Source organism: Rutidosis leptorrhynchoides, chromosome 10 (assembly GCF_046630445.1).
Source record: "Rutidosis leptorrhynchoides isolate AG116_Rl617_1_P2 chromosome 10, CSIRO_AGI_Rlap_v1, whole genome shotgun sequence".
In the NCBI taxonomy this organism is placed as follows: domain Eukaryota; kingdom Viridiplantae; phylum Streptophyta; class Magnoliopsida; order Asterales; family Asteraceae; genus Rutidosis; species Rutidosis leptorrhynchoides.
This window is the reverse complement of record NC_092342.1, coordinates 272,431,435-272,503,523: the sequence shown is the minus strand read 5'-3', so window position 1 is coordinate 272,503,523 and position 72,089 is coordinate 272,431,435. Positions and strand designations below refer to the sequence as shown.

General features: G+C 33.1%; 2 protein-coding genes, 1 long non-coding RNA gene and 1 pseudogene across 4 annotated transcripts; 3 read left to right on the top strand and 1 right to left on the bottom strand.

Annotated features, from left to right (window-relative positions):
• The first annotated feature begins 29,659 nt into the window (after nt 1–29,659).
• Nucleotides 29,660–32,279, top strand: LOC139873270 (uncharacterized; annotated as a pseudogene).
• Nucleotides 32,280–36,053: 3,774 nt separating this feature from the next.
• On the top strand, nt 36,054–37,187 carry LOC139871040 (uncharacterized). Its single transcript, XM_071858789.1, has one exon. It carries the CDS (start codon nt 36,054–36,056, stop codon nt 37,185–37,187), a length of 1,134 nt encoding a protein of 377 aa, XP_071714890.1.
• A 4,766-nt stretch (nt 37,188–41,953) lies between these two features.
• Nucleotides 41,954–42,859, bottom strand: LOC139871039 (uncharacterized). The gene has a single exon (XM_071858788.1). The coding sequence runs from the start codon at nt 42,857–42,859 to the stop codon at nt 41,954–41,956; it is 906 nt and encodes a 301-aa protein (XP_071714889.1).
• Nucleotides 42,860–53,817: 10,958 nt separating this feature from the next.
• Nucleotides 53,818–56,279, top strand: LOC139872153 (uncharacterized). 2 transcript variants are annotated; one of them, XR_011766900.1, is made up of 4 exons: nt 53,818–54,306; nt 54,482–55,392; nt 55,544–55,563; nt 55,770–56,279. It is a non-coding gene; the product is annotated as an uncharacterized lncRNA (long non-coding RNA). The 2 variants fall into 2 exon arrangements; XR_011766901.1 differs by having other exon boundaries at nt 54,482–54,625; nt 55,304–56,279.
• Nucleotides 56,280–72,089: the final 15,810 nt, after the last annotated feature.

The window sequence follows — 72,089 nt, the reverse complement described above, 5'->3', positions numbered from 1 at the left end:
AACAACAAGAGCTGTAAGGCTGTTTTGGGAAGGCTTGTTAAGAAAAAAAAATGAAGGAGAAGAAGCATCGGCCTTACATGCATAATACATCAAAGATGGTTGCTGCTGACATGGCAAAAAGAAATGGCAGACATTCTTTTGAAACTTGTAGCCCTACTTTGATTCCTTTATTTGACCCAAGATGTACAAGTATTTCGGTATCCAGCTGTAACCATTCAATTCGAGACCCCATCATATTTGTTTAGACTTTATATTTAAAAAGGAAGCTAGTGGTGGGTTAATTGCATAATACATGTCGATAGATTGGAGTGGGTAGGGTCTTCGATTTATACTCAATCATCACTAATTAACATCGTGCAATATCACATCAACTTATTCCTTTTTAATCACCAACTCATTCTCCATCATAATCGTATTCTTTATTAAATTCTCACAGTCGATTATTATCTTTTGTTTTCATTTTATCACTCATTTATAACAGTAGGTGGGTTTAGTAGGTGATTGTGGTGATCGTTTACAGCGGACAACAGGTGGTGGTTTTGTTGGGTTCAAGCTGAAGCAACGAAAAGGAAAAGAAAAAAAATAATAAATAAATAAATGGTGGTGGTAATCGATTATGGTGATCGTGTAGTTCAAACACGAAGGTATGGATGTGGGTTTCAAGGTGGTACTTTCAAGTGTTGTTTGGTGTTATTGAACGAAATAGAATAACCGAAGCAGTGAAGGTAACGGTTTTGGTGATGGTTCTTCTTGTCGTGGGTTGATGGTTGAAGGAGGTGATGATATGTTCTCGGACAAGAAGCAAATTGGAAGTGGGTTTGGTGATGGTGTTGCAAGTGATTGTACATAGTGTACGTGGTGTAGAGTGGTGGTCGATGGTGAACCGAAAATGGGGTTCTTGATCTTGCTCGAAAAGCGAAGGAGATGAGTATGAGAGCTTTGAAGAAGTTGAATGCAGTTTGGTTTAATTGTTAGAGGTGATGACAAGTGAGGTTTTTCACATATTATGCAAGATGTATATGTGTATTAAATATAGAATAGATAGTGGAAGGAAACACATATAGTAAACTCTCGTGATATCTATAATTGTATGTACGTAATAAAGTAGTAAAAACAAGTTGGTGGAAATTACTAATATATAATATATATATATAAAAACGTGGGAATTGAATATCATCTAAGCAGCCTTTTAATTGTCTTATTCTACCGACAGTTTTCACGGGATGTTATATCGTGCTCCGTTGATTAATTCAGTGGCGGATAAAAGTCCTCAGAAAAATCCTAAATTCTTAAATTAATTATATTTATTTATTTTGGTCATTATGGTATAAAATTCGATCATTAATTTATTAATTAAAAATTACATCAACTGTCCCTCTCAATTCTGGGTAAAATATAAAAAGTTCTAAAATTTAACAAACAGCTCATAAATACATTTTTAATAAGTCTATAATTTATATAACTCATTTTCAGATCACCGTTTATTTTAAAATCATTATAGTTTGAATTTAGTTTGCGTAATATCAATCGGAACATCAAATGAGTATTACAATCATTTAATATTTATTTTTACTATACTTTATTTATATATAGTTATGTTGTAAATAATACTTATTATAATATTCTATTTTTATTTTACTTTACATAATTCGTTTTAATAACAACAACATATAATGTTTCGAATTATATTTTCATTTATTATTTATTTATATATATACTCACACATAACTATTTATAAATAGTGGTTCGTGAATCGTCGAAAATGGTCGAAGGTCATTTGAATATATGAAACAGTTCAAAATTTTTGAGACTCAACCTAACATGCTTTTCTTAACGTGTTACAAATATTACATCGTGTCGAGAGTTTGATTTAAAATTAGTCGAAATTTTTCGGGTCGTCACAATAAGTTTATCATAAACAATAAAATTCATCATTTTGATAGACCACAAGATTTAAATGCTGCATGGTACAAATGGGCCCGAATCCTATACCCACCTGTAATGTACATGCGATATCTTTTAAATACAGTACACATTTCTCGTGTACGAAATCCATTTTTCATAAATCATAGTAACTGTACACATATCCCGTGCACAAAAATAACATACACATAACCTGTGTATAAAATCATCCTCTCGATACATAACATTCACTTTTCATTGCTTTCATAGCTTGGCTTGGTAACCGACCTTAACATATAATGCGCATAATAATATCCCCAAAACAGAACATCTCGTCTGTATAATAATCATATAAACTTCGAAGTACTAAACACCACGTCCACTAGCTCTTCCGTCTAGTGAACATTCTGGGTGGGGGTGTTAAACCCGGTAGCTACCTTTAGGATTCGCGTGAATTAGGGTCATACCCGATTCTAATTCTTAGGTTACCAAGAAATAATAATCAGGGGAAATATTCACAACAATTAGTGGCAATTATAACATCCAACTAATTCAATAATAATCCACAGAACTTTCGTCTGCATAATAATTCATTTGAGGAATGTTTTACTTGTGTCTATCTCGTCAAACATTTATAAAAGCATTTCATGTATTCGCAGTTCAAAATATATTTTAAAAGCATTTAGTAAAGCAGTTGTAAAAACAGCGCATGTATTCTCAGTCCCAAAAATGTAAAGAGTAAAAGGGAATCAAATGAACTCACCTAATGTATTTTGTAGTAAAATACATATGACTATATTGAACAATGCAGGGTTGGCCTCGGATTCACGAACCTATATCATTTATATATATATTAACACATATAATGGTAATCTAACAATTTATGTATTATAAGTGTATTAATTGTTACTTTAGTTATGTTTTTCATTAATAACCTAATTAGTTACATTTATTAATATTTATTATAAAAATATTAATATAGTTACGTTATATGTAATAAATATGATTTTATATAACTAATAGTTATTCGATAAAATAATATTGATAATAGTAGATAAAAAGTGTTTCATTCTATAATAATAATAATAATAATAATAATAATAATAATAATAATAATAATAATAATAATAATAATAATAATAATAATAATAATAATAATAATGATGATAATAATAATAATAATAAAAATGATAAAAATGATAGTTTTAATAATAATAATAATAATAATAATAATAATAAGTAAATAAATAATTAATTAACTACCTCACAGAAGTAGCTCAAAAAAATGATGTCGCAGCTCGGGCTTGAACTCCCGACCTTTCGCTCACAGAGAAACACCCAGGACCATGGCTCCGTCGCCTTTTTTCTGTTCTATTTTGCAACCCGTTTGTAATTAACCTCTTTTGTATCATTTCAGCCCAAGTTCATCAAAAGTCCAACTAAACAAAAATCCGACCCAACTAATTAATTGACGAGCCCAACAGACATTTCATGTCATTGGCCCAATTCAATAATGGTTTAATGATCCAGTGTCATTTACAAAACAAAAAAAATTCGCTGAGCATAAACAAACATATAAGGGTTTCGTTTTTTTTTTATCATCATCATATTCTTCACTAATCGCGTATTAATTCCAACAGAGATTTCGAGTGACAGCTGCAGCTCGTCATCATCCATTCTCATCTCCGTCATCGTCCTCCACCATCACCATGACCATGTATCCATGATCATCATCATAATATAATCAACAAAATCATTACCTTTCCTATTATCGTTGTTTAAAAGAGACAAGGACAAGAAAGTTGCGAGTAGTGACAACAAATGATACTATCATCATCGTAGCTTCATTAACATCATAAGATCAAAATAACATCATCATCAGTGACCCATCATCATCATCATTTTCCCTTCGTTATTAACCTGAATAGATTAGAAACAGAAATAGAAACCAGTGGTAACATCAGCGTAGCAGTCTGATTAGGAACTAGGTGTTAATCAAGATAAACTGGAGAAAATATACGTGTACATATATATCGCGATTTGGGTTTCAAGTTAGCGGATGAGATGGTGGTTATTACGGGTGTTTACAGCAGCATAACAGCTGCAATGGTTGTTCACAGCAACTGATAGAAAATAAAGAGAAATAAAACATCGAGCCATAGGTTTGGTTCTCGTTGCAGGTCACGGTGATAATAAAGGTGTCCGATGGTTCCAAAAGAGTGATTCGATGGTTGAGGTGGCGGGTGATAGTTCAAAGGTAACAGAAACAACCGTGAAATTAGCAGGTTATGTTGGGCTCGATGGTGAGGTTAAGTAGAAACAGACTAGTAACAGAAGTGTAGCAATATAGCAGCTTGAATAGCAACCGTAGCTTAAACGGGTTCGGTTTGGTGATCGAAGATAATGATGGAATAGTTGTTTTTGGGTGGTCTTTGCGTAAACAGAAGAAGAAGATGGGTACCCATGATGGTTTCGAGCTTAATAGCAGAAGTTTGATGGTGGTAGATGATTGAAGGTTCTCGGTTATGATTATACACGATGGTGGTGGCGGTCTTGAGTGGATCACTTTGGTGGTGATTAACGGCTTAGGTGGTGATGCTAGGGTGGTCAATGAAAAAAAAATGGTTCGAGTGATAGTTAATCACATATGTATATGTATATATTTACAATATGGATAGATAAAGATATACAGATAGATAAAAGTGGTGCCAATATATATATATATATATATATATATATATATATATATATATATATATATATATATATATATATATATATATATATATATATATACACATGTTGTGATGATAACTGAAACAAAAACATAATTCCAATAATTATATTACTCCGTATAATTTAAGAATAGGAACATGTGATCTCAATCAATTAACTACAGTAAGCCATCAGGTTAATTGTCATCTTATTACCGACAGTTTACACGGGGCGTGTCCATTGCTAAACAGTTAAAATATAAAAGTCTTCCTAAAAATCCCAATTTTTTAGATTAAACATATTTAATTATTTCACTCATTACCTGATTGAAACCAGATCAAAAAGGTTCGATAATTATTTATTTTCTGTTCCAATTTATATGTACGGAGTACTAATGTTTAAATTTAGAAATGTAAAAATATTTTAAACAAATCTAAAATCTTCGTAATCAATTTACAGTCCAACTTTTATCTTAATCATTCATGAACGTGTATTATATCTATATTAAAATTAACGAAACGTCAACCGAGTGTCACTGACGTTTACTAATTAGGCTCGAAATCATTTATTTTTAATATATAAAGAGTTTTAAATAGCAAGTTTAACTACTAAATAAATATATTATATATCTTTAAACCATTGAATTTTAATATAATTTATATAATTATAATTACAAGTAATATTTATATACATATTTATATATATAAATATATATCTATATATTTATAATAATAGTTTTCATTACATCGCATATTATTTTTCATATTTATTTTCAACAATTAAATCATATATTATTTCAAATAATATTTTCAAATTAATGTATATGTATCTATAGTTGTTCATGAATCGTCGAGAATGGTCGAAGGTCAATTGAATATACAAAACAGTTCAAAGTTTTTGAGACTCAACATTATAGACTTTGCTTATCGTGTCGGAATCATATAAGAATTAAGTTTAAAATTGGTCGAGAATTGCCGGGTCGTCACATTTATGACAAGGTTATGGAACTCGGAAACACTCGTATTCCTCCTACCCCTTTTTTCATGGAGGTTCTCCGTCATTACTCAATTGGTATTAGTCAATTGCACCTTACGGTGCCAATCGCATTTCTATTTTTGAAATGTGGTGTCGTGCCAATGGTCATAAGCTGTCTTTATCCATTTTTACAAATCTGTTTCTTGCCTCCATGAGTGATGAGAGCTGGTATTCTTTTGAAAACGTTGCCAAGTTTTGTGTTACCCCAAAACAAGGTGTGAAGGGGGCGTGGAAAAAATCATTTTTCTTTGTTAAAGCTACTTGCGTTTCTGAAGATTTTAATAACATTATTGTCTGGTATTCTGGCAAGAAGGGGGAGAAAACAAACCACTGCCAATTCTTCCTGAGGAAGACAAATTTTATAAGTCTTGCCTAAATCTTCAACTTCCATCTCGCATTTATCCCAATGTCCCCTTAGTTCTTGGCTGCATTTCAACCCACTAGACACATTCTGATAAGCGTCATGTTATAATTAAAAACAAGAAGGGTATATCCCCTTTTTTCTTGCATTACCTTAGGTGTATGTTTAATTACTTTTTTCTCATACTTGTATTTACTCGTGTATTTGCAGAGATGGATTTGAACGAGTTTATGATGTTAAAGACGTCCGACGGCGTTGCCTATGGACAGAAAGATTTGCATAATATTGACTCCGATGTTCCACCATAAATTATCAAGGCGTCAACTAATCTAGCTGCCCCCGCAACCTCGAAGCACAGGACAACCAGTCTGTGTTAAGAGAGAGAAACCGACGTGTCTTCCGTTGTTGAAATTCAGCGGTCCCCTGTTGTTGACACTTCGAAAGCGGAAGGAAAAAGGCCAATTATAGGTAAGTACCCCTTTATGCTCTATTTAAGAACATTTTTATTATTTATTTATTCATTATTATATATATATATTTTTATCGCAATTCCTTATGTTGCAGATATTAGCAATCCGATTGAAATTGACCAAGAGGTGCAATCTGACAACCGTGCCCCTGCTCCAGAATCCCAAGCATCCCAGACTGTTCCAAATTCTCCCATTCTTCGTCAATCAACTGTAGATCCAAATCTTTCCTGCAAGCTTCCATCTTTCCAAAGGCGCACCGACCTGTATTCGGATGCCCCTTCACTTGATACTAGTCGCAAAAGCGTGCTCGACTCAACATTTTGACCAGCTTTTCTTTATCCCCTGACATGGATCTGGATTATTTTGAGGAGTTTTTTAAGATATCTGTCCCCACTTTTACTCAACAGTTTTTGCATCTTGGTGCATGCGCTCCTTCTAGTCTTGCTGCGAAGTTTGAGCATCTTTCTCCTGAGCAAGATCTTTTCGTTGATACGCGGGCCAGGATGTTCAATCTTGCCAAAGATATTAGCCGCCTGAAATAAAAATTCAATTCCATAATTCTTGGTCATAAACATCTGTCGCATGAGCAAAGGGAGTTTTCCAAGCTTGATGCTGAGAAACAACGGATATCTGAACAACTTCATCAGGAGGTTTCTGTCCGTTTAAAGGTGGAGGATAGGAATACTCATCTTGAGGGTGAGTGCCAATGTTTATTGAATGAAATTAAGCGTTGGGAAACTGTTCGTGCTGTTATTGAGTCTCAAGTGAATCATCTGTCCCTACAACTTGGTACTGCATCATCTAAGAACTGCTAGTTTAAAAAGCTTCTTGAGGAGCTGACCGCGGAGCACCAAACAGTTATTAGTGAGCGTGATGATCTGAAAGCCAAATGCTCAAGCCTCCAAACTGAATGCTCAAGCCTCAAAACTGAATACTTGACTTTAAGATCCAGTCTTCCTGAGATTGCAAAGCATATTATGGCTTGCCCGAGTATTCGCATTCCGTTTGGTCAGGCTATAGTTGCTGCACATGCTTATGAGCGATCGCGCTTTTGGGATATTGTGAAGTTAAACCTTGCTGTACCGGATATTATTCCAACACCCATTTCTGATGAACTTGTGGAGGATGCTGATGGGAAGTGCACTGAGGCCTGTGCGGCTTTAGCAAATTTAAGGATTCCTTGTTTGGAGGAATTGGCTGAAAATGGGAATTTTTCATCCCGTCAAGTAGTTGATGATGTGCTTGCGTAAGTTAGCAAGCAGTTTGGGTTGGAGGGGCAGTGATTGTCCGCTTCCCAATTTGTTATTCTTTGCCAGCGAGGGATGGGCCCGGCAGTTTAAGAGTTTCGCATCCCTATATCTACACTTATTTATTTCTGTTTTAAAAGTGGGATATACGTCTGATCGCTGCGGGCGAGGATTGTATATTCTCCTAGTGTAGGGCACCGTTCCAATTAAGCCACCCCTAGTATATTAGTAGGAGATAATTATATTAAACGACATGCGTAAGAGTAGAATTTTATCCTTTTTAGGTATCTGCCTTTTCTTATACGATGTTGCAGTATAAGAGATTTTCTGTTTGCTAAAGGCATTTTGATATAAGTATTATTCTACTTATAGTTAAACTTTTCGTATGGATATTTTAATATATTTTGCTATATGCTTTTATACTTGTTTGCAAATTTATAAGCGGTTTATTTGCACTTGTATACGCATTATAGCATATTAATAAATGTCATTCGTATATGACGGGAGCGACCCTTCTATATACGCATGATCCTTTTATTCTTACATCTTATCAAAGCAAACCAATGCTTATACATATTATACTCTTGAGTTTAAAATTATTTGTACGCATTGATAAACCAATATCAAATCCGTCTATATAAGCAACCCAATGCTTATATCAAGAGTCTTCCGGACAATCCAATGTCCGTGATACTAACAAGTAACCAAACTTGTATTTTATAGTAATGATTTTATAAGTCTCCGTCTTGCGCGGTATACAAGCGTTTGAAACAAACCAATGTTTTACTACAATTACCATTAAAAATAGTATTAGTAACCAAACTAAACTATGCCACTTGAGACTCGGAGTGTGTCCCTGTGCAGCTTAAGGGGCATGCAATCAATCAAAATGTAAAAGTGCACAAATTATGGGCTTAAATTGCATGATTCAATTTATTATGAAAAATAATTCAAATGACAGAAATAGAAACATAACAAAATTTCAATAGATGTATGGGTGATCAATCCTACTGTTGCTATCTTTTGCTTTTTTGCGCCGCTTATTTTTCGCATGCAAGGCGCATCCTGTCAGTTTACTTTCAAGCCCTTTTTTTGTTGCATTTTCCAGTAACCATATTATCTGGGTCATTCACCACGCAATTATTTCTTGAATTTTTATTATTCTTTTTCCTTACCGCTATTAACCTGGCTATGCCATCGTTTCTTTGTATTTTAACCCAATGTTGCTTTCGTGGCATTTTTCCTTTTGACTCTCTTTCACTTGCCTCAATCTTTTCAAGAACAATCTTCAGAGGTTTTTCGTTGGTATGGTGTTTATCCCACCAATCACTCGATTGTCGTTGTTTTAAACGCCATGAACCTCCTGTCGATATAATGTCCGAAAATAAATTTCAATTTGTATTAGAGTAAAATATTTAACTTTGTTGTTATTATATGTACGCAATTTACCTCTTCCTGGCAACCATGTTTGAATGATGTCAGTAGATGTTCGGGTGCGCACGCTTTGCTTTATTGCAAGCTCTTTGGGCACATCATTCTTTACATCTGTACTGATTTTTGACACTGTGCGCAAGCTATTTTTTGGCTTTATATGTGCGCGCAACCCTGCATTTTGCTTGTGCATCACAAGCTGTCCTTCTTTGGCATTAGGTAATCTTTCTACCCTTGCATGTGCTGCTTCTTTCTTGTTCCTTGGATTGCGGTTTTTCGCTAAACCCATGATGCGGTTGCGGATCTTTTTTCCACGTTTTCTTTTGATTTCCTTGTTCATTTTAACACTTTTTCTAAGATTTTCCAAACCCTGCATCTTATAATAGTGTATAATATCTTTAAAACAGGTAATTACAACGCAGTTTTATGCCCCCGTATTACGTAATTAAGCTCATATATTAATTGTTTACACTATTTAAAATAAGTAGCTTTTATTGAAAAGCAAATTGGCGCTTTTGTTTTTTCTAAAAACTTGTAACATCAAATATCGAATTAAAATATTTGGGTACCTGTGAGCATAGCGTTTCTTCGATTATCTGAGCCATTCACTGTTTACTTGACTCTGCATCTTTACGTCTCCGCCTTATGAGAAATGCCCCGTTCATATCGATTATAAACGATTCATAATAGTTGATTACATCGCGAGGTACTTGACCTCTATATGATACATTTTACAAACATTGCATTCGTTTTTTAAAAGACAAACTTTCATTACATCGAAAGTTGACGGCATGCATACCATTTCATAATATATCCAACTATACTTGACTTAATAATAATCTTGATGAACTCAACGACTCCAATGCAACGTCTTTTGAAATATGTCATGAATGACTCCAAGTAATATCTCTAAAATGAGCAAATGCACAGCGGAAGATTTCTTTCATACCTGAGAATAAACATGCTTTAAAGTGTCAACCAAAAGGTTGGTGAGTTTATTAGTTTATCATAATTGATCATTTTCATCTCTTTAATAGACCACAAGATTTCATATATTCATAAACATCATTCTCATATCAGGCATTTCGCAAACTGCATAGAGATAAAAATCATTCATATGGTGAACACCTGATAACCGACATTAACAAGATGCATATAGAATATCCCCATCATTCTGGGACACCCATCGGACATGATAAAATCAAAGTACTAAAGCATTCCAAATTACAGAATGGGGGTTGTTAGTTCCCGTAGATCTACCTTTAGGATTCGCGTCAATTAGGGGCCAGTTCCCTAATTCTTAGGCTACCAAGCTAAAAGGGGCATATTCGATTTCGATAATCCAACCATAGAATGTAGTTTTGATTACTTGTGTCTATTTCGTAAAACATTTATAAAGCAGCGCATGTATTCTCAGTACCAAAAATATATATTGCAAAAGCATTTAAAAGGGGAGTAATGAAACTCACGGTAATGTATTTTGTAGTAAAAATACATATGACGACATTGAACAACTGAACAATGCAGGGTTGGCCTCGGATTCACGAACCTATATCAGTTGTAAATATATATTAATACGCATAATCGTAATCAAACAAATTTATTTATTATATCTTAATTTATATATTATATATTTAAGTTCTGTATATATTCAAAATGATTAATATCTGTATAGTTATATTAATATATCCATATTTATTTATATACATTATTGTTTAGTGTTATATTTAAAATCAATAGTTTGTTATATGTACGTGTTTAAATAATTAATATTAGTAAGTTTGATTTATATAGTTATGTGAAATATTAGTATGTGTGATAAGTATATTTTATGTACAAAATATTTATTTCTTTAAAAAAATAGTTTTTGATAATAATGATAATGTAATAATAATAATAATAATAATAATAATAACTTTATTAATAATAATACTAATAATTAGTAATTTACTTAAATTAAAATTTTATCCATAGTTTTTAAATCCATACATTTATATATATTCTTATATTCTTAATGATAATATCTTTAAAACTTTTATTGTCATAATCATAATACTTTTAATAATAATGATATTGGTCATAATACTACTAATAATAATAATGATAGTAAAGACTTTTAATGTTAATATTAGTTTTTAACAAAAACGACAGGTTTGGAAATAAAGTTACTTTAGTGAAAAGGGTAATAATAATAATACTAATACTGATAATAATAATAACTTTAATAATTTTACTACTGATGATAATAGTGATAATGATAATATTAATAATAATAATGATATTGCTAAGAATTATATTTATGTTAATAATCATAATAATACTAATAATAATATTGATCATAATCATAATAATAATGTTAATAATAATAATACTTATCATATAAAAAAAACAATAATAATAATAATAATTAATATTAGCAACATTAACAACAACAACAACAATAATAATAATAATGATGTGATAATAATAATAATAATAATAATAATAATAATAATAATAATAATAATAATAATAATAATAATAATAATAATAATAATAGTAATGAAGAAATAAATGAGTATACCCTTGAAAATCTCCTCTAAAAAAAAGAATTTGCCCATGACGGGGCTCGAACCCGCGACCTTACATTCCTCAACATCACACTTAAACCATTGCTCCGAATTTGTTTTACTGATATTACCCCGTATATAATTTAATTATACTATACTCATATGTTATCTCCTTCCTCCTAGCTACTACAAGTCGACCCAACTTCTGTTTAATCTTAATCATAATCAAAAAATTTGATTTTTTTGAATTTACTAACCAATCACAGCAACAATTACCTCTGATTAATTAGATTAACCACAGAAAAAAAATTAAAAGAACAAAAAAAATGCTGCTATTCGAAAAAAAAAATGAAGAACACAAAATCAATTTTGAAAATTTAGATCGTTTTAGGTTTTGATCTCTACACGAAAAAGACTATAAATCACTTATGGAAATTTTTAAAATCATTAACTGGACTGGAATCACATCACAGAACTCTAATTCGATCAAAGAATAATGTTTGACTTTTTAAATCAAAAACTTTGACTTCAAAATTATAATTCGTTAAGAGGAATTGGAAACTATAATTTTGCAGAAAGAGTCACGAGATGAATATAAATGTTTCTGCATTTTTAGTTTTTGAAAAAAATACTCGAAATCGAACTAGTACCATTCGTGGTCAAGAACGGAGATGTTCATCGAGTTTTATAGCATTTTCTATTTAATTCTTGAGTTGTAGTGAAAATGGAATATGTCTGAGTAAATGATCGAAGTATAATACTTATAATTGACTCTAATTTGTTCGTATTGAGCTGGATTGAGACATGTAACAAAATTGAGACAGATTCGTACGAGCAGAAGAAAAAATAACACGAAAATAAGAAAAGTAAAGCTTGATCGTGTCCGGTTCTTGTTATATCTGTTATTGAATTGGATGGGGAGTAATATTAGAGACAGAAACAAGATTTACGTACAGTTTGATTACAACTTGAAACTGAATTCGTACAATTTTCTTGATTTATAGTTTATTTAATACATTTTAATAATTAATAAATATAATAGTACTATTAAACTTATATTAATAATAATAATAGTTATTAATGATAATAATAATAATAAAAATGGCAATAATCATATTATTAATGTTAATAATTATAAAATATATTATTTTCTAATAATAATAGCATTAATATTAATAATAATAATAATTTATAATAATAATAGTTAATAATAATCCTAACCACGCTGATAATAAAAATAATTATTAATAATACTCTTAAATATGATATCATTAATGATAATAATAATAATTTGCATTATATTTATAATAGTGTTTATAATATTAATAATGATTTTAATGATAACGGTAATTATAAAAATAATGAAAATGATAATCTTAATAATAACTAAAATCAGAATTTTTATTACTAATTATAATAGTACTGATATTAATATTAAATTAATATTTATTTTAATAATACTACAACTACATTTTAATTTGTAAGCATATATAGATATTACGTATTATTAATTATGTATACTAAATACTTATATGATATATATTAAATAAATACACATATTGAATGTTTTATATTTATACATGTTATTTATAAAATCACTAATTATGTATATCAATCGTATATATATATATATATATATATATATATATATATATATATATATATATATATATATATATATATATATATATATATATATATTTCAACTACTACATATTAAATTGTGTTTTAAGTTTTCTTTCATAATATCTAATCACATAATAGTTTATTAATCTATTTTAATTTATATTATAATTATTTACATGTATAGTTATTTATATATAAACATTTCTATTTACGATTTAAAGGTTCGTGAATCGTCGAAAATAGTCAATGGGTAATTGATTACATAAATAAAATTCCAAAGTTTTTGAGACTCAATATTACAGACTTTGCTTATCTTGTCGAACTTATATAAAGATTAAGTTTAATTTTGGTCGAAAATTTCCGGGTCGTCACAGTACCTACCCGTTAAAGAAATTTCGTCCTCGAAATTTGATTAAGGTCATCATGGCTAACAATAAAAATGTTTTTATGACGAATATGAGTTGATAAATAAAGTTTTATCATTATAGATAAAACGATTCAATTATGTGAAGCGTACGAGTGAAGCTGTCACAAAAGAACGAAATGAGAAAATGAAGTCTTGTCATATCTTTTGAGGTAGACATGATTGATTTCTCGAATTTAAGGGATTTGAGAGGAAATCTTTGTAATAAGATTTAATTCTTCAATAATCAAGGAAATTAGGATCCTCTTCGGTTTAATGCGATAATCTGTTTTGATTGCTCTGTCGGATATTTCACTATAAATGAACTTCTTCCGTCCCATTATTTCCACAACTCTCATCTTTTATACTTCAATTCATATTTCTGAAACATTTTCCAAATTATCAGAAGTCACTGGAAAAGATAGAATTATCAAGAAAATATATTCTTGATTTGTTTAGAGATTAGGTAGAATGTAAGAGTCGTGTACATGGCACATGATGATGGTAGGGTCTATGAATCATCATGTTCCATTAGAAACTCAGCATGACTTACTGTAATATAATCACATTGATCAAGTGTCATTATATTATACTAACTCATGCATCAATTTCCAACACTACTTCAAAACATTCATATTTTAAATTCGAAGATTTACAGAATATAGAAACTAAAACAGTTTCCTTTTATGAGATAACACAGATAGCGCGTAGAGATAATTAATATCGGACGAGAATATTTATGAAGATATCTTCAGAAATATTGAGGATATTTACAATGAAAGATACGATAATATCTTAGAATTTTAGATTCACATTGTGATGAAGAAATTCATTCACAATGATTTAGAGCGATTAAGGAGTAAGGTATTCTCTAAAGATTTCATCAGGATTCTTTTTGTACAAGTTTAGTCCTTGTGGTTTGTTCAGAGTCTCCTTCATGGTTTGCTCAATCCATTTTTCCAGTACAAATTTTTCCATTGAGTGTTTCCAACACTCCATTTTTTTTTTATCATTAAACTTTTGACTATTAAGGTAGTCTTCAGTTTTCACTGCTTCATCAGCTTTTTCAAAATTCAGTGTATTGATTCGTAGGCTGGGTGCTTTTCAAAATTTTAGAATGGAAGATCATAATTCTAAGAGATAAATGTTATACATATAACTGTTGATGTAGGGATGCTGTGAGTTTTCAAAGTACTGATTGCTGATTCCCGGTAATTGGTATGGCAGTTCTCGTTTCAAGATGCGGATGAGTATATGATAGGGTTTTAAATGAACAAATATAATGGTTTCTCGTAGAGACTCAAGCCAATGAGTAATGAAGTTGCTGGTAAGTTTACTGCTAATGTGGTGAGATATAAATGGTTCCCCGGTAATGATGATGAAGGGGTAATTGTTATAATAAGGCTTATTCGAATGAAAAATTGAAGTTGATTTGCTGGAGCTGTGACAAAATTGGCTAATTTGAAAAAGAATTGCAATGTTATTTTCGGTAATAACAATGCCAAAGGAGCTATCACAGATACGTGTTAAACTTCTACTTGGGTTCCGAAAGTTCTCCCAGGTGCATGACTGTGGATAACATGTGGTTGGATGTGTTTTCAAGAATCATGAAAGGTTTGAACGCAGATCGTAATCGTTAAGATACAAATGAAGTTTAGGATGAAATCAAGTGACAAACTTGAAGAATTGTTTAGTTTCATATGCTATAATCAATATTTTAATTCATTTTAATTGTCCAATGTTGGTAGTCCTCAGTTGATAGTCCACAGTTAGCAATATATAATATTCGAATTAATTAATACGTGTCGTGACCCGTGTACATGTCTCAGACTCGATCACAACTCAAAGTATATATATTATTGTAGAATCAACCTCAACCCTGTATAGCTAACTCCAGCATTACTGCATATAGAGTGTCTATGGTTATTCCAAATAATATATATAGATGCGTCGATATGATATGACAAAACCTTGTATACGTGTCTCGATATTTAAATGCGTAAATAACAGTATTTAAATGACGATAAATAAAGTGCGTAAAATAAATAACATAAATTAAATGACGATAAATAAAATTGCGAGAATATAAATTGCGATAAATAAACTGCGATAATAAAATGTAATAAGGAATTAACAGTTAGCTAGGAACAGTTAGCTAGGAACAGTTAGCTAGGATTTTGTTAGCGTGGATTCTTAACAAAATTTTCTCATGGTTAATTTATTTGTTTCTAACAAATTTTATTTTGTCAAATGTTTTCTTCATTATGTCACTTGTTGGATTTTGATAGGTCAAAATCCAAATATTAAATTGAATGACAATGGTTATTCTGAGGTGAACGGATTTGTATATCTGTGGATGTAAGTAGGATAGTAAATGACTGTTGCATCAGATTCGAAGAATGTACAGTGTAACTTATTAATGTGAAATGTAAATATTCCTTGGGTATTACCTACCCGTTAAAATATTTTCACCGTTAACAGTTTGTACGAAAGAATTTTTAATTACAATCTTTATGAAAATATACTTACATATATATTTTCTTCAGAGGTAATCATTGATTTAATGAGTCAATATGATATTAAACTCATATGATTTATGGTTAGAACTAGAGTACATAATCTCTAAAACATTAGAGATTACATAATCATCATGTCAAACGAAGATAAATGATATAGAACGTCATGTAGAACGATGATTATGCTCGAGGTACAGATCGAAATGTTGAGGCTTGTATTGTTGGTGGTACTATTGGTGCCGGTGATGTTGCTGAAGCTGGTAAATTTTGCACCATATTCTCCAAATTGATTACTCGAGCGCGACGTATGTTGACTTCTTGTATTACTCCGAGATGATTGTCAGTTCGGACGAGCGGATGAATAAGATTCATAATTTGGGATATCATATCATCTTTGAGATATCCTGGCAAATGAGGTTGAAAATGGTGTTTCGGAGAGGTTCGCCGGTAAGTGCTCCAGGTTCATCACCAAGAGGTGAATTCGATTGGTGGAAAGGATCGCCTTCTTCTCGCCTCCATTGGTTAAATAGACTACGAATCCATCAGATGAATTGGTGATGACTGATTGGTTGATCCATTTCAGTTACACTGCTTTCGGAGCTCGAGTGGAAATCCATGTCGGAATAGCTGTCGGAATAACTATTGGAATAGCTATCGAAATCTGAGGGACTCGAACTGGTTGAGGGATTCATCTCGTACGATCAGATGAAGGATTTTCGTTATAAAATAGATTATAGGATGTAGATTAGTACCCTGCAATACATAATTTACATATGCATATATAATACTAAAATCCCATAAGTTACGGAGGAATCTACGGAAGCTGTCAGGCAAAGGTAATAATAACATATACGCTAAGATATGAATTTTGTCTATACACTATTCATGCAATCAATACAGTGCGATGTGTCTAGACTAGGAATGATAAGTAGTTAATTTCCTAAGGATAATAAGTAGATGATTTTCGACACGAAATGATAAGCAAAACTTTTGACATGCAGACACGGTCGAAGTCCAGACCCACTAATGCATCTAAACAACTATCAGTTAGACACACTAATGCAAGACCTGGTTCGCTAAGACCACCACTCTGATACCAACTGAAATGTCCCGTTCATATCGATTATAAACGATTCATAATAGTTGATTACATCGCGAGGTACTTGACCTCTATATGATACAATTTACAAACATTGCATTCGTTTTTTAAAAGATAAACTTTCATTACATCGAAAGTTGACGGCATGCATACCATTTCATAATATATCCAACTATAATTGACCTAATAATAATCTTGATGAACTCAACGACTCGAATGCAACGTCTTTTGAAATATGTCATGAATGACTCCAAATAATATCTCTAAAATGAGCAAATGCACAGCGGAAGATTTCTTTCATACCTGAGAATAAACATGCTTTAAAGTGTCAACCAAAAGGTTGGTGAGTTCATTAGTTTATCATAATCGATCATTTTCATCATTTTAATAGACCACAAGATTTCATATTTTCATAAACATCATTCTCATATCAGGCATTTCGCAAACTGCATAGAAATAAAAATCATTCATATGGTGAACATCTGGTAACCGACATTAACAAGATGCATATAGAATATCCCCATCATTTCGGGACACCCATCGAACATGATAAAATCGAAGTACTAAAGCATTCCAAATTCCAGAATGGGGGTTGTTAGTTCCCGTAGATCTACCTTTAGGATTCGTGTCAATTAGGGGCCAGTTCCCTAATTGTTAGGCTACCAAGCTAAAAGGGGCATATTCGATTTCGATAATCCAACCATAGAATGTAGTTTCGATTACTTGTGTCTATTTCGTAAAACATTTATAAAGCAGCGCATGTATTCTCAGTCCCAAAAATATATATTGCAAAAGCATTTAAAAAGGGAGTAATGAAAATCACGGTAATGTATTTTGTAGTAAAAATACATATGACGACATTGAACAACTGAACAATGCAGGGTTGGCCTCGGATTCACGAACCTATATCAGTTGTATATATATTAATACGCATAATCGTAATCGAACAAATTTATCTATTATATCTTAATTTATATATTATATATTTAAGTTGTGTATATATTCAAAATGATTAATATCTGTATAGTTATATTAATATATCCATATTTATTTATATACATTATTGTTTAGTGTTATATTTAAAATCAATAGTTTGTTATATGTACGTGTTTAAATAATTAATATTAGTAAGTTTAATTTATATAGTTATGTGAAATATTAGTATGTGTGATAAGTATATTTTATGTACAACATATTTATTTCTTTAAAAAAAATAGTTTTTGATAATAATGATAATGTACTAATAATAATAATAATAATAATAATAATAATAATAATAATAATAATAATAATAATAATAATAATAATAATAATAATAACTTTATTAATAATAATACTAATAATTAGTAATTTACTTAAATTAAAATTTTATCCATAGTTTTTAAATCCATACATTTATATATATTCTTATATTCTTAATGATAATATCTTTAAAACTTTTATTGTCATAATCATAATACTTTTAATAATAATGATATTGGTCATACTACTAATAATAATAATAATGATAGTAAAGATGTTACTTTTAATGATAATATTAGTTTTTAACAAAAACAACAGGTTTGGAAATAAAGTTACTTTAGTGATAAGGGTAATAATAATAATACTAATACTGATAATAATAATAACTTTAATAATTTTACTACTGATGATAATAGTGATAATGATAATATTAATAATAATAATGATATTGCTAAGAATTATATTTATGTTAATAATCATAATAATACTAATAATAATATTGATCAGAATCATAATAATAATGTTAATAATAATAATACTTATCATATCAAAAAAACAATAATAATAATAATAATTAATATTAACAACATTAACAACAACAACAACAACAATAATAATAATAATAATAATAATAATAATAATAATAATAATAATAATAATAATAATAATAATAATAATAATAATAATAATAATAATAATAATGAAATAAATGAGTATACCCTTGAAAATCTCCTCTAAAAAAAAGAATATGCCCATGACGGGGCTCGAACCCGCAACCTTACGTTCCTCAACATCACACTTAAACCATTGCTCCAAATTTGTTTTACTGATATTACCCCGTATTAAATTTAATTACACTATACTCATATGTTATCTCCTTCCTCCTAGCTACTACAAGTCGACCTAACTTCTGTTTAATCTTAATCATAATCAAAAAATTTGATTTTTTTGAATTTACTAACCAATCACAGCAACAATTACCTCTGATTAATTAGATCCACAGAAAAAAAAAATAAAAGAACAAAAAAAAAATGCTGCTGTTCGAAAAAAAAAATGAAGAACACAAAATCAATTTTGAAAATTTAGATCGTTTTAGGTTTTGATCTCCACACGAAAAAGACTATAAATCACTTATGGAAACTTTTAAAATCATTAACTGGACTGGAATCACATCAGAGAACTCTAATTCGATCAAAGAATAATGTTTGACTTTTTAAATCTAAAACTTTGACTTCAAAATTATAATTCGTTAAGAGGAATTGGAAACTATAATTTTGCAAAAAGATTCACGAGATGAATATAAATGTTTCTACATTTTTAGTTTTTGAAAAAAATACTCGAAATCGAACTAGTACCATTTGTGGTCAAGAACAGAGATGTTCATCGGGTTTTATGGCATTTTCTATTTAATTCTTGAGTTGTAGTGAAAATGGAATATGTCTGAGTAAAGGATTGAAGTTTAATACTTATAATTGACTCTAATTTGTTCGTATTGAGCTGGATTGAGACATGTAACAAAATTGAGACATATTCGTATGAGTAGAAGAAAAAATAACACGAATATAAGAAAAGTAAAGCTTGATCGTGACTGATTCTTGTTATATATGTGATTGAATTGGATTGGGAGTAATATTAGAGACAGAAACAAGATTTACGTACAGTTTGATTACAACTTGAAACTGAATTCGTACAATTTTCTTGATTTATAGTTTATTTAATACATTTTAATAATTAATAAATATAATAGTACTATTAAAGTTATATTAATAATAATAATAGTTATTACTGATACTAATAATAATAAAAATGACAATAATCATATTATTAATGTTAATAATTATAAAATATATTATTTTCTAATAATAATAGCATTAATATTAATAATATTAATAATTTATAATAATAATAGTTAATAATAATCCTAACCACGCTGATAATAAAAATAATTATTAATAATACTCTTAAATATGATATCATTAATGATGATAATAATAATTTGCATTATATTTATAATAGTGTTTATAATATTAATAATGATTTTAATGATAATGGTAATTATAAAAATAATGAAAATGATAATCTTAATAATAACTAAAATCGGAATTTTTATTACTAATTATAATAGTACTGATATTAATATTAACATTAATATTTATTTTAATAATACTACAACTACATTTTAATTTGTAAGCATATATAGATATTACGTATTATTAATTATGTTTACTAAATACTTATATGATATATATTAAATAAATACACATATTGAATGTTTTATATTTATACATGTTATTTATAAAATCACTAATTATGTATACCAAATATATATATATATATATATATATATATATATATATATATATATATATATATATTTCAACTACTACATATTAAATTGTGTTTTAAGTTTTCTTTCATAATATTTAATCACATAATAGTTTATTAATCTATTTTAATTTATATTATAATTATTTACATGTATAGTTATTTATATATAAACATTTCTATTTACGATTTAAAGGTTCGTGAATCGTCAAAAATAGTCAATGGGTAATTGATTACATAAATAAAATTCCAAAGTTTTTGAGACTCAAAATTACAGACTTTGCTTATCTTGTCGAACTTATATAAAGATTAAGTTTAAATTTGGTCGAAAATTTTCGGGTCGTCACATTATGCCTTTTTCTATAGCTCTTTCTTTCCTATCCACTTCCGATTTTATGGTTGCGACTCCCCACTTTGTTGGGAATCTTAATAGGCCATGTATTGTTGTTGGTATGGCACCTAGCTTTTGCAAGGTGTTCCTGCTTAATAGCGCGTTATGCTCAGCTTTCGACTTGACTATAGCAAATTCGATCTCAACATCCCTTCTCTTTTTACCATTGTTGTCGTCTCGTAATTCTAACCCAACTCTAACCGTCCCTAATGACGGGACCAGTCCACCAGTAAAATCAAAAAAATTAACTGCTTTCTTTTTTAGCTGCGACTTGACTGATCTAGGTAGCGACATATAGCAGTGTTCATACATGATATCTATGTTGCAGCCAGTGTCTACACACAACCCCTTAAGTTCCTGATTACAACTTTTGATGTATCCTTTAACTATCACAGGTTTGTTGAACCATTGCCTTTCACTTGCTTCAAATGAGATTTTTACTTTTTTCCAATCTTTGACTTCTCTCATTTCTGTCATTACGCTCTCACCTATTACCATATTTATGGTTTTTTCTGCTTCTCCTGCTTTTGATTCGCTTTTCTTTTGCCACGGGTATTCTTTCTCCTGTCTTGACTTATTACCCTCTGCTTTAGCCGATTTCTTTAAATGCTGCAACTTTCCCCTTTCCAGTTCTGCAACCACCTTCTCGATTAACTGCCTGAACTTATTAGTTTCGTGACCAAAATCGTCATGAAAGTCACAAAATTTGGTTTTGTCCTTTTTTGCATAATCGGGTAGTGGCGCGGGAGCTTCGAATGTTTTACACACTGACTCAGTTTCCAATATTTCCTTTGGTATTTTGCTGAGGTCTTTTATGATTGCATAATTATCGTCGTGGACGCTCTTACTTCCGTAATTGCCACTTCCTCTACTGTTGTTGTACCGACGATACTTATTATTATTATTGTAACTTCCGCCTTTGAGAGGGCTATTATTATTATACCTCTTCGTGGATCCAGAGCTCTTGCCCTGATCGCGATGGTGATCATCATCATTATTCCTGCCCAGGTAGCTTTTTCCGCAATTTTACGTTATATCTTCTTGCGCCTGCATGTAATCATGTGCTTCCTTTATTGCATCCGCAAATGTTTGTGGAACCTTCCTTCGCAACCTCTGCCACAAAGACAAGTGCTTTTCTGTATCAAGGCAGTGTATAAATCCTGACACCTTTTGGCTTTCTAGTAGATCTGGTATTTTAGCCACTTCCTTTGTATACATATCGATAATCTCACCCAAGGATTCTTTGGGTTTTGTGCTTTATGTCGTGGCATTCCACGTGCATTCTTCTTCGTGCACGTAGACTATGAAAATTAAGTAGAAACCGAGATCTTAAATCTGCATAACCTGTTATGCTTCTGGGAGTTAAATTGTAGAACCACTCCCGCGCCACTCCTTGCAGCACAATTGGTAGCATATGACATGCTACCGTGTCTCCCCAATTGTGGGTTCTTGTCGTTCCCTCAAACCTTTGTAGGAAGTCATCAGGGTCAGACAACCCGTCGTAACTTCCTAATGTTAGCTGTATTACAGGTGCTTGAGGAAATGGGTGATTCGCTATATGTGAGGCAAATTTTTTTGTAGTGGGAGCCACCTCTAGAGATTGCCTTGCTTTATGCCCTTGCATTACTACAAACTAGTTTTGCATAAACTCCTGGAATCGCGCTGGCTCATTGAGTGCTTGCGCTAGGTGTGGAGGTGCAACTTGCTGCAATTGTGAAATAAAATTATTCGAGCTTCTCTGCTCCAGCGGGTTATAAGGCGCACTCCCCTGATCATCCTGATGTTGAGTTTGCGTTAACCCACCTACATTTAGTTGGGGTGGTGCATAGGTCATCTTTGCTTGTAGTGGCACTACTGTAATATACGAACCATCTAGGTTTCTCAAACCCAATCTTCTAATTTCTTCCTGCGCGCTTGCCGGGGTAACCCTCAAAGTTTGAGTTTCTGGTTCCACCGTTGTGATAATTGGGATTGTTCCCACATACGTAGTTCTTGCTATTAGCTTGACACTACTTGGTGGAGATTCATACCCGTCGTCTGCTTCTTTAGAGCATGCATAGTTAGTGCTGCCTGGAGATCCGAAACTTATATTTTTTGGAGACTTCATACGCCCTGTTTCCGCTTCTTTAAAACGTACATAGCTAGTTTCTACTCCTGGAGGTGTATCTTCCCCACCACTCTGCAGCCACTCACTTTCTGTCCCTGCCGTGGTTGGAGGAAGCGTTTTTTCCGTCTCGGCGCTTGTCGGCCTTGTTAGGATAGCTTATGTCGAAGGGAGTTTTGACACCTTTTTCCCTTCTACCACAGATGCCTATTTTGATGTTTGTGCAGGTGTTCGTTGACCTGCAAATGTATGAAAAGTCGGCTTCGAACCTTTGTTGCCCGCCATTGATCTGAATTAGGTGAATAACCTGAAATTGACCGATTAGTGTGAACAAAAAACATTTTATGGAAAACGCAAAAACGAATTATATATTCAATGTGAATTTCCTTTTTGTTCATGTAACCGGTCCCACAGATGGCGCCAAATGATCAAGCATATTTTCACGGGGTCAAGGTGAACTTACGCTTGAGTGCATAGTAAGGTTTAAGGACTAACAACATTCGGACCTCTGACACTTAGTCGTGGATAACCCACATCGGTATCGTTTCGATTCCGACAGGGTGGCCGATTTTGAGAGTCCACCAAAAACCTAGCATACGAGGTTGAGTGGCCCAAAGACATGAAGGTTTTATAGTTTGAGACATACCTGAAAGTCTTTAAGATCGTATGAAGCTTTGTTCGTACGATGAAGATTTGTATGCTGTGATTTACGTATGAGTAAATGAATGAATGTATATATGTTTTTAGGTTTTATGAGCTATGTATTTATAGGCTCATGAATTAGGGTTTTGGTAGAATCTCTTCCCTAATTAAATGCAATCTTATCCCAACTAACTTTCGTTATTTAAGGAGAGGAATCCGAATTGATTATACCGTACATTCTTCTAGAATGTACTGGACCCTTATGCAAGTATACGAAACTCGCATCAGATGGTATAGGCGCATATAGTGCGGCTATACCCGTGCCATATCTCTGACATGGTAATTTACGCGCGGTTTGGGGCTTTGGATGCATAATCTGCATAGTCTTGCGGATGTGCGTATCATTATTTGGTCAGCTTTCATTTAGAAAAATGCTAGTAAACAATGATAAATGAGTTAATTTAGCTATATAAACATATCATGATCTGGTGACCAGCTAGTCGCTTAACATAATTTAATTTTCAAATCAATTTTGTCCTAGATTCAAAAGACCTTAGTTAAAACTTATGTAAAGGGATCTAACGAAATAGCATGAAATGAAATACATAAAATGGACAAACAAAGACTAATGTAAAATTTAGGAAGACAAAATCGAGCAAGACACTTACAAATTCAACAGCCAATGATAACTACCTCACAACAAAGTAAAGCTGTAGAATCATCATCGTGAAATTAGAATGAAGCACGGGTTGTGGTAACTTGATTGTATCAGCGTCAGTCTTAAATACAACTCCCCTGTCATAAATTCAAAAAATTAGAATTCAAAATTTCAATCGAAGAAACCCTAACTATAAAAGGAAAAAAGGGTGAAAACGATTATAACCGTAGATGACCAATCATGAAGAGAAATCATGAGGGGGAAACCCTTGCTCGTCAACAATCGCTGGAAATTAGGATGAATCGATGAAGATGGAGGTCGTGGTTAGCGATGGTGGTTAGCGATGAAGCTGGCGGTGGTGGTGATCGATGAAGCTGTCGGTGGTGGTTTAGGCGTTTGTTATGTAGATTTGGTGGAATGAAAGTTCTAAGAGATGGCACACAGTAAATAGAAATAGACGGGTAGTCGGGCGGGTTTGGGTCGGGTCGGATGTGGTGTGCGGTTTCAACAGTAAATGCCGTCCAAATCATCCAATAAGAAAAGGAAAACATTACGGGTTTTAGATTATTGAGTAATGGTTGGCGTTGCCGGCTACAACTTTGGTTTAGAAGCTTTGTATGACTTTTGGTTTTCTGGCAGTTAGTTACATTTCAAGTTTTATTGGTTGTATCAGATTGATGTTTGTATCCGATCTTGTATGTTCTCAATTGTATAGGTCACACTTTGTTGTTGTATTCGGTGTCCTTTCACTCAATTGCGGTTCTTGTTGAACGCGCTGCGTAATTTTCAAATTTTGTTGGAAATTCCTTACCATTTGTAACACTGCTAGATCTCCGGATCTATTTATTTTATATATGATATGATATGTATTTTTCGCCAAACAAAATAAGACTTGAAAAATGTCGAAGGGAACAAAGCTAAAGAGGTTATCCAAGTGTGACAGATGAACCAAGCCAATAGAAACCTCCAAACTACCCAACTGTCAAATGGCCAACCAAACACAAAAGACAAAACCAAATTAAACAAAAATTGTAGAAAATAGTTGACTGCAACTACCGCAAACCATAAACTAAATCTAAACTAGGAAATCAACCAATACCAAAAATAAAAATAAAAAAAATCCTCGACACTAAAACCACAACCGTAATACAAAGTCAACCAAGTAGTGAGCTTCCATCAGCCGAGAGCAAACTAGGAATTGATCAATTAAGGTGGCATTGTTGGGCTCAATCAACCAAAAGCTAACCGTGAGTGAAGTGATACGACAACATTAGTAAATGACCAAGCAGAATAGTTGAGCAGTATCTAATCTTAGAAAGAGTAGGAGCACATGGCAACAACATCAAAAATGACGAAAGGACAATGGTGAATATGCGTTTTTTTTTTTAGTGAAATGTAGAAATGACAATTTCAAAATGGAAGTTAAAATTGGCAATCAAGTGACAGAACAACCGATGTCATCGAAAATTAACCACCATCACCATCCAAACCACCACCAAAAATGCAGAATATCAGGTGGATTTCACTTGATATTGGGTATTTTTGAAACTGATATGCATGATGTGATTTCAAATGAGAATTCTATGTATACATGTACTGTCAAACGATTCAAGCAAGAGTTGAATAAGACCATCTATGACATCGTTGTCTTGGTGACATAAACAAACAATGTAATTCAAAAATTCATTCTAATGGACTTTTGGAATCAACTGGCTGTGAGTCATTTAATGTATGCAGGTCATGTTTATATGGAAAGATGACAAAAGTTTCTTTCTTCGATTTAGGTGCAAAAAATAAAAAAAAATTATGACTAATACATACTCATGTATGTTGCCCTCTTAGAACAATGTCTAGAAATGGTACATCGTACTTCGTTACAATACCTGATGGTTATATTAGATATTATTATGTTTACTTGTTGAAACATAAACATGAAGTCTTTGAAAGGTTCAAAGTTTTACGAAATGAAGTAAAGAATCAGCTTGGAAAGACTACTAAATCACTTCACTCTGATGGAGGAGGTGAGTATATGAGTCAAGAGTTTTTATACTACTGAAGAATCATGTGAATGTCTCACAATTCACTCCAACTTACACATCACAACTCAATGGTGCATCTGAATGGATGAATCTAACTTTACTTGACATGGTTCGATCTATGATGAGTCAGACTACTCTACCACCATCTTTTTGGGGTTATGCATAGTCTGCTGCAGGCATGCTTGATATGCTTCCAGTCAAGAAGGTGGAAAAGACATCATATGAAATATGGAATGGAAGGATTCCCAAGTTGTCTTATTTGAATGTATGTGGTTGTGAAGCGTATGTGAAACATGACACTTAAAATAAATTAGAACCCATTAGTATCAAATGCCACTTTTTGGGATACCCAAAAAAAACAATGGATTAGTACTTTTATTACCAAGTTGAAAACAATGTGTTTTCTACTCGGTTTGTTGAGTTCTTTTAAAGAGATATTCTCTTACAAGAATTTAGTGGGACTAAAGTAGATCTTGAAGAAATTCAAGCATTATAAAGTAACATACCTTCTGTAAGCACTAGTAATCCACACGTTGAATCTGAGCACTTTTTTGTGAGCCAGAACGTGTTGCACCTGCACTTCATAAATCTAGTAGAACTCTTCATCGGCATAAAAGGTTTAATTATCTGATAAATTCGGATGAACCTCACCTAGAGGATTATGATGAACCCTCTAGCTACTGTGAGGCCATATAAAATCACGAATATGAAAAATAGCGAGATACTATGAATGCAAATATGCAGTCCATGAAAGATGATCAAGTATGTGACTTGATGGATCTTCCACCCAATTGTGAGGCAGTGGGGGGGAGGGGGTAATGGGTCTTCAGAGGAAGATTGATATGGACGGTAATGTAAACACTTTTAAGGTTCGTTTTGTGGCAAAAGGTTATGATGAAACTTTTTCACCAGTCGTGAGCATTAAATAAATTAGAATACTTATTGCCATATATAGCTGCTTTTCCTGATTATGAAATATGGTAAATGGATGTCACAACCGCTTTCCTAAATGGCAACCTAAGCGAGGACATATATATGGTTCAGTCGAAAGGGTTTGTGAATCCTAAGCATCCTGGTAAAGTTTGCAAGCTTTTAAATCCGTTTATAGATTAAAGCAAGCATAATGCAGCTGGAATCTTAGGTTTGATGAAAAAATCAAAGAGTTTGGTTTTTTATCAAAAACCAAGATGAGCTCTGTGTTTACATTAAATATGGTGGGAGCAAAGTAGTCTTCTTGATCTTGTATGTTGATGACATACTGTTTATTGGAAATAACATTTCAACTTGCAAGTTGTCAAGTCTTGGCTTGAAAAATGTTTTTTCATAAAGGATCTTGGAGAAGCTACTTATATACTTGGAATCATGATCTATAGAAATAGATTTGAATGTCTTATTGGTTTGAATCAAAGTACGTTCATTATCCTGCAGAGATTTAGCATGCATAACTCCAAATATGGAGCATTCTCAGTGCAAAAGGGCATAACCTTGAGTAACTCTCAAAGTCCTACCACACTTAATGGAGTAAGACGAATGCAATGTATCCCATATGCTTTGGCTATAGGATCCATTATGTATGTCATGTTATGTACTAAAATGATGTCTCATTATCTTCGAGTTTGACGAGTCGTTCTTAATAAAATCCAAGTGAAGAACCTTGGATTGTTGTTAAGAACATTCTTAAGTATTTGCAAAGTACTAAAGATTTATTTTTGGTTTACGATGCTTTGGAAGAAGAGTTGAGTATTAAGTTTTATACTGATGCTAGTTTCCAAACTAATCAAGATGATTCTCGATCCAGTCACGTTGTTTCTTTGTCATGATGGGCAAGACCGTTGATTGAAAAAGCTCTAAGAAGAGCACAGTTGAACAATATACAACAAAAGCAGAATATATTGGTGCCTGAGAAGCTGCTCAGGAAGCTATCTAGATTAGAAAGTTTGTTGTTGAACCCGAAGTAGTTCACAACATTAAATTTTCTATGAAAATGTACTGTGATAGTTGGTCTGTTATTATACTTCTGAAAGAATCACATATACAGAAAGGCATTTAACACATTCTTCAAATGTTGAATACATTTATGAAGTCATTGAGAAGAATGATATTATTATTTTTAAGGTTCATACAAATGATAATGTGGCTGACCCGTTCACGAAGCCCATGACAGCAAACATGATGATCATGCTAGTAATATTGGACTTTGTTAAGCTACTGATCTTTTTTAATTACATCTAAACTCTACTTGTGATTTAGTTAATTAATTAATAATTATTAGTGGTGTAACTAGATCTTGACGGAAACCATTAATCGTGTGAATGTTTAACTGAATGTTTTATATAATGGTATTATATACTTTAACATATATGTTGATTTTAATTGTTTCGATGCGTTATAAAACTCCAAAAGTAGACACGGTTTTCCATCAAAAACTTACTTTATATTCTTGTTGACATGGAAAATATAATGTAATTCAAACCAATGGTCTATACTAATTATTTTTTTTTTTATTAATTGGTCTATTAAAATTCTATTTTATAATATATAAGAATATTTATAATTTTTGTTAACCAAAGATTTTTGGTTTACGGAATTATGTTATTATTTATTTTATAGAAATTAATATAAAATTTATGTTATAGAAATTATTTTGAGTAATTAATTAAATAAGTAAGAAATAATACAGTAATATTTTCTATACACGGACATGGTTTCCACACAACTAGTCGAAGCACCAATACCCGCACCCGGGGTGAAACTTTGACCCGGGGCGAAACTAGTCGAAGGCCTTGGGCCAGACCCAACTTAAACAAACTTGGGCCAGACCCAACTTAATCTGGCAGATGATTATAAGTAACAGCAGCAGCAGCATCATTCGGAAGAATTTCACAATACGCAACACCATCTAAACCTAAAATCCCTTTTTCCCAACTCCTCCTTCGACGACTGAGGAGACATCAACTCCGTTAAGCCACCAACCAATTACATTACAAATTATTAATATTTGGTGAATTTTTTACTTAATAATAAATGGAAGAAACTAATAATGGTGAGCTGCCAACGATCATGGTGACAAACGACGACGGAATACAAGCAGCAGGTCTACAGGCACTTGTTCATGTTCTTGTTTCAACCTGTCGTTACCGTGTTTGGGTCTGTGCCCCTGAATCGTACGTATCCTTCTTTATTACTCCGTATTTTATTTATTTAATATGAACTTATTTTATTATTATTTATAAGTATAATTAAAGGGTAAAATCGGTAATTAGTTGTACATTAATCAAAAAGTGTTACCGAGCACATATAAAAATATAATATTAATAACTAAATACTCTGTATATTAATAATAATAAATGCTGATCCTTCACATGATCAAGCGGTTAACACTGTATGCTCTTGACTCTATTGTTTGATTTCTTAATAATTCTATTGTTTTCTTAATCAAGCATGAGATAATGAATTTATTTAGAAAAATAAATTCAGACTGAAAGAGTGTAATGAGCTCAAAAGGCTGTTTTTTTTTGTTTTTGCCTCAATTTTAATGGAACTTATTGGTTACATGCGTTAATATCAAAGATTTGTGTGCTAAACAAGCCCTTCGTATATAATAATTATATTGTATGTTAGTATGTATATCATTTGTTGGTGTCTGAAATTCCAGGGAAAGGTCAAGTGCCAGTCATTCAATCACTTGGCAACACGCTCTCGCTGCAAACCGAACCGAAATCAATGGAGCAACAGCCTTTGCTATTTCTGGTTAGTTACTTGTGTCCCTTTGTCCTCTATATATATTATTATTATATTATCAATATAATAATATATTGAGTAAACTATAGTTGCTTAATTACATTTTCTGTTTTGTTGCAGGAACACCTGCTGACTGTACTTCATTGGGTATCTCCAAAGCACTATTTCCTTGTGTGCCTGATCTGGTACATCTAAATTACCATTTTTCTTTTTTTATTAGTTGTTACAAATGATGTATTTCATAGTTTATATGTTTCTGCTTTGTGTGGTAGATGGGCATATTTACTTTGATTCATTAGTAACTCGCAAAATTCCTCATTTTTTTATCCATGCATGAGATAATGTTTACGAGATGCCATTGTCTTGATATACCTCGTCTTAGGGCAATGTGCTGTACATGTAAATCTGAACATAATTTTGTTTTATACAATGTTTCTGACTTATTTTGGTTAATGTGAACAGGTATTAAGTGGCATAAATGTGGGCAGCAACTGTGGTTATAACACGTAAGTACCTATATACTTCGTTACATGATTAAGTTGTCGTATCTCGTTCATTTGTGCCATTTAAGTGTTGCCAATTGCGTTTTTTTATCTCGCAAACAAACATAAATAGCAACTCTGTTTGCACATGGGATTAAAGTATGTTTGTGGCTTAATGCGATTAATTATTTTCTGTTACAAGTTATATTTTTTTTTTAATTCGAGCTATGTTGAAATGCAGTATTTATTCAGGGACAGTTGCCGGTGCTCGAGAGGCTTGTTTACATGGTATACCGTCTATCTCGATATCATATGATTGGTATGTAAAATTATTCCATACATAAACATAATGTAATTTGTGGTGGTGAATTATAAAACCGAAGTTGATCTTTTGTTCTTCAATTGGGCTATTGACAGGGTCAGGGGTGTGAGCAGTAACGACTTCATACACGCTGCTGAGGCTTGCTTGCCGATAATAAGTGCCATTCTGATTCAGAATTAAAAGAAAACGTATCCTCGTAAATGTTTGCTCAATATTAATTTGCCCACAGATATTCGTCATCATAAAGTAAGTTTACACATATACATTTAAAAATTGTGAGTATTTGTATTTTTTTCTTATGTTATTATTTTTTTTTTTTTTTTATATTAGGGCTATAAGCTGACTAAGCTAGGAAATAGTATCGTTAAAATGGGTTGGAAGAAGCATGTTTCAGAACAACTTTTATTAACAAGAGAGGTTTGTGGTCTTTACTTGGAGATTAATTTTTCAAATTAATATTAAGTATATAATCATTAATTTAACTCTCTGATTAAAAAAGAAAGGATTATAATTACGGAGATATACTTGCTTTCAGGTCACGGGAGGCCACGTAGAATATGGTGAAACGGATTACGGCTACCTTAAAGGCGGATATGTACGTGCCATTATTTTTTGTTAAAATTGATTTTTTGTTAAAGCATCCGTTTTAATTTCTAACTGTGTTTGATTGATTAATTAATTACAGATAACAGTGACCCCTCTTGAAGCCTTAGGTCCTGCGGATATCGACTGCCAGATGTTTTTCAATCAATGGTTACCTGAAGTGAATAAGTGTGCTTCTTCTTCATCTTCGTGGTTCAGTTAATTATAATTTGGAATATACAGTATATGTATGTCACAGTAATTAGTAATGAGTTTTGAATCCATGGATAACATATAGTCAGGGGCCGACCAAAGAAGGGGTAGGGTGGGGCGCCCGTCTAGTGGATTTGTAAACTGGGTCCGCCACTGCATATTGTGGTGGTGTTTTTCGCCCATTCTCATTTCTTATTATATGGAAAGATAAAGTAAATAGAGTATTTGACTTTTATCCCAGTTTGATCAATCGTGCTGTGGCTCGAACTTCTTATTATACCGATTTAAGTGAGTATGCTATTCACATCATTTGTTGTTTATAGACATAACTAGAACTAGAACTAGAATAGAAAGTGGCCGGATGGCCCACTCCGTTAGGCCAACAAAACAAAGTTTTGTAAAAAAAGGTAACTAAATGACGAAATTGATGACGGTAGGATGATGTCATCAAAAAACTATTAGTTGGTGTTGACTATTATATTATATATATTGTTAATTGTTAATTGTTAATGTTAATTAAAAAGATGATTTTTTGGGTGGGTTTGTGTCATTTTAAAATGGGTTGAGCTTCAAAAGTTTTTGCCCTGATAATCTTAATATCATACATAACGAAGAACTAATGTGTTAAATATTACTGAATTATTCTAGTAATTTTTTAACTTGTTTGTTAAACACATTTCATATTGGGTTATTGTGATGGATTGATTGTATTGTTGTTCCTGAAATTCCTTTGCATCTAAATATTATGAAAGGCAACATTAGTTAGCGTGTACCTATCTTTTTTTTTTTTTTTTTTTACTAAAAAAACGATAACGATTCTTATTAAAATTGGATACCTCTATCAAACAAATGAAGAATTCAAATGAAGAATTCACAAACAGATATAATGAAACTAACCATAAAGGCTCGAACAAAGTAAACAAGCGTGAACAATTAAAACTATACCATGCTAACTCTAACCGAGCCTAAATGGAAGAGTACGTCTAAACCTAAACAAACAAAACAATCCGATCGAAACAAACAAACAACAATCCGAAATTTAACATCCAAACACAACAACTAACAATTAAAGTTATCTATCATAAAGCGAACGCCTAAACCCAAACAAGCATGAACTTATCATGTGGCACCTATAGGGTTTGTGTTTATTGTTAGATGGCGAATAAGATTGAACTTTCTAATCAAGCCCGACAAACCGCTTGATTTCCATTTACAATATAAAACAGTATGTCTTTGCTCGTGACATGTATAGACTAATGGACAATATTGACTACCATACTATGTTAGAATAGCATAGTGTGATAGTCATACACACAGAGTTGCAACACTTCTAGATATCAATGCATAAAGAAAACATAAGACAAGTCATGTCATGTCTCCCAATTTCTTTTTTCTTTCTTTTTTGTTTTTGACAAAAAAAATAAAAATAAAAAAAAAATAAAAAAATAAAAAAAAAATATAACTAAAACTATATAACTAAGGCGATTTCATCAAAAGATAAAAGAGGTCAACAATCATGAACGGAAATGCTCGAACCTAGAAAACAAACTTTCAAATGAACTAAAGCTATCTACGACCGAGTCTAACCATAACTGAAAAACAAAAGAACCGCAACAACAACCAAAAGGGCGAGTCAAAAGCGACACAACCAATAGCCTACAAAAAAGACAAACCAAATAACACTTATCGTATCATGAATTAATAAGTAGAAATGATACTCACAAGGTTTAAAGCTAGAGCAAAAAAGGTTAAGTTTGTTGATTCAGCTTAAATGAGTTTGATCCAGGTCAGAACGAGTTAAGTTTTGTGGACAAAACTTTTGATACTGGAGGGATCACCTATAGGGGGGCAAGATGTCAGCCCGAGCAAGGAGGGATATATGGTCGTTCGAATTTTGAGTTTGACTAGGATTCTAATTATTTAGTTTTATGGTATAAATTTGATCCCTAACTTCTTTGTAAACCTTGTACCTACTAAATTAATAAAATAAAGAAATACTTTTATTTGTACTAGTATGAGAGAGAGTGTAAACAAGAGAGAGTGAGGCTAGGGCAGGCACGGCAAGGGCAAAGGAAGACTACAACGGGTACTATCGACGTCAGCAAACGTGGGCAAACAAAAATCATCTTACGTCGTTCATGTTTTTCAATTTTCCAGAGGATTGGAAGGTTGTTGATCTATGGAAGGCATTCACACCTTATGGTTCGGTTCGAGATGTGTATATTACGGTAAAGAGACTGAGAAACGGTGGTCGATTTGCTTTCGTGAGGTTCGCAGATGTGCATGACTGTGATAGAATGTTGGCAGTGCTTGAAGGTGTCAAGTTTAATGGTACTCCAATCAAAGTATTCAAGGCAACTGCCAGAAACCCTAAACCGTCGGAGAAGAAGACTGAGAATGGTGGGTACTCTTCTGTACAAAACCAGGTCCCAAGACTGAGAATGGTGGGTGCACTTCAAAATTCTATTGTCTGCGAAGCAATTAATGCTGACATCCTTAAAAATTTCGAATTGATTTGCAAGGATGAAGGGTTTCATGATATCGAGATCAAATTTATACGTGGGTTAAGCATGTTGATCGTCTTCAAAGATTCTGCTACTGCCTTGGAGGTTGTTAAACAGGAAAAACACCCTCTAAAAAGATGGATATGTAAAGTATCTTTACGGGACGAATCACTATGGCCTGAAGGAAGATATGTCTGGCTCCATATCACCGGAGTTCCACCCCACTGTTGGAATGAAACCACCTTCATGTCCATTGCCGAATGGTGGGGTGTTGTCTACGACTTCGAAAATTGTTCTTTTAATGGGAATCAAAATCTAGTCATTGGAAAGGTGTATGTTAAATTAAGAGATCCAGAAGTTGTTGATGATACATTGGAATTAAAACATAAAGGGAGATGCTATTTTATTAAGGTCTCGGAAGAAAAAGAAGGGCATGTCCATAAGTGTTGTGATGATGATGATGATGATGATACGAGTGACTGTCATGAAGATGGGTCTGAATATGATTCTGACTTTGTTGATTCGGATGAATTCTCCTGTAGTGAAGATCATGATTTTGATTTTGATTTTGATTTCAAGGAAGGTGAAGATCGAGAAAATAAGGTTAACATGAAAGCAAATGATGAAGAAGATCATCACACCCATGAATCTGTAAGATCCACCAAGTCGGGTGATGACTTTGAACTTTCCGGCAGTCATACCGGCGGTCATGGTGGTAGAAAGGAAGAAGAAGAAGATGAATTCTAAGAGTCATGTTACCTTGGTTTAGGTGACTTTTTTGATGAACACGAGGAAGATGTGGCAGAAACAGTCAGCAATAATTATTGCCCTAATTCCAATTCCAAGAAAACGGCTACGCGTGATAATTCTAATAATGACTCTAAAGGGGCTGACAAAAGGGTTGATGCTAATATTGAAGAACCATGGAGCCCAATTAAAGATACATTTGGGCCAAGTTCCCACTCTAATAATGGGCCTGACAATTCTAAGCCCAATTTTATTAAAAAGAACTTTGGGCCTAAATGTATTTCTTGTGGTGATGGGCCTGTTTTAGGTGAAAAGATCATTAAATCTAATTCCAAACGAGGAACGAATGACAGTATCGATACTAGGGGTTTGGTTAAAACAACTGAGATCTCGTTTTGCAAAGGTTGCTACTGGAAAGTGTTAGGTAACTGGAAAGCTTCATCGAGAATCATGAAATTGCGTAACATGGCGAGATATTCAAATTGTAGCGAAGACATTAAGAAGAGGTGCATATCATGTGGGGCTGTACATGCACAAAAGAAGAAAAATAAATCAAGAGACTCGTTTGATGTTGGAGGATCAAGGTGTAATTACTCGATTAATAATGAAGAATTGAAGGAATTTGGGGAACAAATTGGACTGAGGTGTCCTAACCTCGGTCCACAGTAAGTGTCCTCTCCTCTCCTTTTCGTTTGTTCTATTTTTCTATGAAGATTTTATCGTTAAATGTCCGTGGTTTTGGGGTTAAGGATAAATTCGGGTGGGTCAAAGGTTTATGTTCTAGTGAGAAACCTGATATTGCGGCTTTCCAGGAAACTAAGTGTAAAACATTGGAGGATAGGTGGGTTCGATCATTATGGGGTAATGAAAACTTTAGGTACATCCAAAAAGAGGATTTAGGTAACTCGGGTGGAATGTTACTTGTGTGGGATACATCTAGATTTTCTGTTAATAAAGCGGTGGGTAATAAGTACTTCACTGCAATTCGGGGAAATTGGGTGGGTAGTGGTGGTGAGTCGATTATTGTGAATATATATGGTCCGCATAACGACATAGGAAAGAAGGAGATGTGGGGGTTTTTAGATGGGCTTATGATGGGGGTTGACTCCGCTTGGGTATTATGTGGCGATTTTAATGAGGTTCGTTGTCAATCGGAACGTCTAAATTGTGTGTTTAGTCAAAGTCGTGCTTCACGGTTCAATGATTTCATCGATAGAAATAGTCTAATTGAGATCCCGATTAATGGTAAAAGATTTACTCGTGTGAGTGGTGATGGAATTAAAATTAGTAAATTGGATCACTTCCTTGTGAATGACAATTTTATTAAGCTTTGGGATGATCTTTCGGTTATTGCTCTTGATAGAATGGAATCGGATCATTGTCCACTAATCCTTAGGAGTAAAGTGATTGACTTTGGCCAGAAACCTTTTAAGGTGTTTGACGAATGGCTCAATAGGGAGGGTGTTGATCGTGTTATTTTAGATGGGTGGAATAGCGTTGTTCGGAGCTCTAAGAAAGATTGCGTTTTTCGGGATAAGTTAAAGAATGTTAAAACGATTTTGAGATCTTGGAGTAAATCTGAATTTGGTGGTATTGATGACGAGTTAAGTAAGCTTAAAAGTGAAGTTAGTAAGTGGGAATCATTAGCCGAACAAGGAGGTTTAAGTGACACGGATAGGGAACGTTGGCTCGATACTCGTAGAAAATGGATTGATAAAGAGAAATCGAAAACCAACATGTTGAGACAAAAAACACGTATTTGGTGGTTAATCGAAGGAGATGAGAATACTAAATTCTTTCATTCTTCTATTAAAAGGAAATACAATAAAAGTAATATCTAGGGATTAAATATCAATGGCGTGTGGAATGAAAACCCGAATGATGTTAAAGATGCAATTAAAGAACACTTCTGTCGTACTTTTACAAAAAAAAAAAAAAAAAAAAAAAAAAAAGATAACAACAGACCCATGCTAACTCACTGTTTTGGGCCACGACCTGTTAGGTCAGCTAGTGGGACTGATCAGGCTGTTCTTGGGTCAGTTTCTGGGCCACTGTCTGTTGGGTCAGCTACTGGGCCTGTCCAGGCTGCTCTCGGTTCAGTTGCTGGGCCATGCCTTTCGCGTATCTCAATAACAGAAGCTGGCAATTTGGAAACTCCTTTCACGGAAGCTAAAATTTGGGATGCTATTAATGAATGTGGTAGTTCGAAGGCACCCGGACCGGATGAGCTTAATCTCGGCTTTTATAAAAAGTTTTGGAGCGTATAAAAGACGAATTAGTTGAGGCAATTCATGCATTTTGAGCCTCCGGTGATATTTCGAAAGGATGTAATACATCGTTCATCACATTAATTCCGAAAAAACCGGATCCCATTAATCTTGGTGAGTATCGACCAATTAGCCTATTTGGAAGTTATTTCAAAATTATTGCAAAACTCCTATCGAATCGATTAAGAAAAGTTATTTCAAATCTTGTGGGGTATGAACAAAGTGCTTTCATTCGGGGTAGAAACATCTTAGATGGGGCTTTAATCGCAAACGAAACTCTTGATTTCTTAAAACATAAACATCTCAAAAGCCTCATATTCAAGGTCGACTTTGAAAAAGCCTTTGATAGTCTAAATTGGGAGTTTCTTTTTGAAGTTATGGGTATCATGGGGTTCGGACAAAAGTGGATAAAATGGATTCGTACATGTCTTGAGTCGGCAACGATTTCGATACTTGTTAATGGATCACCAACTAGTGAGTTTAAACTTGAAAGGGGGGTGAGACAAGGCGACCCACTCTCCCCATTCTTATTTATCTTGGTGGCCGAAGGTTTAAACGTGATGACAAAAGTTGCGGTTTCAAATAATGTTTTCAAGGGGGTGAAAATCGGTCATCATAATGTTGAAATCTCCCACCTCCAATATGCGGACGATACGATTTTTTCGGGGAATGGGAGCAAAATAATATTAGAAATCTCATAAAATTGCTCAAATGTTTCGAGCTCACCTCGGGACTCAAGGTTAATTACCACAAGAGCAATATTTTCGGTGTAGAAGTTGATAAACTAGAAGTTGAAAATATGGCGAGAATGTTTCGGTGTAATGTGGGCTCGTTTTCATTTATTTACCTAGGGCTTCCGGTGGGTGGTAAAATGAATAAGCTTGAAACTTGGAAACCGGTGATCGAGAAATTTGAGAAACATCTTTCGGATTGGAAAGCACGCTCGATGTCATTTGGTGGACGTTTGACTCTCGTAAAGTCGGTGTTGAATAGTATCCCGTTGTATTATTTCTCACTCTTCCGTGCCCCTTCATGTGTGATCAAAAAACTTGAGTGTGTAAGACGTTCTTTTTTTTGGGGCGGGTCGGGAAATAAATCAAAAATTTCATGGGTTAAATGGGACGAATTAATTCAACCTTATGGGTCGGGCGGGCTAAATTTGGGTTCATTTAAAAATAAAAACTTGGCCTTAATCGGTAAGTGGTGGTGGAGGTTTAAAACCGAGACCGACTCCTTATGGGTTAAGGTTATTTCGAGTATTTATGGCTCATTGGGTGGATTATCTTGTGACGAAAATTCTCATTTTAAAAACAAAACTGTGTGGACTAATATTATTGATACCGGTTCCCTGATTGATTCGCTAGGTTTGTTGTTTCGCAACTCATTTAGCAAGTCAATTGGGGACGGTGCCTCTACTTCTTTTTGGAACGAGACTTGGCTAGGTGATATTCCTTTCAATACCCGGTTCAAAAGATTGGTGAGATTGGAATGTAACTTGGAGGTCTCGGTCAAAGACAGGTTATCATGGGATGGCAACAAATGTTCGGCAAATCTGGAATGGACGAGAACACCAATAGGTCGCGCAAATGGCGAGTTGCAGGAGCTAACCGAGCTGCTGAAATCAGTGAAGTTTAATGCAGATGTTTCAGATTCGTGGATTTGGAAAGTGAGCCAAAATGGGAAGTTCACAACCAAAAAGCTTACTACTTTGATAAACGGAAAAACGATGAGTGCAAGACAAAGTGTGAAAGGAACTTTAAGCAACAAATTAGTTCCTAAAAAAGTTGAAATCTTTATTTGGAGAGCTAGGAAAGGTCGAATACCGGTGCGTACGGAACTTGATAAACGGGTGATTGATCTTCACTCGGTTCGTTGTCCGCTTTGTGACGACGATATCGAGTCGGTAGAGCATTCCCTTTTGTCATGTAAAAAAGTTTATGATGTGTGGTGCAAAGTATTCAAATGGTGGGGGGTTCGATGGCGTATCTATCACAAATATCGAGGAGCTATTTCAAGGGAAAGTACCAAACGGGTTATCGGATTCGGGTAAATTCATATGGCAAGCTTTAGTTTGGATTAGTGGGTACCTAATTTGGAAAAACCGAAACCAAACGGTTTTCAAAAACAAAGGTTGGAGTACCCCAATGGCGTTAAACGATATCCAAATTATAAGTTTCGATTGGATCGCGAAGAGGTATAAAGAGAAAAAGATCGATTGGCACTTTTGGTTTCATAATCCTTCTTGCTTCATTGTTTAGTCGTGTAAAGTGTATAGCTTTTTGAGTTTTAGTTTTGCTTGTAATATGATGCAATCTTAGCATCATGTGAGAATTTTGCTGTACAAACTTTCTGTTTCTTCTTAATAATATTGGCTGCTTTTCAAAAAAAAAAAAAAAGAATAAACACTTTTTCAGAGTTGGAGATTAGATATACTAACGTAAAGTAATCGTGTCATTTTATTCTTCTTCGTTAACTAATAGAATTACTCCCTACATTCCTTATTAATTATCCTAAGAAAAAAAACACAATTTTAGAAATATCATTATTATATTATATTTTTTATACTTTACAGTTTATCTCTTACTTTTTATCTATTGTTTATCTTACACACATTAAGTGTATAAATAAACTTTATCTCTTTATTCTTATATATTTATGAACATAAATAACCAATTAATTTGAATTAGAGTTAATTATACCATTCGTCCCTATGGTTGATCCAAAATTATACCGGTAATCCCTATCTTTTTAAAATTACATAGATGGTCCCCGTGGTTTTTAAAATGCATGGCGCTAGTCCCTGCAACTACTTTCCGTTAAAATATTTCATTAAATCTATAATAAGAAAGGGTATCATTGACTTTTCAGTACTTTTTCTTCTTCTACAACTTAACCTATTTTTTTCTCTGTTATTTCAAATATATAAAAATAAAAATATACTAAATAATATGCCTTGCCATTGATGAAGTATTAAGAGATTGACATTTCAAATACATACACACATCATTTTTCTTCTCCCGTTGAATCTGTACTCACACATCATATCTATTCATAACCAAATAACTCTAATATTTCATCAATATTGCTAGATCGATCTCTTGCTCCTGATACAAATTCCTCAATTTATAAAACCCACTTGACCACCAGATCCGCTAGTTTCGAACACAAATTGAGCATCAGTCATTAAAAAGAGCAGCAAACGTTGTCGTCGTCTTCCACCAAATCCATTTATAACGATCGATTGCCCAAATCCATATCTGGTACCGGAACTCTTAATGTCGTCAGATCTGCTTTCTTATCGAGCACACGAGACACAGGATATGCTTAACCTGACAAATTGGACGAATTTAATTATCAGGTAAGAAAAAATAGAGTTGAGAAGAAGAATAATGATAAGTGTTTATTCAAGGATTACATAAATTAGAATGAGTGTGATTACATAATTAATTTTCTATAAGATTTAGTTTGAGGGTTTTGTTTGATCAGATGTAAAATGGCAGTGAAGAATCATTGTGTATTTTTGTTTTTGGCATATACTACGTATATCTTATTTTATATTTAGATTAAGATTTTAGATTTGAGAAATAAAATTAGGGTTTATGTTTGTGTAAATAAATAGAAAGGAGGAGAAGAAAATAAAGGAGAAATACGAAGGAAAGGTACAATGACCAAATTACCCTTCTTATTTTATGGATTTAATGGAATATTCTAACGGAAATTAGTGTTAGGGACCAGCGCCATGTGTTTTAAGAACCACAGGGACTATCGATATAATTTTAAAAAGATAAGGATTATTGGTATAATTTTAGGTAAACCACAGGGACCAATGGTATAATTAACTCTTTGAATTATCAATACCGGTTATTGAGTATTGGTTTACTCCGTATTTTTGTGTGTGTGTGGTTACTGTTCGGGTTTGAATTTTTTGCAAACGATTGGTTTATTGTTTGTTGGCTGATCGTAAATGTTGTGAGTCAATGTTGACTTCAATAAGTATTCAATTAGCCTTGTTCTTTATATTGAACAGCACAATTCAAAGTTCAATGAAAACCAAAACAAAAAATTGTACTGTATTGATTTTTCCTTCCTTTCATTGTGAATAATACAAATACAAATGTTCTTTACTTGAAAAAGAAAAAATAGCTAGCCAATTTACAACATATGACAAATAAACATGAAAGGTATGATATAGATGAAAGAATTCATCCCATATAAACAGCAACATTGATTAGTATTTGGTACCAAAATCAATATACCAAAGTTCACATATAACATGGTTGTATAAACTTAACAAAAACCTGTATTAATGATCAAACATCCCTCATTGTGCAGCATTACCCTCATTCATTCTTCCAAGCATAAAGTGTCAAACAAAAGTTAGAACTTTGCGAACCACGCAACGAGCTTATAGACCGATCAGGTAACGAACCACTTTTTTCAGCACCCGAACCCGTTTGAAACATGAAAACCGCGTTCCCGGTTGTTGGTCCAAACAACCAATTATACACATCCCAAAATACCTCAACATGAAGTCCATCAATGAAAATAGTATAATTCCCTCTAAACTTCCATACCAAATGTTTCACTTGCATCACTATTTTCGAATCCATTCGTACAACGAGTTGTGGATCATCGAGCCCGAATGTATCACATTCGATCCTAAGATCGTGGACCGGGCCATTATCTTTAAATTGAGCTCTAGTTGCATACCATTTCTTTCCAAAAACATGCTCCCTTTTAGATATTCGCAATGAATTCGACAAATACTTAGTTTTTTTCAAGAGTTCTTTTCTTAGATCTCCAATTAACAAGATCATTTCACCTTTATAACCAAGACCCAAATAGTAACCCTCAATGGGTTCTGGACCCGACCCGAATTTAGCAATTGAAAGGTCCCAATACACATCAATTGTAACAAAATCAACTATAACACTTTTGGTACCTTTTCTTTTGGTAAAGATTGAAGGTTTAATATCAATTTTATTAAGACATTTATGTGATAAATCTTGAATTTCAATACTAAAACAATGACCAACTAAATTCTTGGTCCAATTGATAATAATTAATCTTGATTTACCAAGCAACTTACATTGGTAAACACAAGTGACCACATTTTGAGAAGCTTTAGCTATAGATATACTTCCATTAGACATTGTTGTTGTTGTTGCTACAGCTGCTGCAGTTGTACATGATGCATCTGCAACTTGTACTCCATTTTCACCAAAACAAGAAGGGAAATCTTTCATCTTTATGGGAAGTTAAGAGATACCCAGATGAGATATTGATGAAGTCTAGGAACCCATTAAATTAAATGTTTTTAAAATAAAGATAAAAACTTGGAAGTGGGTTTGAGATTTGGTAATAGAAGAAGGGAATTTAGGAAAATATTAAAATAATAAAAGGGGTATAGAGAACAGTGTGTATTATCGGCTTTTTTTGGTTTAAAGAAAACAAAAAAAGAAAAGTGAGAATCGGAGTGGGGTGAGTTTCGTGTATGTCACGTCCTGTTTTCCAACTTTTTAAATATATATATATATATAATATATAAATATAAATATAAATATAAATAAATATAAATATAAATATATAAAATAAAGAAAGAAAGAAAAAACTGGTCGTGCTGCCAGCAAACCACGAATTCGCTGGCCGAACCCAATACTTTATATAGGGAATAAATAAGTGTATAGGGTGAACTACTGAACTACGGAGTATGTGTTATTTGGAACGAGTAATTGCGGGTGTAAGTTTGATCGGTTTATTATTCATTTGATTGATTAATTTTGTTAGGATAAATCGTTGATGGAAAATATATTGAGTATTAATACCGTTTCCTGAAATAGGGAAATGTCATGGGTTCGATCTTTAAAGGTGACATGATTTTCTTTAAATAAATTGAATAACAATAATGGTGGTATATATTGATCCTATATAGAGGTTTTACCGGATTCGTTCACGGACCTCTACCTGGACCACTGCCCGAATAGATGTGTTCCTGAGTACCGTCGATCGGATTCGGGGTTCAGCCCGAACGTGTTTGTTACGTGTAAATAATGAGGGTCGTTGAAATAAATAATCTACTAATACCAAAAAAATCGTCGTTCAAAAAAAAAAAATCAAATTAAATTTGCCAAAATCATATTAATTCAATTAAATAAGAAATGGATTTATATCGGTCAGTTATTTAACCAAATCAAAAGCTCATTGATTGAGTAGTGAGCATGTTCGATCTCAACTATGAAGTTTAAAAAAAAAAAATCATAAAATATATAATTTGTGATTTGTGAATACTGGGTGACACATTGTGAAGAGATCATCATAATTATGGTATTGATGTTGAGTTTAGAAGAAATTGCAGGGCAAATTAGTAAGGATTAACCTGATTGGTAGAGATTGCATTTGGTTAGAGATCTAGGAAGATATATAGTTCCACAATTTTAGTTTTACAAAGAGATTTTGCAACAAAGAGCTTTTACAAGTATACTTTCTTAGGCTACTCCCATCACTACTTCGATAGCCATTGAAGATGTCATCGATGACAACCGGTTGCATTATCTAGTCATTGGTTAGTTATTCAATTTTAGCATCCAAAATGTCTTCACAAAGCATTTTGGATAACGCATCTGTATGCTTTATATTGTATAATTTTGTTGTGGATTGTGTTTTCATATTTGTACTATCACTAAACAAATTAATTTAGCGGTTGAGGAAATGTGTTATAGATGATATTCATTAGTTATTCATTAGTGATGTGGATGAAGTGTTGACATGACGCTAAGGATAATCTCTATCGTAACTAAACTATTCATCCTCTTAACATGCCACATCAGCGTCACATCAGCACCTAAATCCTATAACTAACACATAAAATCGTATAACTAAACATTGTCTATTATGACTAAAACATCTATCTCTTAACTGCCACGTCATTAATTTATTTCTTTTTTGAATCAATCTCTCTATTCGTCGAACATAGAGAGGGATGACTTTTTCTACTCTTGGAGTGTTTCACTCGGAGTGGAGAAATGACTTCTCTTTATTCTAGAGTAGAGGAAGGATTGTCTACGTCTCACCTCCCCCATACCCCACAAAATGGGATTGGGTTTGTTGTTGTTGTTGTTGTATTTATTTTAAATTCTAAATGACATGAAAATATTAATAAATATACAACTAAGTATCCCTTTGGAAAATGATTCAACAAAAAGTATCCCTTTAAAACATGCACTTTTTCAACAAATGGAACCCACTTTTAGTTTATAGCTTTCGTTAAATCCATGGTGAAGACGGATAACTAATTCGTATCTATGGTTCATTACGGGTAATAACGGATAACTAGCGGGTGATTGACTATGGGGAGTGGTCTAAAGTGACAGTTAGTCTAGAGTGGAATTAATAGGCTTCAATTTTCCGTATTATAGTACATAATCATCAATAATCAATAACTTATAATAATACGTATCAATTTGGCACGTAGCTGTCTAAAACCTATTCCATACCCCCCCTTCCACTAATTGCTCACAGCATTACATCTGTCCAAAATTCATTGGCCACACTGTTAAACAATTAAAAAAAAAAAACCGTATCTTTCAATTTCTCTCGATCCCTAACTTTCTTCCTTTCATTTCACTCGATCGGTACCTGTTCTTCAATTAGGGTTACCTAATTGAACAACAAATACACAATCGATTGTTCAATTTGTTCATATCGATTTGTTCATAACGATTGTTCATAACGATTGTGTTGGAAAATCGTGTGTACTTTTACCAAATCAGATTAACGCAGCGGATAGTTAAAATAATAATCTTTAATTATTTTATGAACAAAATTTATACAAGATTAAATTTTCACTTATTTAATGAAACATGCACACAATTAATCTTTCTCAGTGATCCAGTTACACCATAATAATTGTCATTAATATAAAATAAAAGAGGAGTTAACGATATACCTTTCTTGGAGAAATTGATGAGACGGAGAGAAACTTACGATCAAAAATATGACCGTCTCTTAGGATAGTCCACACTACACTTCAAACAACGTCAATGGATGCTAGTCCAAACCCAAGTAATAATTAATCAACCTTTGATTAATATTATGAACTCAAAATGATATTCTTACTTACTCTCTTTTTAATTCTCTCGTATCTTCTTATGAAGGCAAAAGAAAGGAATATATATTACACTTTAGAAACACCCGTAAACCTTATATCAATCCGTGAATATTTTACTTTTTGAAAGAATCCAATTTAGGATATTGAATTTGATTTACGTAATATCATAAAGTCGTATTTCTCAAATACTTCAGGGGTAGTTTATGAAACTTATAATTAATAATTTCTATCATGTCACTTTCATGTGAATAGTAAATTAATTAATTTCGTTTCATTTACTATTCATATGAATAGTAAATGAATTAATTTCGATTTACTATTTTGTTACTTGAGTAATATATATACATCATATATATATATTTATTTGACGTCTCGGTGTATATGTGTGTGACCCCGAAGGCTCAAATGAATTTGGCCATATAGTTATATGTTGTACCTTGCACATTAATCCTTCAGACTCCCACTTGTGCATGGCACAATACCAAGTAACTATACAAACAATGGTAAGCGTCTAGCAACACGTCATTGTCCCCAAATTCATGTGAGGGTAGTTTCTCGAAACTGTTTATGGTAAGTGTTAAATGTCATTCGTCCTTTTGTTTCAGATACTTTAGTTAAACTTGAGATATGGATCATCGGTCATTCTCATTTGTTTAACGATTTTATTTCTCGATCTTAGAACTGAATTAGATCACCAAATTAATTAAGTATCATCTTAATTACATCTGGGTGCGGCCACACAAATATCTTATTCATTCATCGAGGAGCTCAAAAAGTATCTAACTCCAAACATTTTAGAGGAACAAATCCTATATTGCATACACGTGTCTATCACGAGCTTTACATTATACCCAATGATGGCCTTTATAACAGCCTTATTCAGGACAGCGTTTAACCATATCAAAGTACAATGCTACACTCATCAAGACGGGCGTGCATCTCAAGTCTAAGGACACAAAGACATAATCACTAAAAGATTCACTACTGACTACGATCCATATAGTGACATCTCATGGTTGGGTCATTCCAGTATTCATCATCAATGAATACATATGAATTTTGGTCTCAACAAGGTAACTATTCATCATCAATGAATATAACCAAAATTTCACATTAATCTTAATTCATGTTATTCCCATAACATGATCGATTATGGAGATTTTGAATAATCAACAATTATTCATGGATTAAACATGCTAATATAGAACACAGTGATATAAATGAAACTGATCATACCAACTATATATCAATTCATTAAGATAAAACTGCTTAATGTTCCAAAAATATCCAAATATTAAATTACAAATTAAAAAGATCAGCAGCATAACGAAGTCCAATACTACTAGCATGATCATCATGCTTGTTGTGTGTCATGGGCTTCGTGAACGGGTCAGCCACATTATCATCTGTATGAACCTTAAGAATACTAATATCATTCCTCTCAACGACTTCTTGAATGTAGTCAAATTTTCGAAGAATGTGTCTGCTACCTTTACGTACACGTGATTCTTTCGCTAGTATAATAGCACTTGAATTATCACAATACATTTCCATAGGGGATTCAATGCTGGGAACTACTCCAAGTTCAGCAATAAACTTCCTAATCCAGACAGCTTCTTGAGCAGCTTCTGATGCAGCAATGTATTCTGCTTCTGTTGTAGACTGTGCAACTGTGCTCTGCTTTGAGCTTCTCCAATCAACTGCCCCGCCATTCATGACAAAGACATACCCTGACTGGGATCGAGAATCATCTCGATCAGTTTGGAAACTAGCATCTGTATAACATCTAATACTCAACTCTTCTTCCAAACCACCGTAAACCAAAAACATATCTTTAGTCCTTCGCAGATACTTAAGAATGCTCTTAACAGCAATCCAATGTTCTTCACCTGGATTCTGTTGATAACGACTCGTCAAACTTAAGGCTAACGAGACATCAGGTCTAGTACATAACATGGCATACATAATGGATCCTATAGCCGAAGCATACGGAACACATTTCATTCGTCTTATCTCATCAGGTGAGATAGGACTTTGAGACTTGCTCAAGGTTATGCCTTTTTGCATGGGCAATGCTCCGCGCTTGGAGTTTTGCATGTTAAATCTTCGTAAGATTTTGTCAATGTATGTACTTTGACTCAAACCAATAAGCCTTTTATATCTATTTCTATAGATCCTGATTCCAAGAATATACTTAGCTTCTCCAAGATCTTTCATGGCAAAATATTTTCCAAGCCAAGATTTGACATCTTGCAAAGTTGGAATGTCATTTCCAATAAGTAGTATGTCATCAACATACAAGATCAAGAAGACAACTTTGCTCCCACTAGCTCTAATGTAAACACAGGGCTCATCTTGGTTTTGAGAAAAACCATATTCTTTGATTTTCTGATCAAACTTAAGATTCCAGCTCCTGGATGCTTGCTTTAACCCATAAATGGATTTTAGAAGCTTGCATACTTTAGTAGGATACTTAGGATTCACAAACCCTTCCGGCTGAACCATATATACGTCCTCGCTTAGGTCGCCATTTAGGAAAGCGGTTTTGACATCCATTTGCCATATTTCATAATCATGAAAAGCAGCTATGGCAATAAGTATCCTAATTGATTTAATGCTTGCAACTGGTGAATAAGTTTCCTCATAATCAATTCCTTGAGTTTGAGTATAACCTTTTGCCACCAATCGAGCCTTAAAAGTGTTTACATTACCGTCCATGTCTGTCTTCTTCTTAAAGACCCATTTACACCCCACTGGTTTACAGTTGGGTGGAAGATCAATCAAGTCCCATACTTGATTATCTTTCATGGACTGCATCTCTGCATTCATAGCATCTCTCCATTTGTCAGATTCTGGATCTGATATGGCCTCACGGTAGCTAGAGGGTTCATCATAATCCCCTAGATGAGGTTCATCTGAATTAATCAGAAGATTCAACTTCTCCGGTCGATGAGGAGTTCTACTAGATCTACGAATTACAGGTGCAACACGTTCTGGCTCATCAACAATGTGTTCAGTTTCAACGCGCGGTTGGCTAGTGCCTTCAGAAGGTATGTTACTTTGTGATTCTTGAATTTCTTCAAGATCTATTTTACTCCCACTGACTTCTTGTAAGAGAAGATCTCTTTCAAAGAATTCAGCAAAACGAGCAGTAAACACTTTGTTTTCAGCTCGGTAGTAAAAGTAGTAACCCATTGTTTCTTTTGGGTATCCCACAAAGTGACATTTGATACCTCTGGGTTCTAACTTGTTTGAAGTGTCACGTTTCACATACGCTTCACAACCCCAGACTTTCAAATAAGACAGCTTAGGACTCTTTCCATGCCATAACTCAAATGGTGTCTTTTCTACCTTCTTGGTTGGAACCATATTGAGTATGCGTGCAGCAGACTCTAATGCATAACCCCAAAAAGACATTGGTAGAGTAGTTAGACTCATCATAGATCGAACCATATCAAGTAAAGTTCGATTCCTCCGTTCAGACACACCATTGTGTTGTGGTGTGTAAGGTGGAGTGAACTGTGAGACAATCCCACGATTCTTCAGGTGGTCCAAAAACTCTTGACTCATATATTCCCCTCCCCGATCAGAGTGAAGGGCTTTAATGGTCTTTCCAAGTTGATTCTCTACCTCATTTTGGAAGATTTTGAATGTATCAAAAACTTCATGTTTATGTTTCAGCAAGTAAACATAACCATATCTACTATAATCATCAGTAAATGTAACGAAGTATGATTCACCATTTCTAGACATAGTTCTAAAAGGGCCACACACATCAGTATGTATTAGTCCTAAAAGATCTTCAGCTCTCTCACCTAAACCGGAGAAAGGAGCCTTTGTCATCTTTCCACATAAACATGACTTGCATACATCAAATGACTCAGAGTCAGTTGATTCCAAAAGCCCATCCGATTGGAGTTTTGAAATGCGTTGTTTATTTATATGACCAAGACGACAATGCCATAGATAGGTCTTGTTCAAGTCTTGCTTGAATCGTTTGGCAGTACAGGTATATACAGAATTATTATTTGAAATCACACCATGCATATCAATTTCAAAAATACCATCACGTGGAATAGCATTAAAATAAAATACATTATTCTTAGAAACTGAAATACCAAAGTGCGTAAATGTAAGTTCAAAACCAACATTTTTCAAAAGAGAAACTGAAATTACATTGCTCGTAATACTTGGAGCATAATGACATTGCTCCAACAAAACAATAAGACCACTAGGTAGAGTAAGCTCATAGGTTCCAATAGCTTCAACAGCAGCTCGAGCCCCATTGCCCACTCTTAAGTCTAGTGTGTCTTTCTTCAGTCTCTTACTTCTTCTCATTCCCTGCATATTGTTACAGATGTGAGTACCACAACCAGTATCAAAAATCCAGGAATCACTAGAAAAAGTATATAACTGTATATGAAATATACCTGACTTGCTGGTCTGGCCAGCTTTGCCTTTTCTCAACTCAGATAGGTATGAAGGACAGTTCCTCCTCCAGTGGCCAACCTTTCCACGGTGGAAACAGTCGGCGTCTTTAGCTGGGTTTTCTTTCTTGGGGGGTGGTGGAATTTTCTTCTTAGCAATTGACTTGCCTTTTCCTTTTCCCAAAGTTTTCGGCTTATTCTTCTTCACCTTACCATCCCTAATCATTAGGATACCTGGATTGGAAACCTTAGATGGAATATTCTGTTCAGCAGTTTTAAGCATCGAATGCACCTCTGCCAGAGATTTCTCCCAACCTTGCATATTGTAATTCATCACAAATTGGTCATACGATTTTGGTAGTGAATTCAAAACCGTGTTCACAGCCAAGTTAGGCGGCAAGGTAGTTCCAAGTTTTTCCAATCGGTCAATGTAGCTTTTCATTTTCAAGACATGAGAGCTCACTGACTGACCTTCCTCCATTTTGCATGTTTGAAGAAGCTTATAAGTTTCATACAACTCTTGACTAGCTTGTTTCTGAAACATATTTTTCAGCTCAGTCATCATATCATATGCTGTACGATCTTCCATTTCCTTTTGGAGGTCAGGAGTCATACTAGCAAGCATGATTAAAGCTATCTTCTCTTGCTCATCGAACAACTTCCGATAAGCAGTTTGTTGAGCAGCAGTAGCTGTCTCAGGAGGAGCATCGGGTAAGGGTTCTTCAATTTTGTTCAACTTCCCTTCATATTTGAGAACGATTCTCAAGTTGCGCTGCCAGTCTAGGAAGTTTGAACCATTGAGTTTCTCCTTCTCCAACAAAGAACGGAGATTGTTTTGGTTTACGTTTTGATTGTTTGACATCTACATAAGAACAAGATTCAATTTAGTATTTTCGATATAAAACTTTAATAAATTAACTACCCAAGTTTTTATATATTTTAAAAACAATTAATTTACGAAAGCCTAAGATCCACATAGAGGTTCCATAACTACATCTGTTGATCAGCTAGTAGTTATAGAGTCTATTGGTAGGTAGCGGTTACCAATTGCATTACAAGTGCAACTCTTAGATCTTTATGGGACTCAGAAATATGTGTAGTTCAACAAACCACTATTATCTACTAGCATGTTTGTCCCATCCTTGCCTCGAACTCAGGTCTCACCGTGAATACGATTAAGTCGTCCAATTTGAAAACAGTGGAAATTCAGCCTAGTCTCACTCGTAACTGAAAATCCACCTCGTGGCTATAATTCGATTAGGTCTCACCGTAATCAAAAAATAACGAGGAGTGTTTGCAAGCTCATTGGATGGCATGACTTAAATTTGACGGGTATTTTAAAAAAGTTTGTGTTAACGAATAATGCATGCACACAAGATTCGCTACACTATTTGTTAAAAATCATTTTAACCAATTTTATATATGTCGATCGTGTTTATGCGTCTAGTTTGTTATTTTATTTTATATATAAAAGTTACAAATACACATTGTGTATCGTTTTAAAACAATTTTAAAAGATGTCGCCCATATATATTATTTGAGTTTCAAAAAAAACATTTAACTTTAAACTCGTTAGAGTTTAACTTTTTAAAATCATCAATTTTAATCTTGAAACTCGTTACCGGTTTTATTTGATGTTTTCATCAAAAACATTTAGCATATATATTCTAATCAACAATTATATATAAATGCAAAAATAAAACACAACCATGCATCACACACACATAGCCTAGCCCAAAAATCCTATGCTTGATCCCATGAGCCGACATGGGATCAAGAGGTCAAACTAAGGGTAATATCGTAGCTCCCACTTAATTCAAGAATTAAGTGAAAACTTAACAAAACGCCATCGTTGTCAATTTGACCTGTTCGCCATCTTCTAAGCCAAAAGCATGTTGTATTGTATCTTCAATCTTCATCTTGTTACATTTATTTAAATTTGAAATTACAACTAAACTAATACTTTTACAAATTGAAATAAACTTAAATACAATACTATGAAAAAGAAAAATAAATATAATACAACTTTGGCTTCAAAATGGCCTTTCTAATAATACAAATAATCAACATGACATAATATTGCCGTAATCAACAATCACAACAAACATACATAGGTCGGGGCAATATGGCTATGTGTGCAATCACAATTCTAATAACTACATTATTAAAACCTACATATGGCTTGTCCATGGTTACAATGCATGTGTACAACCATGGAATATAACAATCAACAATTATAATAAATATTCAAGCCATAACAATTAAATCTACAATTTAAAATAGTGATATTCTTTCAATCATATTTGTGCGTCATGAGGTTAAGTCTAAATCAACCGTGTTGACTTTAAAAACCAAAAAGGTTTCGACTTTTACCAATTCACCACAAAGCTAAATTTAAAGAAAATCACGCGACAATTAAGATGGTGTAAAAGCGGCTCGGATACCACTGTTGGAAAATCGTGTGTACTTTTACCAAATCAGATTAACTCAGCGGATAGTTAAAATAATAATCTTTAATTATTTTATGAACAAAATTTATACAAGATTAAATTTTCACTTATTTAATGAAACATGCACACAATTAATCTTTCCCAGTGATCCAGTTACACCATAATAATTGTCATTAATATAAAATAAAAGAGGAGTTAACGATATACCTTTCTTGGAGAAATTGATGAGACGGAGAGAAACTTACGATCAAAAATATGACCGTCTCTTAGGATAGTCCACACTACACTTCAAACAACGTCAATGGATGCTAGTCCAAACCCAAGTAATAATTAATCAACCTTTGATTAATATTATGAACTCAAAATGATATTCTTACTTACTCTCTTTTTAATTCTCTCGTATCTTCTTATGAAGGCAAAAGAAAGGAATATATATTACACTTTAAACACCCGTAAACCTTATATCAATCCGTGAATATTTTACTTTTTGAAAGAATGATATTGAATTTGATTTACGTAATATCATAAAGTCGTATTTCTCAAATACTTCAGGGGTAGTTTATGAAACTTATAATTAATAATTTCTATCATGTCACTTTCATGTGAATAGTAAATTAATTAATTTCGTTTCATTTACTATTCATATGAATAGTAAATGAATTAATTTCGATTTACTATTTTGTTACTTGAGTAATATATATACATCATATATATATTTATTTGACGTCTCAGTGTATATGTGTGACCCCGAAGGCTCGAATGAATTTGGCCATATAGTTATATGTTGTACCTTGCATATTAATCCTTCATATTGTTCATAACGATTGTTCATAAAAATATGTTCATATCGATTTTCGAACGTTTTCACATATCAATTTGTTCATATCGATTGAAGCTTGATTAACCTATAGAACCCTTTGGGTGTTCTACTGATTATAGTCGAGGTGGTGAATCTGTTTATTATACCTTTTTTGAGTCGATCTTCAACTTTTATCTAATCGAATCAAGGCTGCTGAAGAAATCTCTTTCCTCCGTCAAAGACCGTCATAAAGGTACCAATTTTCAATCTAGGTAATATTGAATCGAAATATTGGTTTACATAATTTATTCATTTGATTCGTTTATGATATTTTCCATAATATCATGATTTTATTGCGGATTGTAAACGGTCAAGGGTTCCGAATTTCTCATCTCTCTCTCTCTTTCTTTTTTTTTTTCTTTTTTTTTAATTTTTGTGTTTTTTGTTTGTTTGCACAACTTGTGTTGGTGACATACAATTCGATCAACAAGAAAGATGTCGATATCAAGGTAATCGTTGATATCATCTCATAATGATTAATGCATAAATTTATGTCAGATTCTATACCAGATGGTTCGGTTTCAAACGATTATGCAAGGTGTATATTCAATTAAGATTACATCTTTGGTCTAATTATGTTTTTTGTGTACAATTACGTTAATACGGTACCGATTGGCGGTTGTTAATTATCTTTGTTTAGTCATGTTACCATTACCTATTCTGTTTTGTACAAATCGGAACTGGAGTGTAAACGAACTTAATGAATGCGACATTTTTACAAATCTCAGTTTTAATATCACCAATATCTAATCAACTTTTAAACTTGTCAATGTGTTTGCAGGTTATAGTCTCCTCAATCGTATACCTACTCATTCCTCATTTTAATTTTTTTAGAGATGAATGAATAAAGGTATGTCATTACAACCAAACATTGTTTCAAGTCTAACACAATGTGCATTGGCATTTTCAATTTTATTTCAGGTTTTATTCGTATTATTAATATTATATATTATTACGATTTTAATGTATAATTACCTCAATTAAATTGCCACTATAGTAGTGATATGGTTGGATTGTTAATATAGGTTGGAATTGCCACTATAGTAGTGATATGGTTCAAAATTTTGGCAACACTCCCATTCTGGGTCAAAATTACCACGACATAGATGGTTTGGGTCAAAATTGCCACTACATCAACGATCTGGGTTAAGACTGCTACACAACTAAAGGTTTGGGTCAACTTTACTACTGTGTAACTTTTATGGGTTAGTTTTACTTCTTGCTCTGTGGGTTAGTTTTATGGGTCAAATGTATTTAGTCAGATTGCACTTGAGTCAACATTACTGCTATGAGACTATTTTGTGTTAAATCTATGGCTATGTTGATGAACTGGATCAAGATGACCACTTTATATTTGAAATGGGTCATAGTTCGGTATGCAAGAGAAAGTGTTATTTACTTACTGATGAGAGGGGGTTTGTTAGTTTTTGGTATAGGAGTTGTAATGTGAAGGAAAAATTTATAAAAAATTTCATTAAAATTTTTATGATTCATCATTTCATTGTAATGATTCGTTGCTACTTAGTTGAACTTCTTACCCCTATTGACCAAAATTAAAAATGTTAACAAAATCTTAATTCAAAGTTGTTAAATTGAAAATGTCGGCATTTTGCATCAACCTGTTAATGCAAAAAAAAAAACTGAATAAAAGTTAACACTAGACAATACAATAGTGCCATATCATATTGAGAACTACATTTTTTAACAGATATGATGTTACCTGCCTTGCTATCTCTCATACTATTGTTTGTTTTCCTTATTGGTTTGTAACTATTTATATATTCTTTCTCTTTCTTTCTTTGTTACAAACATTTTTAAACCTGTATCGTCCTTATTGTTTACATAAGCAAGAACAAGAAACACCAGGATAGAGCTGTTGCACTTGATGTTTAGGACAGATTGGGAGAATTTGTGCGTGCCCGGTCACGTTCTTAAGGTGTGCAATCTGTTCACTAATACATACATTAGAATTAGACGTGTAAGATATTTGTAAACTAATTCGCTAACCAACATGAAGGAGTAGCTTTATTTTTAGAGTTTATTCACTATCATATAAAAATACTTATATGCTGCAATTGTGTTGACAGTAACAAGGAAGACACAGAATGTGAGTTCTCGGTCCTAATTTATTCATTCATTGGTAATGGTTTTGTGATTTTTGACTAGACAAAAAGGAAAGTATTAGGCTCTTTGTCAAATGTCTCAAATAGTCAAATACCCTTAAGCAAATCGATATCATCATTTCAAAAGGATAAATTGGTAAAGTATGTTAACAGATGTAAATAAATAATGTTTGAATCTTTCTTTTTATAGGTGAGGTTGATGAGAGGATTTGGTGTCCTTGCATCTTTCATTTTTCATGGATCAAATATTCAATCTTGAGGAATTGATCGGTAAGCTCTAATGTTCCATCTTAAGAAACATTACATGTATGTGTTTCATGGGATCCAAAATTCTTCTACTTGCAAGATATATATGTGAACCAATCATATTTTGATCAAACAAGAGGGCATCATTGCACGTTTTTTATTTCAAAATGTCGGCTTTAACTGATGAGCGGTATGATTATGTTGAGACTGCTTAATGGTATATAATCTTCATTACTTCACCAACACATACATAACTTCCAAAGGCAATCTATAGCCACCGAGAATCAAGCAACAACCCACTCTCTCAAAATACAGCTAAAAGAGTACTACATAGATGCTTGGAAGGTTTAGTTACATTTAACATACATTTTAGCTTCACTATGGACATGCTTACCAGTTACCACTTCATAACAAGAAAATTACTTTAAACCAATGTTTGGTCAATTATCATATATAATGCAACATAACTAAAATGGATTTCAAAGAAGTTGAAGGACTTGCAAAAGGATCCCCATTTCACTTACAACGATGGTTTTTTTTTTTTTTTTTTTTTTTTTTTTTTTTTTTTTTTTATTCTTTATATATATATATATATATATATATATATATATATATATATATATATATATATATATATATATCATTAATATATACCATTAATTATTTATTGTTTCTGTAGAAGTTATCAGTGACAAGAGGTTATAGTTGAGCTTTATGTGGGGTAAACATTAATAAGAGGAGCAACACTGGTATTAAGCAGGCTATATCGGAAACCAGTTATTGTCGAGTTCAATGCTTCATTGACTTAAGAATATATAGTGTATGCATAATCATTTTGTCTAAAGTTCTTATTTTTGTACATTTGCAAGTCAAACTAATTTAGTTTCATTTTTGTACTGATAACCCATTTAGTATCATTTGATTTAATTTACTACATGACTGCTTGCTATCTTGAAGTGTAACAGTTTAATTTATCTTGCGATTGTTTTGCATCAACAAAACGATAGTGCCAAGTAAACGTGAACTGATGTGAACGAAAAAAGTAATATAGACTCCCAAAAATGCTCACCAATGGAAACCCAATTCAAATTTCAAAGCAATTTTTTCCACCTCCCACCTTCCCCTAGACCATATTTAACCCTGCCAGTGATACTAAAAGCAAATGTGGTGATGTGGCAAGGTCAAAAAGTAAAGTATTTTAATGGTGAGTGTTAAATTTGTGATAAGTGATATGGTAAATTTTTATTGATAGTTGGGTATAAAATATATTAATTAATAATATATGTTGAAACCTGATTGGTCCATACATCCCTGACGCGTACCTTGTTTCCGTCAGTTTTTTGACTGACGCCCCTGAGGCGTCAGGGGGCGTTTGGGTTAACGGCGTCGGCGTCATATTTTTTTCCAAATCATATGTCATGTCATTTTTTGGGGCGTTTCTTTCCTGATTTGTCGCTACATTAGATTTGGTCTTATGGCGTGAATAATCCTACTACATCCATGGAGAAACTCAAAATCCGATATAATTGGACCGGGTTCGAGTCGGGTCCACAGGTATAGGGCCTGGTATGAGAATGATTTTAGATTTTTATCCAGGTTTGGTGTGAGAATGATTTTTTGATTACGTAATTTTATTAAACGGTAATTTGCTATCAATATTGAAATTTAATTATGTTTACTGATATTTGTTTACTTGTTTTGTAGCGATAAAAATCCTTATTTGGACACTCAGATTTCGTTTAGAGAATCGATTGTTGTTACCTTCGCTGAACTAATTGGATGATGCAAGGCTACATAACGACTGATAAATGTAGTTGTAAACCGGTATGCACATTATCCTTCCAGCCCTTGGTATTAATTTTTTAAGCCACCGTGCAACGCACGGGCTATTAAAGCTAGTTGACTTACACGATGTATTAGTGTATCCGTACATTTCAATACAAAAATCATATTATCTTTATGGTGCCATCAAAATTGATTTTTTTTCCAAATAGTAATTTTAATCAGATTACTTGCAAAAATAGAATTTTTTTTTTTTTTTTTGCAAAAATGGTAAATCCGAAGTTTGAAACTTCGGTTTTGCCAAATCCGAAGTTTCAAACTTCGGTTTTGCTTTAGATTGTCAGGAAAACCCTAAACCGAAGTTTGGAACTTCGATTTTGGCCAAATCCGAAGTTTCAAACTTCGATTTTGTGCCTGCAGTATTTTACATTAATTTAAACCCTAATTAACTTATTAACGCTTAGATTTGATACGTTATTTTACAGTTATTTACGCTACTATTATCTTAAATTCAATAATCACGTTACAAAGAATAAAATATTAATAATAGTAATATCCAAACAAAAATTTTTTGAACAAAACTTTTATTAATAATAATAACACGATTACATTTTTTTGAAAATAAAAATACATAACCTAAAAAAACACATAGAGTAAATTTAACACATAATTAAATTAGATGCAAGGGAAGAGGTTGATTTTTCACAATTGCTTCGTTTTTGATTGAATTTCATTCCTCTTCCTGGCAAAGATGCTCGAATTTTCCTTTAGCTTCATTCCAAAACATCACGCCGGAGTGTTCCACTGAAGTTTTTTCTTTGATCCACTCAAACACCTTTGAAATTGTTATCTGACTAACATCCACATTTTGAAAGTACTTATATTTGTACCCAGAGTAAAGTGTGAATCGTGGTGAAAACTTACCATTCCAATAGACATTAATTTGAAGAAGAATTGGTGAGATGTTTACAATTTTAATTGCTGTTTGGAGAAGAGAGTGATACATCTGTTTCTTCTAATAGATGTCAGTTTATATAGAGTAGTTTAAAATTGATAAACTTGCATTTCAAAATCTGGTTTCAGTAAAAGCTGACGAACAGTAAAAGGTAACAGTAACATATCTTTAATTAGTTTTTATGACAACCCCAAGGGGTGGTCTAGTGGTTGAGTGCTTGAAAATCTCCAAAGGAGACCAAGGTTCAATCCTCACTACCTACACTTTGGGGGGCTTGCCTTCAAAAAAAAAAAAAAAATACTTTTTATGACATGTCTAGTACCTGACAAATCGAATTTTCTAACACCGGTTTTGCATGCTTTTTCTGAAATGTCTGAAACCGAACTTTAAAACTTCGGATTATTTGTAGATGCATGCTTACAAAAGTGAATTTTGATTGTTTCATAAACACATAACAAAAATGGATCCGAAATACGTTTCAATTGACGTGTATCATGGTTGTGATTTTGAATGGGATGATGAAAAAACAGAACTCTCTAAAGGGCATAAAACTTGATAACATAGATGTTCAGGGCTTTAATATGGAGAAGTTGAAAGAGTTCCTTTGAGAAAAGCTACCAGAGAATCCAACTTAAATGGACATATACTACTACAAACCCGGAGTTGCTGAACCCGAAGCAACGTGCTATGATGAAGAATGGTATACATTAGTAGGAAAAGCGTGTATACTTTCAGAAAATATTGAGTTGTATGTTTTATTTGGAGTTTTTGAAGACGCACTTGAGTTCGATACGATGTATGATAGTCATTGTGAATACACCTAGACCTTTTATAAATTAAAGTTACTTGTAATAGATTAGTAACGTGCAATTTCATTATTTCAACAACACTTTTTATTCATAAACATAAATAACGATTACAACAAACATAGTACAGCAAATTACTACTAAAAACCTATGGCAATCTAGTAGTTGGATGATATGGCCGAAACAGGCGGTTTTATTTATGCGGTGTCGTCAGGTCGCACAGCGTCAGAATCAGCTGATCAGGGTAGCGAACAATAGTTTTAAATTTATATTTAGCGGGGCCTAAATCGTACTACTCCTTATTATGAGTAAGGGAAGTATGAACTAGAGTCGTATTTTTGAGATATCAGTAGAATCGAACCTATAAGTAAAGCTTAAGATAATCCTAAAGTAAAGGAGTAGTGGTTGTTACCTAATTTTGGGTTTTCTAATGTATAAGACAAGGTAAAGTAAAATGCGATAAAATTTGTAATTCAGATAAGGTTAAAACAAGCGCATACTATGATTTCATCAGTTACTTTGCCGAGATTATTAAATGCTGGCTCATGAATAGGTATTGACCTTGTATTTATTACACTGGTTCTAAACGCCCATGTCGTAAGACATGTCACTAGGTAATGCGATAGGCTTGAAGATTCTGAATAGACAGCAACGTCCCTTACCCCCGACGCCCGTGCAGTCTGACTACAGGCATACATATTCAGACGGCTCATCCAATTGAGCGACTCGGTTGGGTGACGTATTAACATTCCACAAAGGTCTAAACTTTCTTAAGCATAATAGAATACAGGGTTTGCCATATCCGAGAGACGTGATGTGCTTCGATGCTTTCGTTAATTAGTGGGTTTAAAAGGTAGTTAGGCCCTTAAAAAGAGCTCAACCATAAAGAACACCATGGCCAAGTCGGTTTTGACTTCCATGAACACGTTCGGTTATCCTAACGGCCCAATCCTTTATGTGTTTAAATAAACAGTTCCTTAATTAATGAAGAATCTATCATAACCCGGATTTTTCCATGATGATATATATATATATATATATATATATATATATATATATATATATATATATATATATATTATGAGATTAATATTTACATGTATAAATGTTTCCAACATGTTAAGCAATCAAACTTGTTAAGACTTGATTAATTGAAACGGATTTTATGTAAACGCTTGACCACCCAGTTTGTCCGATGATTCACGAATGTTATAACTTGTATATGCCATGATAATATATATATATATATATATATATATATATATATATATATATATATATATATATATATATATATATATATATATATATATATATATATATATGGACATATATATATGTTTAACATGATGAAATGATAATTAAGTATCTCACTATATATATTAACAATAAACTATATACATAAAACAAGACTATTAGCTTAAGGATTTCGAAACGATATTTATATGTAACGATTATCGTTGTAACGACGTCTTAATATATATATATATATATATATATATATATATATATATATATATATATATATATATATATATATATATATATATATATATATATATATATATATTAATACACTATGTTATCATGATAATATAACAATTTAACACCCCATTAGATATAATAACAATGGATTAATTGCATTAAACGAGATCGTTAATTTAAAGGTTTCAAAACAACGCATGCATGTAACGACTAACAATGATTTAACGACTCGATTAAAATGTATATAAATGTAATGTATTAAGATGTATTAATACACTTTTGAAAGACATCAAGACATATATCAAAATACTTCTACTTAACAAAAATGGTTACAGTTACATTCCCATTCGTTTTCATCAAGAATTCTACTCGTATTCTTTCGGTATTGTACCCATACAATACCCAGCTTTTAGATGTACATACTATTGGTATATACACTTCAATGATCAGCTCTTAGCAGCCCTTAATGAGTCATCAAACATGTGGGAACCATCATTTGGCAACTAGCATGAAATATCTAACAAAAATACAAACTAATGGAGTCTATATGGACTCCCCAATTTCACGTGAACCATCACCAACTCAAACACATTCATTTTTCAATTTTCATGCATCAAACACATCTCTCTCAAGTTCTCTATTAATGTTCTAAGTGTTCTTCATCATCTTCATCAAAATCTATATCAATCTAGCTCATAAATCCAACCTTTAATCATCATACAAAACAATCTTTCAAGAACATTTCAAGAATCATATCAAGTTTGCAAGACTACTTCCAAGTTTTCTAATCCATTCCAAGTAATCATGTAAGATCAAGAAACCTTTGTTATTTACAGTAGGATATCTTTCTAATTCAAGGTAATATTCATATTCAAACTTTAATTCAATTTCTATAAATATAACTATCTTAATTCAAGTAGTAATCGTACTTGAACTTGTTTTCGTGTCATGATTCTACTTCAAGAACTTTCAAGCCATCCAAGATCCTTTGAAGCTCAAGATCATTTCTTGTTATTTCCAGTACGTTTACCTACTATATTTGAGGTAGTGATGATGTTCATAACATCATTCGATTCATACCTATATAACTATATTATTCGAAGAATATAAATTGTAATCACTAGAACATAGTTTAGTTAATTCTAAACTTGTTTGCAAACAAAGTTAATCCTTCTAACTTGACTTTTAAAAACAATTTAACACATGTTTTATATCTATATGATATGCTAACTTAATGATTCAAAACTTGGAAACACGAAGAACACCGTAAAACCAGACATACGCCGTCGTAGTAAAACCGGGGACTGTTTTGGGTTGGATAATTAAAAACTATGATAATATTTGATTTAAAAGTTGTTTTTCTCGGAAAATGATATTTCATATGAACATGAAACTATATCCAATAATCATGGTTAAACTCAAAGTAGAAGCATGTTTTTCAAAATGGTCATCAAGATGTCGTTCTTCGACGAAAATGACCACCTCTTTAAAAATAGGCATGTAACCTGTAACTCTGACTATAAACCACCACTTTTTCAGTTTAGTTTTACAAATTTCAGTTCGTTACGAAATCATAGCAATTTGATTCACTCAAAACGGATTTATAATGAAGAAGTTATGAGCAAAACAATATTGGTTAAAAATGGCTAAAATGACTACGTGATGATTTTACAAAAATCTATACTAACCACATCCTAGCTAACTTTTCTTGTATTATACATGTATTCTAACATGTCATGAGTAATTTCATGTAATATACTAGTCTCGGATGAGTCCGAGACAATATCATGTAATCCTGATTAGTTAAGACATTAGTTACACAATATGTCGGATAAATCGAAAGACCCACCTACACAATACATGTAACTACAATAGCGGTATTGTAGGTCATGATTGAGTCTTATATAATACGTGTATACTATGTTTTGATTATTACAGGGTGATATTTTGAATTATATATGTACTACTAACATTGGACTACTAATTGTGGACTACTAACGTTGGACTGCTAACTTGACAACTAAAATCGTCAAAACGTAAATAAAAATATGATGTGAATATATTTCTATCATACCTTAATATATATGTATATATTTGTTATAGGTTCGTGAATCGACCCGTGGCCAAGTCTTATTCTTGACGAATTGAAAACCTGTGAAAGTGAGTTATAGTGCCATTTTTACTATCTAATATTTTGGGATGAGAATACATGCAGTTTTATAAATGTTTTACAAAATAGGCACTAGTACTTGAAACTACATTCTATGGTTGGATTATTATACCAGATATCACCATTTTTAACTTGGTAGCCTAAGAATTGGTGTTTATTATAATTGCCACCAATTGACGCGAATCCTAAAGATAGATCTATTGGGCCCAACAAGCCCCATCCGGGTTACGGATACTTTAGTACTTAGATTTTATCATATCCGATGAGAGTTCCGGAATGATGTGGATATTCTAGATGCATTTTGGTAATTTCGGTTACCGAGGTGTTCATCATATGAATGATTTTTATACACAGGTGATGTGTAGCATGTTTTGTACACGAGATATGTGTGCGGTTAAATAACTGAAATCTTGTGGCCTATTATTATTTCGATTTATGATATAGGTTAAACCTATAACTTGAGACGACCCGTCCTAATCCATAAGGACGAATACAATAATATATAATTACATTGCGAGGTTCTGACCTCTATATGATACATTTTACAAACATTGCATTCGTTTTTAAAAGACAAACTTTCATTACATCGAAAGTTGACAGGCATGCATCCCATTTCATAATATATCAAACTATAATTGACTTAATAATAATCTTGATGAACTCAACGACTCGAATGCAACGTCTTTTGAAATATGTCATGAATGACTCCAAGTAATATCTCTAAAATGAGCAAATGCACAGCGGAAGATTTCTTTCATACCTGAGAATAAACATGCTTTCAAGTGTCAACCAAAAGGTTGGTGAGTTCATTAGTTTATCATAAACAATCATTTCCATTAATTTAATAGACCACAAGATTTTCATTTCATTTCTCATAAATATCATGCATCTGCATAAAAATCATTCATATGGATTGAACACCTGGTAACCGACATTAACATCATGCATATAGAATATCCCCAAAACAGAAATCCATCTGTATAATATAACTCGAAGTACTAAAGCATACCATTTTCCAGTATGGGAGGTGTTAGTGCCCGTAGATCTACCTTTAGGATTTTCGTCAATTAGGGTGTCTGTTCCCTAATTCTTAGGCTACCAAGCTAAAAGGGTGATATTCGATTCGATAATCCAACCATAGAATGTAATTTTCGAGTACTTGTATCTATTTTGAAATGTCCCGTTCATATTGATTATAAACGTTCCATATTAATTGATTTCGTTGCGAGGTTTTGACCTTTATATGAGACGTTTTTCAAAGACTGCATTCGTTTTTAAAACAAATCATAACCTGTATTTTATCGACAAGGTTAAAAAAATCACCACCTAGATTATCCAGAAATGATAATCTAAAAATATCACACTTACACACTACCAATACATATTGGTTTACAATATTAATATGTTACAACAAAGTAAATCTCGAATGCAGTTTTAAACAATATTATACAAGCATGCTGACACCAAATCTTGTCCATATTTTAGCATGCAACAGCGGAAGCTCTTAATAATCACTTGAGAATAAACATGCTTTAAACGTCAACAAAAAATGTTGGTGAGTTATAGGTTTAACCTATATATTTATCAAATCGTAATAATAGACCACAAGATTTCATTTTTTAATAACATACAATCTGTATAAAAATCATTCATATGTTGAACACCTGGTAACCGACATTAACAAAATGCATATCGAATATCCCCAAAACAGAAATTCATCTGTACTAATAACTCGAAGTACTAAAGCATACCATTTTCCAGTATGGGGGGAGTTAGGGCCCGTAGATCTACCTTTAGGATTCGCGTCAATTAGGGTGTCTGTTCCCTAATTCTTAGGTTACCAAGCTAAAAGGGTGATATTCGGTATTCATAATCCAACATAGAATGTAATTTCAAGTACTTGTGTCTATTTTGTAAAACATTTACAAAACTGCATGTATTCTCATCCCAAAAATATTAGATTCAAAAGTGGGACTATAACTCACTTTCACAGATTTTTACTTCATCGGGAAGTAAGGCTTGGCCACGGGTTGATTCACGAATCTATAACAAATATGTACATATATATCAAAGTATGATCAAAATATAATTACAATATTTTTTATTACATTTTAAAGATTTGAGTTTGTTAAGTCAGCAGTCCTCGTTAGTAACCTACAACTAGTTATCCACAATTAGATGTACAGAAATAAAGCAATATATATTATCTCAAATCAATCCACGACCTCGTGTATACAAGTCTCAGGCTAGATCACAACTCAAAGTATATATAATATTTTGAAATCAACCTCAACCCTGTATAGCTAACTCCAACATTACTGCATATAGAGTGTCTATGGTTGTTCCGAAATATATATAGATGGGTCGATATGATATGTCAAAACATTGTATTCGTGTCTATGGTATCCCAAGATTATATAATATATGTTAGAATACATGTATAATACAATATAAGTTAGTGAAGTTATGATTTGTATAAATTTGTTACAAATTTCACGTAGCTACAACAAGCAAAATTATCCAATCTTGTTTTACCCATAACTTCTTCGTTTTTCAATCCGTTTCGAGTGATTCAAGTTGCTATGGTTTCATATTGAACTTAATTTTATGAATCTAAACAGAAAAATTATAAGTTTATAGTCGGAAATACAGGTTACAAGTCATTTTTGTAAAGGTAGTCATTTCAGTCGAAAGAACGACGTCTAGATGACCATTTTTGAAAACATATTTCCACTTTGAGTTTAACCATGATTTTTGGATATAGTTTCATGTTCATAAGAAAAATAATTTTCCCAGAAGAATAGCTTTTAAATCAAAGTTTATCATAGTTTTTAATTATCCAACCCAAAACAGCCCGCGGTGTTACTACGACGGCGTATATTCGGTTTTATGGTGTTTTTCGTGTTTTCGGGTTTTAAATCATTAAGTTAGCATATCATATAGATATAGAACATGTGTTTGGTTGATTTTAAAAGTCAAGTTAGAAGGATTAACTTTTTTTTGCGAACAAGTTTAGAATTAACTTAACTATGTTCTAGTGATTACAAGTTTAAACCTTCGAATAAGGTAGTTTTATATATATGAATTGAATGATGTTATGAACATCATTACTACCTCAGGTTTTGTGGATAAACCTACTGGAAATGAGAAAAATAGATCTAGCTTCAAAGGATCCTTGGATGGCTTGAAAGTTCTTGAAGTAGAATCATGACACGAAAACAAAATCAAGTAAGATTTCCACTCGAAATAAGATTGTTAAAGTTATAGAAATTGAATCAAAGTTTGAATATGAGTATTACCTTATATTATAAATATATCTTACTATAAATAAGAAAGATTTCTTGAGGTTGGATGATCACTCAAAGTGGATTTGCAAGATTGGAAGTGAGCTAGCAAACTTGGAAGTGTTATTGGTGTGTTCTTGAGTAGTTGTTTTATAACTTGGTTTATGTATGGATTTATGAACTAGATTGAGCGAGATTTTAATGAAGATGATGAAGAACACTTAGAACAATGGAAGAACACTTGAGAGAGAGAGAGTAGTTTGATGCATGTAAGTTGAAAAATGAAAGTGTTTGTGTGCACCATGCTTCACGTGAATGTTGATCCATCATATAGGCTCCATTAGTTTGTTATTTTGTGAGATATTTCATACTAGATATTAAATGATGGTTCCCACATGGTTAGGTGACTCGCATGGGCTGCTAAGAGCTGATCATTGGAGTGTATATACCAATAGTAAATACATTTAGAAGCTGTGTATTATACGAGTACAAATACGAGTGCATACGAGTAGAATTGTTGATGAAAATGAATGAGGATGTAATTGTAAGAATTTTTGTTAAGTAGAAGTACTTTGATAAGTGTTTTGAAGTCTTTCAAAAGTGTATGAATACATATTAAAACACTACTTGTATATACATTTTAACTGAGTCGTTAAGTCATCGTTAGTCGTTACATGTAAGTGTTGTTTTGAAACTTTAAGTTAACGATCTTGTTAAATGTTATTAACCCATTGTTTATTATATCTAAAGAGATGTTAAATTATTACATTATCATGATATTATGATATATTAATATATATATTAGTATGATATATATACAGTTAAATGTTGTTACAATGATAATCGTTACATATATGTCTCGTTTCGAAGTCTTTAAGTTAGTAGTCTTGTTTTTATATATGTAGTTCATTGTTAATACATTTAATGACATGTTTACTTATCATTTATCATGATTAAACATAGTGTATCAATATCTTAATATAATTCATATGTATTTAGTAAGACGTTGTTACAACGATAATCGTTATATATATCGTTTTCGAGTTTCTTAATTCAATAGTCTCATTTTTATGTATATAACTCATTGTTACAATACCTAATGAGATACTTATCATAATATCATGTTAACTATATATATATATATATATATATATATATATATATATATATATATATATATATATATATATATATATATATATATATATCCATATATGTCATCATATAGTTTTTACAAGTTTTTAACATTCGTGAATCACCGGTCAACTTAGGTGGCAATTGTCTATATGAAACCTATTTCAATTAATCAAGTGTTAACAAGTTTGATTGCTTAACATGTTGGAAACACTTAATCATGTAAATAACAATTTCATTTAATATATATAAACATGAAAAAGTTCGGGTCACTACAGTACCTACCCGTTAAATAAATTTCGTCCCGAAATTTTAAGCAGTTGGAGGTGTTGACGTATCTTCTGGAAATAAGTGCGGGTATTTCTTCTTCATCTAATTTTCTCATTCCCAGGTGAACTCGGGTCCTCTATGAGCATTCCATCGAACCTTAACAATTGGTATCTTGTTTTGCTTAAGTCTTTTAACCTCACGATCCATTATTTCGACGGGTTCTTCGATGAATTGAAGTTTTTCGTTGATTTGGATTTCGTCTAACAGAATAGTGAGATCTTCTTTAGCAAAACATTTCTTCAAATTCGAGACGTGGAAAGTGTTATGTACAGCCGCGAGTTGTTGAGGTAACTCAAGTCGGTAAGCTACTGGTCCGACACGATCAATAATCTTGAATGGTCCAATATACCTTGGATTTAATTTCCCTCGTTTATCAAATCGAACAACGCCTTTCCAAGGTGCGACTTTAAGCATGACCATCTCTCCAATTGTAAATTCTATATCTTTTCTTTTAATGTCAGCGTAGCTCTTTTCTCGACTTTGGGCGGTTTTCAACCGTTGTTGAATTTGGATGATCTTCTCGGTAGTTTCTTGTATTATCTTCGGACCCGTAATATGTCTATCCTCCACTTCACTCCAACAAATCAGAGACCTGCACTTTCTACCATAAAGTGCTTCAAACGGCGCCATCTCAATGCTTGAATGGTAGCTGTTGTTGTAGGAAAATTCGGCTAACGGAAGGTGTCGATCCCAACTATTTTCGAAATCAATAACACATGCTCGTAGCATATCTTCAAGCGTTTGTGCTCTGCCCTTCAGTTTGTGGATGATAGGCAGTACTCATGTCTAGACGAGTTCCTAATGCTTGCTGTAATGTCTGCCAGAATCTTGAAATAAATCTGCCATCCCTATCAGAGATAATAGAGATTGGTATTCCATGTGTGGAGACGACTTCTTTCAAATACAGTCGTGCTAACTTCTCCATCTTGTCATCTTCTCTTATTGGCAGGAAGTGTGCTGATTTGGTGAGACGATCAACTATTACCCAAATAGTATCAAAACCACTTGCAGTCCTTGGCAATTTAGTGATGAAATCCATGGTAATATTTTCCCATTTCCATTCCGGGATTTCAGGTTGTTGAAGTAGACCTGATGGTTTCTGATGCTCTGCTTTAACCTTAGAATACCTCAAACATTCTCCTACGTATTTAGCCACATCGGCTTTCATACCCGGCCACCAAAAATGTTTCTTGAGATCCTTGTACATCTTCCCCGTTCCAGGATGTATTGAGTATCTGGTTTTATGAGCTTCTTTAAGTACCATTTCTCTCATATCTCCAAATTTTGGTACCCAAATCCTTTCAGCCCTATACTGGGTTCCGTCTTCCCGAATATTAAGATGCTTCTCTGATCCTTTGGGTATTTCATCCTTTAAATTTCTCTCTTTTAAAACTCCTTGTTGTGCCACCTTTATTTGAGTAGTAAGGTTAGTGCGAATCATTATATTCTTAGCTTTTACTCGAATGGGTTCTCTGTCCTTTCTGCTCAAGGCGTCGGCTACCACATTTGCCTTCCCCGGGTGGTAACGAATCTCAAAGTCGTAATCATTCAACAATTCAATCCACCTGCGCTGCCTCATGTTCAGTTGTTTCTGATTAAATATGTGTTGAAGACTTTTGTGGTCGGTATATATAATACTTTTGACCCCATATAAGTAGTGCCTCTAAGTCTTTAATGCAAAAACAACCGCGCCTAATTCCAAATCATGCGTCGTATAATTCTGCTCGTGAATCTTCAATTGTCTAGACGCATAAGCAATTACTTTCGTTCATTGCACTAATACACCACCGAGACCTTGCTTTGAGGCATCACAATATATCACAAAATCATCATTCCCTTCAGGTAATGATAATATAGGTGCCGTAGTTAAATTTTTCTTCAACAATTGAAACGCTTTCTCTTGTTCATCTTTCCATTCAAATTTCTTCCCTTTATGCGTTAATGCAGTCAAGGGTTTTGCTATTTTAGAAAAATCTTGGATGAATCTTCTGTAGTAATCAGCTAGTCCTAAAAATTGGCGTATATGTTTCTGAGTTTTTGGGGCTTCCCACTTTTCAACAGTTTCAATCTTTGCTGGATCCACCTGAATACCTTCTTTGTTCACTATATGACCGAGGAATTGAACTTCTTCCAACCAAAATGCACACTTTGAAAACTTAGCGTACAGTTTTTCTTTCCTTAACAACTCTAGCACTTTTCTCAAATATTCTTCGTGCTCTTGGTCATTCTTTGAGTAAATAAGTATGTCATCGATGAAAACAATGACAAACTCGTCAAAGTATGGTCCACATACTTAGTTCATGAGGTCCATGAACACAGCTGGTGCGTTAGTCAAACCAAATGGCATAACCATAAACTCGTAATGACCGTAACGCGTCTTAAAAGCTGTTTTCGGAATATCATCCTCCTTCACCCGCATTTGATGATATCCAGAATGTAAATCGATCTTCGAATAAACCGACGAGCCTTGTAGTTGATCAAATAAGTCGTCGATTCTCGGTAGTGGATAACGGTTCCTGATGGTAAGTTTGTTCAACTATCGGTAGTCAATACACAACCTGAATGTACCATCCTTCTTTTTGACAAACAAAACAGGAGCTCCCCATGGTGATGAGCTTGGTCGAATGAAACCACGCTCTAAAATTTCTTGTAATTGGCTTTGGAGTTCCTTCATTTCACTGGGTGCGAGTCTGTATGGAGCACGAGCTATTGGTGCAGCTCCTGGTACAAGATCTATTTGAAATTTAATGGATTGGTGTGGAGGTTGTCTCGGTAATTCTTTCGGAAATACATCGGGAAATTCTCTTGCGACGGGAACATTATTGATGTTCTTTTCTTCGGTTTGTACTTTCTCGACATGTGCTAAAACAGCATAGCAACCTTTTCTTATTAGCTTTCGCGCCTTCAAATTACTAATAAGATTTAGCTTCGCGTTGATCTTTTCTCCGTACACCATTAAGGGTTTTCCTTTTTCCCTTACAATGCGAATTGCATTTTTGTAACATACGATCTATGCTCTCTCCCTTTTCAACCAGTTCATGCCAATTATCATATCAAAACTTCCTAACTCTACTGGTATCAAATCAATCTTAAATGTTTCACTAATCAGCTTAATTTCTCGATTCCGACATATATTATCTGCTGTAATTAATTTACCGTTTGCTAATTCGAGTAAAAATTTATTATCCAAAGGCGTCAGTGGACAACTTAATTTAGCACAAAAATCTCTACTCATATAGCTTCTATCCGCACCCGAATCAAATAAAACATAAGCAGATTTATTGTTAATGAGAAACGTACCCGTAACAAGCTCCGGGTCTTCCTGCGCTTCCGTCGAATTAATGTTGAAGACTCTTCCACGGCTTTGCCCATTTGTATTTCCTTGGTTTGGGCATTTACTCTTGACGTGGCCCGGTTTTCCACATTCATAACATATAAAGGCGGCATTACTTGTCCCGACATTACTCGTTGCATTATTTTTGTTAATCACCGGTCCGTAGATTTCACACTTCGTCGCGCTATGACCACCTCTCTTACACTTAGTACACGTTGTCATGCAGAACCCAGTCGGATGGTATCCTTCACACCTATGACATGGTTTTTGCCTTTTGTTATTATTGTTGGGATGGTTGCTGTTGTGGTTGTTGTTGTTGTTGGGATGTTTGTTGTGGTTATTGTTAGGATTGCGGTTATTGTTGCGATTGTTGTTGCGGTTATTGGGATAGTTGTTGCGATTGTGGTTGTAATTGTTGTTGTTGCTGTTGTACTGGTGACTCTTGTCACCGTTTTCCTTCCACTTCCTCTTGAGTTGTTTCGTGTTGGCTTCTTCGGCCGCCTGCTCTTTAATTCTTCCATCAATCTGATTTATGAGTTTATGAGCCATTCGACTTGCCTTTTGTATGGAAGCGTGCTCGTGTGAACTCACATCTTCTTGAATCCTTTCTGGTAACCCTTTTACAAACGCGTCGATCTTCTCTTCTTCATCTTCGAACGCTCCCGGACACAATAGGCACAACTCTGTGAATCGTCGTTCATACGTGGTAATGTCGAACCCTTGTGTTCGTAACTCTCTAAGCTCTACCTTGAGCTTATTAACCTCGTTTCTGGGACGATACTGCTCATTCATCAAGTGCTTGAATGCTGACCACGGTAATGCGTAGGCAGTATCTTGTCCCACCTGCTCGAGATAGGTATTCCACCATGTTAACGCAGTACCTGTGAAGGTATGCGTAGCGTACTTTACTTTGTCTTCTTCAGTACATTTACTTATGGAAAACACCGATTCAACCTTCTCGGTCCACCGTTTCAATCCGATTGG

Coding starts and splice junctions, on each gene's coding strand:
- LOC139871040 (XM_071858789.1), top strand. CDS start 36,054: ATGAAGATTTTATCGTTAAATGTCCGTGGTTTTGGGGTTAAGGATAAA.
- LOC139871039 (XM_071858788.1), bottom strand. CDS start 42,859: ATGAAAGATTTCCCTTCTTGTTTTGGTGAAAATGGAGTACAAGTTGCA.